Here is a 71,628-nt window from a genome sequence, read left to right as displayed (position 1 = left end):
CGAGCACTTGCTTTTGCAAATCCTCCACCATGTGCATTCCCTCTCTTGCGCTGATGTTTCATTTGAAGCAATGAACTGGGTTTCCGAGATTAAGAAAAACGAGATGAAAGGAGACCGGATCGTTGAGTGAGACAAGCGCAAACGTACCAACAAAATTTAAGATGAAATCAACACTGGAGATAAATTTTGATTCAGGACACTGTCTGGAGGAGAATTGATTGTCAGACTGCGAGTTTCATTCCCTCCTGTCGTAATAAATTGTCCATTGGGGACTGGTATTGATGGCCCTCAGCAAAAAGTACAATATGTGAAAATAAGGGAGAGTGATAGAAATAACCCAAAGGATACAGTGAGGTATAGAAAGGGAAGACTGAGGCAGAAACTGAAAGAAGTTCATAAGGGGGATGAATTACCAGGAGACAAACAAAGACAGATGGAAAAAGAGAAAGAGGGGTGAAACTGTCCATGCACCCAATAGAAACTCTGTATTGACTTCAGCAGCGTGAAAACTTAAACCCTTTAAAGGATTTTCACTCATCAATGCAACCAACACAGAATGCCCTGACTTATCAGACAAGAGCCCACTGAGCCCTTTGCCCTCGCATTACAGATTTCCTACAGAGAACAAATGGGAAAACTCAATCTTTTGTTCCTGCTCACTCTGGGCCTGCAAATCTTTTTCTGATTACTGAATGCACGTGGGAACTCCAGCATTATTGGGCTATTGTATTTCCCTTCTCCAGAACTCCTGCATGCATTTGGCTGAACTTCGACACAAGTTAACACAGCAGAAAGTTTGGAAACATGCCAGAAAAAGGTTAATTTTTTTTTTTTTTTTTGGGGGGGGGGGGCATGAAAGTCAGAGTTAACAGAAAGCAATGTGCATAACTGAGTGATTTCCATCACAGAAAAAATGCGTCATTAACTACCCAGCCAAACACGAATGATTAAAACATCCGCTGAAGACCCTGATTCACAGGTCTCAGATCAGCTCAACTGAACTGCACGACGGGGAAAAACAGATCAAACTCCACCACATTGTCAGATTGTATCATTTACATTGGCTGTGTTCGAAACCGCATACTACATACTACATACTTGCAAACTGCATACTTCCATTCTGCATACGGCATACTGATTGATCAGACAGTATGCAGAGCGTTTACCCACAATGCATTTCGCTCCTGCCCAAGCCAAGCGAAATCAGCTTCAGGCCGGCTGATTTCGCTTAAGCTCTAAACTCTGTAAACTTTAGCAACATTTGAAACATTTTCAGGCGAGAAAGTAGTCGTTTAGATCCCCAACGTGTTGAAAATCTGACAAAATATCGGCCATTTACAATTTTGTTCCGACGAATTCGGCGCTACTAAAGCTAGCCGCAGTGAGCACGTAGTAACGCACTTTCGGTTATTTTCACCAAATAAAATACCCGTTGCCTTTTATCATAGGGAAAGCCATTACAATACAATTGGTGCTTTTGTTTTTAAAACAGGAAGTGAACCTACCCACGTTGTAGCTAGCTTGAAACTGCCGTTTTGACAGGAAATGACGATCGGCGACGTCACGTTACATTGCATCTTGGGTAGTTTGAGTATGAGTAGTTACCTCATGATGCATACCCAACATTTCGGTGAATCTAGTATGCATCCGGGAACTTCTCGCTTACTCAAACTCGCTCACGAACTCAAAACGTTAGTATGAGTGGTGGGAGTAGTAGGAGAAGTATACAGTTTTGAAAACAGCTATTGTCTTAGGGCAGCATGAGCACACCCTTGGGTGCAGGAGACACTCAATCGGACAGCTGCAGCAGTGCATCGGTGTGTTCGTTAATCCCAGCTGTCTCCCGTAAAAGTTTGTGAAATTAGGTGAACTCGGTGAAAAATGACTCTCCATCACTGTGGCTCCTCACAAAATCCATTCCACAGATGATTCACTGACCACGTTACTTTTGAAATTTGATCCTCAGAGAAGTTAAACGTGTGTGTATGTGAACAAAAAGTGTGTGAACATTTAATACCGTAAAAACCACGGTATGAGATTCTTAACTTGGCCCTTCAATCCACTGAGCACCAATCTGATTCTTTGAAGCCCTGAAGAGGGCGTTTTCATAGAGCCCCTGAAAGTCTGAGCACACACCATATCACATAGCTGTAGTGGTGCCACGTTTCAGCTTAGCTCCTCACTAAATTAATCAGTTTCTTCATGTAATTATTCATCTGCAGTTCAATTTGACAAAGTTCTGCTCAATTTGGCATCCAGGGAGACGGGTTTATGTGATGAAGGCTGAGCAGTTGGCTAGCTAGTTGTCCGAAACACAACTAAATAGCAAGGTTGGCTAGTTCACGGCTATTGCATTGATCATTTTTATAACGTCCCATTATTGGGACCAGGATCAGCTTAAATACCCAGTCGCTGCTCCACAGAGGTCTGATTTTACATTGGCCCTAAAAATCCTGAGCAGAAGAATCGATTAAAAAACTTTTTTAATAGCCCAATTCTACGATTCACCACAATACATCTCTAAGGATTTTCCCCGTGATTTAAGTGGCCGCTGTCTAACACATATAACATGTTTCAAACTCAGAGATTTGCATGGAAACGTGAATCTACTCTGACTTTATGCTTCAACGGAGAAAACTGATCTTTAGGGTTTCATGTTTCTATTATAAATTGTGTTTGTCCTGCGGTTGATAAATCCTGAATCAGTTCATGAATGAAAGACATACTTTGCTAAATGAATTGAGTCAGGAGACTTCAACAATAATGGCTTTCGGGGAAAAATCTCGCTGTCGTGCTGGCTGTGTGATGAAAGAAGCACAAACACTCGATCACGATCAATTCAGTCGCTACACATTCTCGGCCATAAACTTCCTTTCTTTTCTCTCTACCTCTGTTCTTCTACCACTGCTACCCTTTACTGCCCCCCAGTCCCCATCTTTTCTCCTCACCTCTTGCCTCTTATTCCCTCTCACATCCTACAGTGGAGGCAGCAACCCCCACCCAACCCTTCACCCCATGCTTACGCAGCTCAAGAGGCTTTTCTTTGACCCTGAGGTCCATGGACACACTGCCAGTCCAATCATGTCAGATTAGCGACTTTGTTCTTATTTGACTGTCTCCTCCCATCTGGCCATATCCTGTTTGACTCTGTCTTTTTCTTTTTGGTTTGTTAAAGAATAGTAGACTGCATGTATGAGACAGAATGGTGGGGATTAGGGAGGAGGAGGAATGTCCCGTAGTGAAGGGCTGACATGACGGCTATTATCATTAGCATGATGGCCAATTATAACGTCTTTTTTTCTACATTTTTGTTGGTGGAGAAGACAGAATTTCAAAGTGCAAGTCCAATGCTGCCTTTGTATTGACAGTTTACAGGGAGAGCTTCTCATTATCATGCCACACGAAGTCAAGAGTGTCAATTTAGCAAAGCAGCTTTCAGCCCACAGCAGTTTTCACTGGATCCTGTAAATGAGTTTCACTTTAACTGCATTGCTGTTTCACTGACAGTTTGAAGTAATAGTTGCAGTATAAAGACATGTAAGATAAATCCATTTTTATTGTAGAATTAAAATTACATATATTTCCCATCACACGAACGTGATTCACAAAAAAAAAAGCAAAAAAAAAACTGCTCCTTCTCCCTGGATTCAATTTGCATTATTTGAACGTTCATTATGTCAGACTGAAATATAGAGCTTTTCTGGCCCCGAATCTTCCCAAGGGAATATGTTGACAACACAAATTAAACACAAATTAAATGCAACCGCCTGCCAACTGTTTTAACTATTTTTTGCACATGGTTTGCTCGCCAGCTTGGATTCGCAGAGACCTGTAGGTTGACTGTCAAACACCGAGGTGGCAGATTCACATTCTACCACTGAGAGAGAAAAGTTTCTTTTCTTTTAGATAAGCAAGAAACTCCCCTGGAGCTTTTTTTTTTTTTTTTTCCTTTTTTCATGTTCGTTGTAGTGACGTTACCGCAGACATTCTAATCCCTGAAGTAAGTGAAAAATAAGTAAGACACTCTTCCCTTATCCATCCAGCAGAGGTCCCTGGTGCGTGTCCTCCCGCCTCTTACCACACCTGTTCCTGTTCATTATCAGCACACCTGCACCCACTCCTGATCGCACCCAGTTGCACTTATACATCCAGTATATCCAGTTTTATGTAGCTGAAAACAAAATATCTACCACCAAAACCAAGTTGAGGCAAGCTGAGCTGTACAATTTAATGTAAAAAAAAAAAAAAAATACACTTCATTATAATCAGATTTAATATTGCGACCGAAGAAGTTTCCCCCTGCTGGCCATTAGATAAAATGCAAGTTCAAAACTCTTAGTCATTGGCTTTTCACGTTGGGAAGCTACACTAATCGTTAATATGTAGTCTTTAGGTAGATTTTGTCTGTTGCGAGGCATGCCATGACATTTTATTAACCCTTATAAAGTAGTTATAAATGACTAAACCTTAACTATTAACTTTTAATGGTGAAACTTAACTCAGTGGGTCAAGTACTGACCCCTTTGCAAGTAATGAGAGAAAGTTAAATCGATCAGCATGGAAAGAGAAAAATTCAATTCAAATGGGACAGTGCAAAAGAAAACACTTTTTTTTTGGCTTGAGAGCTTATGAGTCTGGCATTACTGCTGACTCAAAAACTTGAGAAAAACTATAACGCTGGCATTTTGTTTTTGGGTCCCCTAGGTTTGAAAATGTTTAATTGAATCAGGTTTGCAGTGGGTTCCTACAACACACTCAAAGTTCAGAAAAGATTTATCCAGCCCCCCCATCTGTGTTTCCAGCCAACTTCAAGTTCAAATCGTGCTGCGTTTGCTGTGCCTCCAAAGTAAAAAGTCTAAACTATTTTTACCAGCACTTTGCATCTTTTATATCCCAATAAGGAAATCTGACTTCAAATTGGGGCTCTTCAAGTTTTTTCATACTTCCCATTTCCCTTTTATCATTGAATTAGCACTTATGCCATTACTTAAATGAACTTATTCAGATCATCAAAACGTAGCCCTGAGAAGCTACAGTTCTTAACCTTAGCTTCTATAAAGCATCGTACTGTGATGTTTTACCAACCTGGGTAAGGGTTAACACATGACTCACAACAAGAATGTCCCGTAAAGCGGGATCACTACAACCCGGCCATGGCCACCCTGCAAACAAGCGAAATGTTAAGTGTTTTAGGATAAAATTGCCAGTCAATTATTTCTCTGTCAGTGTGGTGGGTGGTAGTCTGAGCTTGTTTTGCTATGTGTGTTAGAGTGAGCTCTCAGGCTATTTTCTTTGAGCTTGCCAAGAGGGTAGGAAAAGGTTTAGAAGTCCATTCATGTCTTTCCAAGAACTGATTTACCTCTTTGGAGCAAAAGGGAATGGTAATCATTTTCGTGCAGTCCTTTACCCCCTGGTAATTTAGATAGAGTTTTGTGTTTGTCTGTGCAGACATGTGGGAATGTGTATGAAGAGGGATCCAGGAAAATGGGGCAAAATGAGGCTCGCTAACAGACACAGTAATAGAGTCAATTTCTGTCAATCTGGTGGCAACTTAATGAGTTGAAACACAGTTGGAATCAGTGACAAAACCACTATAACAGTTTAAAATATTCCTGATATTGCAAATCAAAGCTTACATCCAATCACTGTGCTTCTGTCTCCAGTGATTGTGATTGCTAGAGTAGCATCAAATAATATCACAATTGCCTTTCCTGATTAATTGCCCTCCAGATGCATTCTGCATATAGCCCAGCACTCCGCTGAAGGGCAGCCACCTGGCGTCTGCAGTGTGCTGTGAAGAGAGCTGCCTGCTCATCACTGTTTGATCCTGCAAGCGCCAGCAAACCGGTGTTTTATCAGGACAGCTAATTATAGGCAGAGAAGGATGTGGAAACAGCATCCTGCCTCCAGAGGAACGCAGCGTGCCCACACATTCGTTTATACACATGTGCTGAGAGGCATCGGCAGCCTGACACAGGCTTTAGTGTGATTGGCGAGTGTACGCTTCCTCTGAGGTTCGCCACTATCCATCCATCAAGGGTACAGGGCAGCCAAATAACAGCAAACTACGCTGCTGTGGTTGGTGAGTGACAGAAACATTTCTCTGGCTCCAATTAGAGGCCCTTGAACTCTGCTACTTTTCTTTGTATCCTCCCATAACCCCAGATTTCTCTATTGCACAGATTAGAGATTTTGTCGAGGCAGAGTCGAGTTTGTAGAGGCAAACATGTCACGGGGCCTCCGTGGAAGTTGCTCTTTGAGTACAGAGGTTACTGAAGTTCACCTAGGGCTGCCATCAATTGGATATTTCTTTCTTTCTAATGAACAAGCCCATTAAAAGGAATTGTGCCTTTAGCTGTGACAATCACAGGAATGATAATGTGTTTTTGTGTTATTCATTATTGGATTTAAAAAGCTATTTACATGAATGAAAAACCTTTTGCTTCAGACAAAATTATTAACGTCTAATCATCTATGAATAATAATGGACGAGTAATTAGGCTGTCTTTTTTTCTTTATCTAAAATGAACATTTCTGGGGAAAATGAAAATGAGTGTATTTTTAAAAACAAACTCATAACACTGTGGTCTAGTGGATAAGGTCACACTGAATGTTTTGTCATTTAAAAAGCTGCACTTGACACAATTCTGTATCTGTGACCATAGTTTTGTAAACTTGAGTTAAACAAGAGTTAAAATTTGAATTTATTAACTTAGTTCTTCAGGCATGTGTGTTTGAGTTGAGTTTCTGACTAATAATTGTCTTTGGAATTAATGGCCCCAACATGGCAGTCTATTCAACACTGTCGGTTAAACCTGATGATGTTTTCACAAAGTCAGTTTATTCCAAACAAAAAAAGATGCCAACGTGAAATGTAAATCACAAACTAAATATCACAAGTCATCGGCATCAGAAAATGCCATGGAAAAAATTATCCATCGAAAACAAGTAAAACTGTTACGATTTCATTCAGCGCGATTAGCTTCTTTACTTTTGATTCTGTGCAAAGGGAGCAGATTTAAATGCCCTTTTTTTCAGTTCAATATGGGTTTTGGCAGGAGATAGCAGGAACAAATCCAGAATATGAATACTGTAACTTCCCAAGCTTTTTTAAAAAAAAAAAAACATAGCTTTGTAAATATGAAGGAAGCAGATGTAGCATAGCCTCATAAATCAGAACAAACCTGTGATTGAGTCTACATGTAGACAGTGCCGACCAACCAACACAAACATACAACACCGCTACCGCTCTTGTTGTTACTTGCCTTTTATATCTGTAAAATAAAGATATTTGTAGCCAAAATTAACGTACGATCTCCCTTCCTTTACACATGAGATGGTCTCTGACAGGATTCAAGCAAATCTAAAGAACTTATATCTCAGTTTTTAGATCAAATGCCACTAAAAGTGAGGCTGACCTTTAACACAAAATTACAAATGTTTAGCAGCTTTAGCAAGCTCCGAAATCAAAAGGTGTCGGCCGTGAAACCGCCATTCCAGCCATCCACTCAGGTTTCTCTTTTGTTTGCCAGTAATACTGCAAAGGTGATGGTTAAGGTCTGTGTGGATTTGAAATGTAGAAAAGAAAAGAAAAATGTCTCTTGGCTGTGTATCTCTGTCTGTGTTGCATCCTGCCAGCGAACGATCCTCTACGTCATCTACAACCTGTGAGTTTGACAGTAAAGCTTCTTTCACCAGCTTCCTGATGTATTTTCTCATCCGCGCCAAATGTCCACTATGTAGCAGTGTTCCTCCTCTGAGCACAGTCGCGTCATAAAAGCTGTTATATGCAATTCTTGACAGAGCTGCATGAGCTGAACTATGCTCCCCTTTGCGGCAGAGGCCTCTTCACAACACCCTGTATAGAGCAGAAGATGGAACCAATATCGTGTGCCATTTATCTTTATGTCAGAGGCGTGCATGTGTGTCCGTAAGTTGATCTCTTCCTGTCTTCCTATCTGTGTGCAGTACCGTGCATAAGTGTTGATCCATCCCTCGATTCATTATGTTTTGCTTCCAAGGAGCCATGATTTTATTATAATCCTTTAAAGATGTCTCGCGCAATAGTTCTAGTTCTAATACTTTTCTGAAGGTCTCTTTGGACGCTGGCTGCTTTTTCACTCGTTTTCAGACCAGACCTTGTACCTGACAAATTTCCAAGGGAAGTATTCTGTTTTGATTGTTCAGCCACTTAACACTGACCTATGAATCATTCAAGCATTAAAAAAAAGGCACCTAACTAGAGGAAGAACTAGTTTCGAGTCTACACATAACAGATACATTTTTATTTTTATTTTTATTTGTATCTTTAGACACTTTGTTACCAGCTGCCTGTCACAAAGATGCATAGTTTGCCTCCGTTTCTTGCATCTCCTGGCAATATATAATGTATTTAAGGGGTGGCTCAAGACTTTTGCACAGCACTGTAAGTGTGTGCATGTGCATGTCATGTATTCTGTCAATAGATTTTCTGACTATGGTCTTCAAACCTGTACGAGGAAGACGGAACAAACTGTTTCATTTTTGCGAGGAACTCGAAGCTGCAGATGTCAAAAAAGCGGGACAACCAGTGGTTTGTGGTACTCTCTTTGTTTCCTCTTTTTTCCCTCCAGTGATTTACACATGAGCATGCAGCTGCAGCACATTAATACAAAGTGCTAAATATTGACACAGTGGAAAGCAGATTTGCATCTGAATGAATGAATCGTGAAACAGTTTCATCATTTCTATAAGAAGATCTTTGGCTCGAAAAAATAAAAGATGCGACAACATGCCACTCCTCAATGTTTGTAGCTGTTAAATGTAAAACAAAAGAAAAAGGAAAATGAGTGGTAAAATATGTATACATAAGAAAAACCAAGTAGTGTAAGAATTACGGCTCCTGCTTGTGGGCTGCGTGTCTCTGATTTAAATCCCAGTTCCAACAATAAAAATAGTAGTGAAACCTGTGCACTGAGGATGTAATCCAGCAATCATTTAGACGGGTTTACAGCTTGTCTAATGTGCACACAGTTCTGATAAGGCACATACATTTGAACCAAAAAAGCAGACAATATGTAAGGTACCTTAATGTCTGATGGGAGAAAAGCTGGTTTGTATACTATTATTGAGTGTGGATGTTCTGGCTCAACCTAGAAATGCAAGCTGACTTTTTTTGATAAGGCTCACAAGTTCTTTCTTATAGCTTTTACTGATTGATTCAGGAGGTGAAAATTGGACCTTATTTGAAGCATATTAACACATTTGAACCTTTCTCATCAACACATTTACTCTCTGAGCGTCATTAGTGGTATATTGCTGCTCTTTTTGTGGCTGCTTCTTAATCGATCAGATTCATCTCTATTTGTCTATCGCTCCCTTTTATGGTCTGTTCAGGTCAACCTGATTCTAAATTGGGTCAATTATCCACTGGTTGGTTAAGGTCAGGCTAGATTTTCCATGGGTCCGTTTCAGATTGGGTCCAAACATTTGGAAAGTCTCCAGAGGGACACGGCAAGCTCCAGCTTGATTCTCAGATTTTATCCTGGATGGGCTTCAATGGTCTTGGCTTCCCTCCAGTTCCAATTCCATACTTGCATACCTAATGGCTGGGACAGGTTTCTGGGTCTTTCTATGACATAACCAGTTATAGCCTCTGCTGGCTTAACAGGCTGACTATCTGTTGTCTCTCCACACCCTAGAATACGATAAAAATAATTTTGTGTAAATTCCTCCTCCAGCGCTGAGCTAACTCCATCTGGGGCTTCATTTTGAACGATTTTGTAGACTGAAGAAGTTTACAAAACAGAGCACTGTATTTAAAGGCATCTGTTGTAGAGGGCGATGACTCCCCTCAGGTTTCCACTGAGGCGGACATCACTGATGGAGGACCACAGGGGTCCTGAGATGTATCCGTTTGAGCTCCAGCTACAGTAAGGCTTGAAGCTGGAGCTCCGGGAATTGAGGCGGCAGCAGAGGCTCTTTGAGAAGTCATTTCACATGAGTTAGAGGGAGATGAATCATCGTTCTTCTGCCATCAAAGGTGCAACCCTTAACTATTATGCAAAAACTGAAATGGCTGGGAAAAGTAGATGTGATAGGGTTAGCAAAACCTGCTGTGGCTTTGCTCTGGTTTAGTGGTTGCCTCAATCATATCCATGTTCTTAGCAGGGCAGTTTTATGATGAAGCTACGGCTAACCAGGTGTGGCTATGGGGGAGAGGAGCGTTGCAGCAGGTGGCTGGTGTTAGCTTTAAGTAAGTTTAGCTACTTGTGCTTGTAAGATATTTTCCTAATAGAGCACTTTGCTCCCAAACTGCAGGTTTATTTGTGGTTCCCAAAGTTTCTAAAAGTAGATTGGGAGGCAGAGCCTTCAGTTATCAGGCCCCTCTCTTGTGGAATAAGCTGTCAGTAAATGTCCGGGAAGCATACACCCTTTCAACTTTTAAAACTAGGCATAAAACTTTCCTTTTTGATAAAGCTTATAGTTAGGGATGGTTCAGGTGATCCTGAAACATCCCATAGTTAAGTAGCTATAGGATTATGATTACAATGAATTGAACTCCAATTGGCTTGAATTGGACTATGTTATTTAAGTGCCATGAGATGATATTTGTTGTAATTTGGCGCAATATAAATAAAACTGAATTGAATATGGTATCGCTACCAGGGGAGTATTGCTACTCGAGTGGGCTAACAGTATAATCTATCTCTCCTGCTGATAGAAGAGGATGGAAGCAACTGTTGACCCGCCACGATACACTTGAAAATCCTGTCACGAACATGGGGTTTTGCGCCATGTTTTTAGTTCTTAGTTTTGTGTTTTATCATGTTTTAATTTCTCATGCCTTGGTGTTTAGTTTTTAGTTTTCTAGCTCATGTTTAGTTTTAGTTATGCCATTGTTTTCCCCACAGAGGCCACAGAGCTAGCGCCAGCGCGGCCACAGAGCCAGAGCTAGCGCCCAGAGAGCTAGAGCCCATAGAACCACAGCTTCGAGCCCCTCCTTCCCTCCCTCCCTCCCTCCCTGAAACGTGATGAATTTTAAAAAGGGAGGCAAAAACCACCATAGTACATTTTTTCTGTTGAAGGGTTAAAATACATCAGCTCGAATAGAAATGAGCTGATTTCAATGCATTTAGTTTTCTCACTGATATTTTCACTTCTATCATAGACTGTGAACTGTAGCAAGTAGAAGACTAAACATGGAGAAGGACAGTGGTATAACCGAACTCTGGTTATGCTAAAAAAAAAAAAGAATTTAGCTTCCAAAACTGGCTGCCAGAGCATTATGATGCAATCCCTTTTCTGCACTGTCATTGCTTCATCCTCTTATTTCATGAATTCTAACAAGATATCCAAGCAAGCTGCCCCTCCTGACAACGTCACGTGAGATAAATAAATCAGAGGGTCAGAGAAAACATCTGGACACATAACACACGTATTAATGATTAAAGTTAAGCTTTTTTCTTGATTTCAACATCTAAAATTATTCATTCGATAAAATGGCCACATTTTGATACAAATGTTCATCCTTATAAACTTTAAACTGCATTTAAATGATCTCTGACACACTCTTACATGCTGCTTGAGTATAACAAATCAATTTAATTGTTTTTGATGAGTAATTACCTTGTTTTAGTCTCAGTGATGGAGGCAGCTGAGTGCACAGGAGCACGGCCATGTAGAGTAAATGGAGTTATACTCGGCCCCATGCACATCCTTTCCAATCTACATTTGAAAACAATTCCAGCCAGCATTCAGTGTTCATTTAAAGAATTATACCTTTCTTATCTGTCTATTATGTCTTCTTCACCCATTCAGCTCTGGGATCAAATATGAAAAGTATCTGAGTTTGTCTTCAGAGAGGTACTTTGTGTCAAAGTATTTCAACTTGGAAAAAATGACTACTGCATAAAGACTGTTCAGACGACCGGATGGAGACAAATAGAAGTTTCTCAAACTCTCAAGTATGTGGCTTGGTTCACTTGGAGTGAATTTCATCATTTCTTTGCCCTTTTGTCCTGTTGAATCAGGTGTAATAAGTGGTATTAATATGGATGAGCAAACCTAAGTCAACTACGTGTTTTGATATCTGGACTCAGAGCGCAAACTGGGGAAAATTAATTTCTGTGATAGACAGCTTCCTCCGGAGGAAGATTGATAAGAGCTGGAAAACATTTTGAGGTTGAAGGGTTGTGATTATGCTATTCAGAGGTTTTCATTTTCTTTCATAAAAGTAGTGGTTTAATACACACAAGAAGAATATCCTCTTACAGTTTTAAGGTTTTATGTATTATGTAACACGGTTCCCAAACTGGGAGCAATTGCGGGGGAGAATGCATGGATGAATCAATCAATAAATGACACTGCTAGCATAACACGGACAAGTTTTGATGGGGCTCCCACATAAACGCAAAGCAGACGATAAAGCATTACCAAATGTGCTTCGAAAGCAATTCCCTTCCATGGCAAAGAAAATAAGTTATGATGACACGTATCTTGCCTTAGGCTTCACCTGTACAACGGTGGGTAATGAGGAGAGACCGCAGTGGGCTGTCTGTCTTAGAGCGCTAGCTTGTGACAGCTTGAAGCCAAACAAGCTAAGACGCTGCGAGGAGACATTTTCTTATGTACCAAAGGGGGGCCCAGCAGAGAAAGTTTGGGGACCACTGATGTAACATATCTTCATATCCTGTGGTCTTAAAAGTAGTTTAAAATGCAGAAGATGTTTGTGAAAAACATATAGTTTTTAGTAGCAACAACGTGAAGTAATTGTTTTCTGTAGGACGTTATTGTCATATCCAGCTCTGTTGGTGAAGCTGTTCTTATTTTCACGCGTGGTTTTCAGTTTTGTCTATGTGTTCCCTGTTTAATTTTGGGCACTACTGTCTTGTGTTGTTTAAAGCAATACTATGTAACATTTCTACCTTAAAATAACAGCTTGAAAAAAATTGTGCGGCTAGAATGAGTTTTAATATTACGATCCTGTCTCCTATGCCCTTCGGGGGTCTGAGTTTGAAAATCTGCGCTATGTAACTTTGCTGGACCGGCCCGTTAGCAGCCCGGGAGCTGAGCGGAAGTACTTCGACTTGCTTTCTGGCACACCTACCGCAAAAATAAATAGACCACTCTTACGCTCCCAGGTACATTTGATTACTCTTACCTTCTCGGTCGTCATAGCTTGCACCTTCTGACTCCTCGCCGGTTCGTCAACAAACGTGAAACGTGAAAGCGAAAGGGTGTTGTATTTACAACAGTGTAACCGTACATTACCTCCAAGCCTGTAGGGGGAGCTCCATAATGGGCTTTTTGAGAAGTTACATTGTATTGCTTTAAGGTACCTTCACTTCCTGCCCTCCTGTGTTTCCCGCCTGTAATCAGCACTTGCCCCGCCCTAATGTGTTTCACCTGTGTCTCATTGTCCTCCCTCTATCTGTGTATGTATACCCCGGTCCAGATTGAATGGAATACTTGAATGATCGGAAGGTACACGGACCCCCTTGCACTCCTTTCCTGCCAGTTCGTTTGAGTCTCTTGGGTCGGGGTACTAAAGTATAATCCGTTTTTCTGTCAAAACGAAAAAACGGAAATGTTCGTATGTAAGAAACGAAAAATGAAAAAACCAAAAACCAAATTTGGTTCATTAGTTGAATGATCGGAGGATACACGGACCTACCCTGGTCCGTGTACCTTCCGATCATTAAAGTATTCCATTCAATCTGCCGTACGAAAAACGAAACAACGACTCAATATTTTGTTTTCCCGTTTTTCTGTATGACCAAAAAAATGGGAATTGGTATTTGTTTTTGTTTTTCAACACAAAACAGAACAAATAATAAACAGGGAAACCAAAACGAAATAATACCTGTAATTTCCGATTATTGGTTCCTATTTCCCAATGTGCTTTGCTCGCGCAACCGGAAAAGGCCAACAGCGTGGATGAGCGTGGTACTAGAAGCAGAGAGTCTCTGGCTGTGTTCGAAACCGCCTACTTCTCCTACTATTCCTACTAGTCATACTTTTTCAAGTTCCCGGATGTACACTAGATGCATACTAGATTCGCCGAAATTTTGAGTATTCATCATTGTCACACTCAAACTACCCAAGATGCAACGTAACGTGACGTTGCCCATCTCCATTTGAACAGTCAAATACCGTTAACGGGACGAGAGCAGTCAAAACGGCATAACCGGAAGTGCGTTGCTCACTGCGGCTAGCTTTAGTGGCGCCGAATTCGTGGGAAAAAACTTGTAAATAGCCGGTATTTTGTCACATTTTCAACACCTTGGGGGTCTAAATGACTACTTTCTCACCTCAAAATGTTTCAAATGTTGCTAAAGTTATATATTTACAGAGTTTATAGCTTAAGCGAAATCAGCTTTTCAGGCCGGCTGATTTCGGCTCGGGCAGGAGTGAAGTGCACTGTGTGTAAACGCTCTGCATACTGTCAGATCGATGAGTATGCCGTTTTCAAGTATGTAGTATGTAGTAGGCGGTTTCGAACACAGCCTCTATTATGAGAAGAGAGAAAGCTTGCGGCTTTTTCCGGGTGGTACTGCACTCTGGGGGAGCCAACGAAGCAGTGCAGAGCAGTCAGAACACTCTGGTGGTACTATGAGATCCACCTTAGATGCAGCCATTGGTTTGGATAGAATTTTTTATATTTTTTCATTTTAATTTTCCTAAAGGCAGGATAAATGATCCTTTCAAACGGCACTTGGTTTGATTTTTTAGACTCACTAGATTTTTTTAAAATACACATTTATTGTCAGTATTGCATCACTTTACGGCATGGTCAGTCCTAGCACTGAGCTAGCAGTGTTAGCTCAAATAGTTACAGATTTCAGCTCGTGCATCCTGTTATGGGTCTGCGTGGCTAGAATAGGTACTAAAGCTAAATGTGAAAGGGCTGTGGAACTAGCCTCTGGTTTAGCTTTGGTTGTTGTTAGCAGCACCAGGTTAGCACTCTGGCACAGTGGACGAGTGCCGTAAAGCAGCCGGTCGTAATCAGCCGTGCGTTCTTCAGATTCCGTTAGCTAGATGCTAGCGGAGACTGACTCGCAAATGCCAGACCTGTAAGAAAACAGAAAGATATAACTCCCAGGTTATTGTACTTTTGATATAAATCCACATCCCTCTGTCAGATATCTAATAAGATCTAATATTTTCAGGTTTCAGCCGCTAGCGGGGACATGTTTTGAGTTATTAGCGCCAGCCCTATGGCCAATCTCGATTCTGCACTCGCTCGCCAGCGCCCCCAGACAAAATCAACTGAACTTCAGCCAAATTTTGTATAATGGGGCGAATAGGAAGCGAAACGGCTGTCTGTAAAAGGGCTGTGCTAGAAGCTACTTGGGACGAGCGAGAGAGCGAGCAGTCAGACGAACAATGGATTCAATGGATGTGTCATGTGTAGTCTTTAAAGGTGGCAGAAGAGTCACCCTGAGAGAAGGTGATCCCCCTGTCCAAACATCCAGGCTCTCATGCCCTGCTCACAGACACACATCCAGGCCGAGTTTCAGCACCTCTCCTCAGACAGCATTCATCCCTGCTCCCGCCTGGAGCTTCTAGCGGTCACGCGCGCCTTAAATCCGCTCTCCTGCACCCATCCTCGGACACATGCTCCTCCAGGCCGGCATACCATCCAGGCTCTCCTGCCCTGCGCACAGACATCACTCCACAAAGGAAAGCTTTTGCGGTGTTTCTTTCTCAAAAAAAAGGTCATTTAAAGAGGTTTATGCATGGAACCTACTTAGAATGGATAGGACTAAGGAGTCTGAACTTGTTTTGGCCGAAGGAAATCATTTTTTAACAAAAATCCATATTTCGTCTTAACTCCAGAAAAGAACGCGATTCCTGTGTTTCTTTCTCAAACAAGCCGACCCCGGGTTAGGGTTAAGGAGAACCAGGCTCCAGGCCCTCCATCCACACCTGTGTACCCACACTTAAGCACCCCTCCCCGGCCTCACGATCCAATCCGCGACCCCTGGAGCTCCACGCCCCTGGTACTATAAAAAACTTTGGAAATTTTTAAAGTCACCAGGCTGCCTGGTCCAGGCACACTCACCCGAACTCAAGCAGCCCTTCCCGGGCATGAACTCTGGTCCTTCCCGACCGGAGCTCCATGCCACTCCATGTAATTTTTTCAAAGTCACCAGGCTCCAGGGCCTCTGGCCCAACACACTTACCCCCACTCGAGCACACTCTGTCCCGGCCTCAGGGTTATTATTTCGTTTTTGTTTCCCTGTTTATTATTTGTTCTGTTTTGTGTTGAAAAACGAAAACAAATACCAATCCCATTTTTTTGGTCATACAGAAAAACGGGAAAACAAAATATTGAGTCGTTGTTTCGTTTTTCGTTCGCCAGATTGAATGGAATACTTGAATGATCGGAAGGTACACGGACCTACCCTGACCCTCTTGTGTGTCCAGCATTCCATCTTTATCTTCTCGTATTTTGTCTCTTGTTTTTCAATCCCTTTCTTACCTCGTGTATTTTGCCTACTGCTTTATCCTTTTAGGATACCTTTGCCTGCCCGTTTTTTTTTATCTTCTTCTTTGATCTGAGACTGTATAAAGGATAGATATTTTATGTCACTTGTGTGGGGTCCGTGCTGCATTTGAGTCTTTCCTCTTTGACCCAGTTTTGAGACTTATCAGTTTCTCACATCATTGTAGAGGATTTTTGGTCTACTCCTCGTTACAAAGTTGCTTCAGTTCATTGAGGTTCCCTGCATTTGTTTATGCACAGCTCTCTTAAGGTCACGCCACAGCATTTTAATCAGGTTGAGGTCTGGACTTTTACTGGACAGTTGAAACACATTCAATGTTTTCTTTCTCAGTTATTGTGTTGTTGATTTGCTGCTTCGTTTGGAACTATTGTCCTGTTTCATAACCCATTTTTGCCAAACTTTAGTTATTGGATAAATGGCGTCCTGTGCCTGTGGCTGCAAAACGAGCCTAAATCATCACCCCTCCACCACCATGGTCATGCCAAACATCTCTACTCTGGCCTGTCTAAAGGACATTCTTGCAGAACTCTCGTGGTTTGTTCAGATGCAACACTGCAACCTTTCAAACAAGCCAGCCTTTTTTTAATTGTACTGTCATGACCTTAAGCATTGAGCACATGCTAACTGAGGTCCATAGAGTCTAAGATGTAGCCCATGGGCTTTACTGCAGTTTCTATGAGCATTGCACAATGTGAACTCGGGGTGAACTTTCTGGGATATCAAGACAGTGGCTAAAGTTGCTAAGACAGTTGTTTATGTCCCGGAAAGATTAATTAAATGCCTTGAATGTTTTCCAACTGTGAATTATTTTTCTCACTGTCGGGAGATGGACTCCGAAGGGTTTGCTTCTGCATTTTGTCTCAGTTTTTCTTGAATAAGTAATGACACAGAGTAATAAGACCTGGTAAGGATCAGCAGAATTTTCACTATGTTCTGATATTGAATTGAAAGAGGATGTGATTTATTTTCACATGCCTGTCAGCGCACACTTGTTCATACACATGCACTTAGAGATGGTGCTTTTCATGCTCCAAAATAAGCTATAAACCACTCCACACACACGGGCATCATTGAAGGCTGTTTGTCTTTCTGCATCATGGCTCGTGCCCTATTAGCAATTCAAATGCATCTGCTCCAGCACACGCACCACCAAATCGCAAAAAGGGCGTATAAACCCCTGATACTCTTTCTAGCTTTCCATTCTGCTGCGGTTAGACTGCTTGCAAAATCCACCCAAAAGCAGAGTAAGCAATGAAAGCCTTTTATCAGCACAGCTGGTGTCCAAATATCCCATGAAACAGTATTTAATATTCTCTCTCTCTCCGGCTGAAAAGATGCCACCTCATTTCCTTTGTGTGGCTGTAATGCAGAGAGGCTGGCCTGCCTCAGCACACTATGAAGGCTCCTGCTCTGTGTCACATCCTGCTCTGATGTGAGCTGTGTTGAAGGCCCCTTAAGTCTACGCAGCTCCATGGTCGAGTAACCAGCATGAATGAATAGTTACCTGGCAGCTAACTGCTACTTTCCACATGTTAGTTATTATGATTTAGATTATTGTATATCAAAATCATGCCATATGTTTTCCGTTTGGAACAAAAGGATAATCCTCTGTTTGCACAAGCCAAATAAGCCGCTATCAAATCCCGCCTACGATTTAACACTGGGTCAAAAGTCACAAAGAAAAAAAATATACTCACAAACATGTTGAGGCAATTTCTGGAGTTGAATAACCTACTTTTTCCGTGCTCTTCTGACACTGTCAGCGGAACATAATGCTGCCCCGCTGCACTCCACCACAACTCCATCTGTTTGGCTCTTTGATGAGCTGAGGCGGATACCTGCCGGGCACAGGCTGGTTGTATCGACGCTAGCCGGGAGCCCCCGATTCAAAACAAACAACAGTGAAGTAGCCACGTGGAAGCTGCAGGAGAAAATGTTACCTCATTGCTCCAGCAGCACCCGAAGCTTACTTATCAACCATCATTCGAAGCCTTTTCTACTTTAACCTGAGAAGAAGATACCCATAATTTGATGATATAGAAGACTGAGGAAAGACTTTTAAGCATATGAATCATCAATGATATATATATATATATATATATATATATATATATATATATATATATATATATATATTCTGCATTCATTGATTGGTTGTTGGCACTGTTTTTATTCATTTTCTGTTTTTTTCATGTGTGATTTCACAATTCTATCGTTATATATAAACAGTTAGGTGAAAAAAGTACCCCTCCCCATCACTAGGCCCCCTAATTAAAAGGTGAAACACATAACAATACAAGATGTCATAATTTATTTTATAAAAACTAAGCCAAACTATAGAAGTATTGTGTGTGTGTGTGTGGGGGGGGGGGGGGGGGGGGGAGTTCATCCTTGCTGCTTCCAAAGGATTTAAGATAGTAAGTAGGAGCCAGGTGCTGCAGATCCAGTGCACTTTATTAACTGATCATCAGTAACTGTGAGCAGCTCCATGGAAACAAAGGTGTTCGTCGTCTGCTGGTTTGGAGCATCCAGTTGTGTGTTAACATAATGCCAAGGAGGAAAGACACCCGTAATAATCTTAGGGAAGGAGCGGGCGTCCCAAGATCAGACCGTGCAATGCTCAGAGAAACTGCAAGAAAACCCAACAGCTACATCTCAGACTCTACGGGCCTTGCTGAGCATGCTAAATGTTACAGTCAAAGACTGAACAATTATAGTTTGTTTGAAAGGGTTGCAGGAAAAAGGGGTTTTCTCTCCAAAAAGAAGATGGCAGCGCAGCATAGGTTTGCAAAGCTGCCCCTAAACAAACCACAAGACTTCTGAAACAATGTCCTTTGGACCGACGAGACCGAAGTTGAGATTTTTGGTCATAATGCACAGCAACGTGTTTGTTTATTCCAACTGTTTGGCACTGTGGTGGAGGAGTGATGATTTTGGGCCACCTTCTCCTCCATCTTGAAAGTCCCTGCATAACAAAGTATTCTAATCTACAGTCAAACGTAGAGGCCACCTGTCCAACACCTACAGCTTGACTGAAACTGGGCCAAACTGTGAGACAATGTGAGAAACCTATAACATTATACATTGTTGCTGCTAAAGGTGGTTATGAAACTTGACATTAATCTTTAAACGACCTTTAAATGACCACTGCATTGCGTTCCTGCAGTATTAAGCCCATTGCACGCAGAACTGTTTTGGTTTCCACGGCCGCTTGCAGCGAGTCTTTTAATTCCTTTTCATAAATAAGGCGAAATCGCTTCCCCAGCAAAGGGAGGAGTTCAAGTGTTTGACCCATGATGGAACCATTATCTGCTTAGGCCCTTCTGTGTGTGACTTACCTTGAGCTGAAGTACAGGCAGAGCACAAAAACTGATGTGACTTTCATGGGAGGGGATGAAGGGTCATAGCTGAAAGAGCATATGAAAAGGTTGTTTCTTTTATTCCTTTTTTTTTCATTTTTATTTCAAGGATTTGTCTGCTGTGGAGCCTTAATGAACATATTACCAAGACTATTAATGAACAGATGCTCTCATCTGCCCGTTGCGTTGAATGAACTGCTTTAGTCTGGAGAAAGGCAAAAGGGGTTCCTAAACATCAGCGAGGACAATGCCATGGTTAACTTTTGTCCCTCAACAGGAAACTCCAGCGTGAGCTATTTGCAGTCATCATGTCTCAGACACTACAATCTTCAGAAATCTGAATCTTCTCAAACTTAAAGTTAACAGTGACTCAGCAACTTCACATATGTATCTCAGTAACTTATTTCAGCTGCCTTCCGTTGCCTCTGGAGGCCGTGTCTGTTCCCGTGTTTTACAGGGCTGTTAACAGCACTCCCACAGCCTCAGTGAGGAGCGTGTGCGAGGCTACGCAAGCCTGTAACTATCTGGAAGCAACGGGCCAGCGAGAGGGGATGATTCACGTCGACAGCAGAGCTCATAACACCCAGGGTGTGGAAGGGACATCACTGAGAGGGAACGCAGTCGTTAAAAGCCGAGACACAGATTAGTGAGAGGCGTATAACTGCAAATCACATTTAATGGAGAAAACTACACATAGATGCACAAAATGCTTTTTTTTTCCCTCCCACAATTTGCAGTGTTTTCGCAGGACACCTGAATAAACTTTGCTCAAGGTTTAGCAATAATGGTTCCGTGCGGTACTAATATGTGATCCCATAGCTCGATCATTTGAAAGCCATTACACTGGAACTGATTTCATAAATATGCTCTTATCCAGCCTGGGAAGTGAAACCACCGGCCAGAGAAGGCGAGCACATCCCACAAACCTGGTTATGCTTCCACTGCTCCTTCTTTTTTTTTTCATTTTTCTTTTACAGCTTATTTAGTGCAGCTGAATCAAATTGTGGACTGTTTCCAGTTCAATCTGATCTGCATGAAACAACAGCCTCCCGACCAGCTGATTTCCCGCCACTTCCACGTGAATCCCGGAGAGGACCGTTTGGTCCCCTGGAACTAAAACAATAAATCTCCCGATAATGTTTGGCTCGTGTCATTTCTAAACAAAAGCAAATGCGAAATGATGCACATGCAGAACTGTATGATGGCTGTAACCTTTTCCTGAGACACAACAGATGCATCCCCGCCGCCGTGATTGTAACCTATGAGGAAATCCATAATTTTGCGACAGCTCAAGATTAATAACGCTTCGTCTAGTGACCCGCTGACCTGAGCAACCGTGCGGCTGATTACAAATAGCCTGCTGAAATGCTGTTGTCACTCATTAATGTGGAACAACACTCAGCCAATAAAACATCTGCACCACACGCTATGGTCGAATCCAAATATACTGGGAGAGAGCGGGTGAAGATGTAAATCCATGGGAGAGAGCAAATGTAATACCCACAGAAAGGAAGAATGATGCCAACGGAACCCGAGCATAAGACCATCGAGGGATTCTTCTGGATTTGAGGAAGTGTGTTTTGGCTGAGGACTAATGAAACTGTTTAAAAATGAAGCCGCTTTCCTTCTTTCGCCTTAAGCAAACACTTGTGTGAAGGCGCAGAGAGAGGCAGGCATGCATTCTGTTTTTTTTTTTTATGTACAGAGCCGTTAACATGACATCATAGGTCTGAGATTTAGTCCTGTGGTTTGTGGCCTCCAGTAAATCCTTCCTGTTGAAGTTGCTTTGCAGCTCTCGAGGGTGAGAGTATCTAAACAGAGTGAGTGATTATTCAATGTGCGGGTATTCAGGTTCCTGTCTGTCATTTGTATAAATAGCCATCCAGACCCAAATAATTCACTACCCACTCAAAGGCACAGCTACCTCTGAGATGGCTTCAGGTGTTGGGTGAAGGTCTAGTGACATCTAGTGGTCAAAAAAGGTAAAGTCAGGTTTGGGACATCCTTCGAGCAGGATGCTCTGAGATAATGCTGTCTGGCAATCACAGTCCTCTAAAGGATACGGTAATGTAAAGTTACACAATTATACAACACATTTTAATATTTAACAAGTAGAGAAAACCTCCCAACAGTCCCTTAAAAGCAGAGTCTTGGGGCGCCTCTGGCTTCGTGGGCCATGCGTCGTGTGCCAGCAGGTCTGTTCAATAATTCATCCATGACTCAAACATGGCTTCTCACTCATATGCTTCCCTTCTCTAAAAACTAAAACCTGGTAGTACGAAAATATGTGGCTGATAAGCACGTTTCTTCCAAAAGGAAAAGTCCAGGGGTCAGATGCCTGACTGATGCGTACACACACAAACCCTGTGAACGCCTTTTTCCTCAACACATCCTGGTATTTCTAAAGGGACCATGTGCGGTAAGGATATGCGCACCTCGTGCATTCTTTCAGGTCACGTGTACATACGTTTTTTGTGGCCACGTAACCTCGATATGAGTTGGAAATGGAAAGATGAAAAAGCCACGACACAAAACAAACTACATGTGGAAGCTTGCTCAGTGTGGCAGTGATTGTCTCGCAGGCTTCCACAGAGGTGTTTAAGAAAACTGCAAACATACCACGATCCATCTGTGCATCTCTGCCTCCCTTGTGAACATCGCCACACAGACTGTTTACTGTACAGGCTGTGAGTGCATCCACTGCAGATTATGCAGGAGTTGTTTTTCCATCTGCCTTGGTCCTGATGTGATGTGTGAGCCGATGCACTTTTTGGCCACTTCCAACCATTTCTTCTCTCCCCCTGCGGGGTCTTTCTCTCTGAATTTATTGAACTGATCATTTTTCACTACAGCAGTTTCTGTTCTGATCGTGATTACAGAGCTTAAATCACTGCTTCACAGATGAGTGCCTTAGTCTTACATTCTGTAAAATTCTCTTCTTTCTCTGTTGCTTCCATTTTCGTGCCTATTTAGCTGTGGTGCAAGTGGTGTCTTGATATGCAAATGACAAATAGCAGGAGTGTTTGCATGTGCTCATAGTTTCCCAGTGATTGAGATTTCTAAAACGGAACCATATGTACACACGGCTTTATAAATCTGGCAAAACGAATGTGTAAGTCTGCCTTTGTGCATTCTCACAGTTTTAGTCATGAATCTTCACACTGTTTTAGGCATCGGGCGCCAGGTGTGACTAATAAGAAAAATGATGACCACTTTGGCTTGTCATGGACTCTTTTTTTCTTGCCAGCAGTGGGAGACTGGAGAAACAAGAAATATTGAGGGGAATAAGTCAACATGTTCAAACTTTTTCCATCTCAACAGCTTTAGTATATTGAATTCCTCCATTACAAAAAGACAATGGTCCATTTCTTTCATTTCTCCAGAAGTGAACAAGGAAATTCAGGTTTCTGAAAACCCCCATAAGGACATTTTTTTGTTCAAGTGGATTTAATCTTCATATCCGCAAACGCAAAAACTGGAGAGACTGCTTCGAAAGCCAAATTCTCGACGCCATGTCACGGCACCCTCGGAGCCAGAATTCACCCACACGGGGACCCTGAAACTGCTGCAGCAGCTAAACAGAATTCAGTCGTCAGTCTGTGCTTTTCCTGCTGCCAAGATTCCACACCTGCTGGTTTTTTGAGAGTGTAATTCAGGAAGCTGCCCCACTGTATATGTGTGTGTGTGTGTGTGTGTGTGTGTGTGTGTGTGTAGCAGTAGTTTGTATATTGCTAAAACTTTCTCCTCCTACAGATTTGTTTAAGGCTCTTACTGAGGACTAAGATTACGCATAAATTTGTTTCTGTTCTTGATGGCTTTGCCCAATTTTGCCAATTTCTGTCTCATTTGACTTATTTTTGGAGTCATTTTACATATATTTGTTGTTGCTTTGTAATTTTCAGTTTAATTCGTGTCTGTGGCCAGTTTCTCTGTCTACCTGTCTTATGTCTCATTTCGGTCATGTCTCCATCTTTTTTGTGGTAATTTGCATTTCGTTTTGGTCACTTGAACTCCCTGTGCAACTATTTGAATGCATTTTTGGTAGCTTTGGCTCTTTACAGTTTTCATTAAAAATCTTTTGCTCCCACTGTTTTGTATCCCCATTGATCTGCATGTCGTTTATTCATCTATTTCATCTATCTATCTCTTCATGGAGACACCCTTGTCCTCTAGGCTTGTCCATGACTGAACTGAACCTAAAGCTGCTATCACAATGAGAATAATGAGAATAACGAGGGAAAAGAAGAGGTCGAAGCACCATATACATTTAAAGTCGTACAGGAAGATCAAATCAAATCAGATTTATTTATATTGCACATTTCATGTACAAACAGTTCAAAGTGCTTTACATAAAATAAAAGCATTGCAGCAGGGAGTGCAAGAAGCATTAAAAATACATAAAAGAATAAAAAAAATAAAATCATTTAAATTAATTTAAAAACAAGCAACAGTCTAGATAAGTTAAAAGATATTTCATGCATAGACACATGAGAAAAGAAATGTCTTTAACCTGGATTTAAAAATGTCTACATTTGGTGAAAGTTTAATCTCCACTGGCAGTTAGTTCCACTTGTTTGCAGCATAACAGCTAAATGCTGCTTCTCCATGTTTAGTCTGAACTCAGGACTGGACCAGCTGACCTGAGTCCTTTGATCTAAGAGCTCTGCTGGGTTTATATTCTCTGAACATATCACAGATGTATTTTGGGCCTAAACCGTTCTGGGATTTGTAAACCATCAGCAGGCTTTTAAAATCTATTCTGTGACTGACTGGAAGTCAATGTAAAGATTTTAAAACTGCTGTGATGTGTTCAGATCTCAGATGATGGCATTGTGATTATATGGAATAAAAATTGAAATAATAGCAGCATATCATCCATCCCTTTAGATAAATAGCATTTATAAGCCCTTAAAGGTTACAAAAAACAGGTGTATTAATTCAGAATAGGAATATTCTCAAGACTCATCAAACAGCTTTTCATCCAGTATGTATGCGCAGGTTTTATTTTTAAACAGTAGCACAGACTGTACATTTTACAGTCGACGCGTAGGAGCAGAATTCTTTATGGAACCACAGTGTAAAGTGTAAAATGTATAACATCTGCCCAGGCAAATGACAACGCATATTATTAGCTCAGCGGTGCCCCTGTCATAGCTGTTCTCCGGTGTAACGCTACGGTCGAGGCGGCGAATGGCACTTCCGGGTCTGACAGTTCGGAGGAGAGAGACGTTGCCGTGCGCGCAGCATCCAGATACAAAGAAGACGGCAACAATGGCCGACATATCACTGTATCTCACAAACGTTAATGTATCCTTAGGACGGAGCATGGATGTGGGGCAGGTCGGTGAACAGCTTCCTCTTTTCTAATGAAAACAATGTCTCGCTGGATGTATTGTGACGGTTTTATGACGCCACTTAGCGCCTGTGGCTTGTTTTCCCCTGACAGCTTGTCATGTCGGGCTGCTTGGTCGAGACATAACACAGCAGATGGGAGGATTTTTTATTTTTTTTTTAATCGTTTTCACCAAGGTTGTTGAAACGTTCGCAAACCTGCTCGGCGAAATAGCCTAACCGTGTCTCTGTCTGTGTGTGTTTGTGATGTCCCCTTCCCCACAGAGTCAGAGCCCAAACCCGGCGAAGGACTTTGAGAGTGTGGAGCTGGGGGAGCTGGACAAGAGGGAGGACCCCCTGCAGCAGCAGCAGCAGCAGCAGCAGAGGGAGAAGGTCCCCCGACGCATCATCCATTTCTCCAGCGGGGAGACCATGGAGGAGTACAGCACCGACGAGGAGGAGGGAGAGGACCAGGAGCCGGAGAGGAAAGACCTGCTGTCCTCCCCGGTGGATGCGATGAGGGTGAGGACCGGTGGAGGGAAGGGGCGGAGGGGGATTCAGAAGTGTGTCTGTGTGTAGGTGTGGGCCTTAATTACAGAAACCTTTTCATTGCACCTGTGTAAAAAGTGACTGTTACACATTCATTGTGTTGTAGTCAAAGATGACCTGGGGGCCTTATTTCTGGTTCCACATGTGGAGAGCAGCTACATCCACCATCTCAGGTTCGTACTGCACAATGACACCGTCTACAACTCGGCTTTCTTTCAGAACACGTCCGGAATGAAACTCTCACGGGCGGACTGCGTTCACGTGAACGTCTGCCGGCGTGCTAAAGCCACATGCATCATGACAGTGAGGCAGAAAAGCTGCCAGTGAACGCTTGTTTACCGCATGTGAGGAATATTCAGCCTCTTGTCTCTGTCCTGGTTTGAGCATTCGGGTTTGGATGCTAAGGACATGAGATTGAATTTGAAGGCATGTTAAAGGTGTGTTTGATTCCACAACACCCATCTTTCCCACAGTTATATTGACCGGTTGGTATTTATTATTTCGGCTGACATCCATGAAGCAGTCTTGACTAAATTAGCCAGTCCTATGACAGATTTGTTAATATCGTGTCTTTGCTTTAGCTTTCGCTTCCTGTCTGGCCTCCTTCCAGCTGAAGCATTACTTCGAACTTCAGAACAGCCGTGTTTATCTTGTTGCATTTGGTGGAAGATGTTCAAAGAAAAGTAGCGTTTTCTTCTCTTTTTTTTCTTCAGCATGTGACTATCTTGGGGAGAGAATGGCCTCCCTCTTCGGTATCACATCAGCCAAATATCAATACGCCATAGACGAATACTACAGGATAAAGAAAGAGGTAGGATGAATTTCTGAGAAGATTTCGTTGTCATTTTATGTACATTACTCAGCCTGTGTAATTTCCCCCTTGTATTCTCATTTCAGAGGGAGGAAGAGAAGGAGGAAAACCGTCTGTCAGAAGTAGCGGAACGATCCTTTGACCAGCTACAATCTCAGGAAGAGGAAGACGAGCCCATCACCGCGACAGACCGGCAGGAGGTGGCGGCCGCTCGCCCTGATGTGGCCTATCAGGTGGAGAATGAAAATCGGGCAACTCCGAACACCATCACAGTCCCCGTTATTGTCACGGCAACCTAACCTTCCCTAGAGCAGGACGTTTAATGTCTGTTTGTTAAAGGAACTCTGTCTTGTTTCACCAAGCTGTTTGGTTTGTGTTTAACACAGCTTTCAATGGGCAGCTCTGCTGGATTCTGGCCGAGTGGCAAGGACGGCCGGGGTGCAACTTTGTAGAAACTGATAACCAGACTGCTCGATAACGTGGCAGATTGCTATTTCTTAGAATCCAAATTAACAGGTTCCTTACGGACAACGTAAGGAAATGTATTTGCCAATTGATCGTCTGCGGTTGTCCTCGGAGTGAGAGCAGTTTTCCCATTTTAAGGATCGTTTACATTATCCAGCTGTGCTCTGCTTTATCAGTTGCTACATCCACCTTCAAACTTTGTAATGCAGCGAGGGATAAGTGTTGCTCCCCTGTGCCTCTGATGGACCGGACACTGTGCCTAAATCACCTGTGCAGCCGAGTCGGTGCCGGATGTGGACGCAAAACATCCACCGGCACGTGATCCAAGGTCGTCGTAGACGTCATGTTTTAAACATTTAAGACTTTGAACCGCTGTTCTGTCCAGATCTGGTAACACTGATGCAAAACTCGATACACCTGACTGCACCAAAGAGCTGGCCATTTAACACACCCCCCCCCCCCCCCCCCCCCCCTCACACGTTGGTTTGTGTGTTTCTGTATTAATGAATATTTGGCTTGTGTTGCACTTAATGTCTGCGAACGCACTGATAAGATTTGGCCACGGTTGTCAAACCATCCGTCAGCCACAAGACAGACTGACATGTAGTTAAAAAAAAAAAAACAATGAAAACGGGTTTACATGTTCCATGTTGCTCTTTTTTATCTGCCTTATCTACTGTGGGTATGGAAGTAATGGATGTGGCGTTTAAGCCTTCGACGGTGGCAGGAAGCATCGTGACACCGAGTCTGTATAGACTTTAACATTTTGAACTGTTTTTCAGTACAACTTTTTATATTTATGTATTTATTTTACTGAGCTGGCTCTTAATTTCAACACTTTCTATTGTTTAACTAACATTACAATAAACTGTTTATTAAGTTTTGTCTGATTTCTTTTTTTTTTTGTCATTTCAAGATAACAATTATCGAGTTAAACGGCTGCGATGGAATCGTGTGCTTTGTTTTTCTATCTGTGTTTTCAGCCGTGCTGGCATTTTTTTTTTTTTTTTTGCTTCTTTGAAAGACTCGGGAGTGCTGCTGCAGTGTGAGTGATGTGAGGGGTTGGCTTTGTCAGCGGTAACAAAGAGCCCGTGTCATTCTGTGAGCAGACTGCTCTGAGGTCAGGGACCCTGCTCACTCGCTGCACAATGCTTTTATTCTCACGCCAGCGAGGCTTTTCTGTGTTCCAGAACGACCTCCTCAGCAGCCATGACCTCACTGAAAAGCCTGACATGCACAAAAGCGAAGCCTTAACTCGACTCAGAAACAAATCACACACAAACTGATAAGGTAGTAGGTTTTTAAAGCAGAATTCTTGATGGCCGTCGGCAAGGCCATCAGTTCCGATCATGGTGCGCGTCTGTATACAAGGACCGCATAGTCATTTTTGTCAAGAGTTATAAAATGTCAGCAATGCAATAGTGTCTCAGTGAGGTTCAATACAAATCTAAGCCCCTGTAAACCTTTCAAAAAAATAAAACAGAGCAGGAAGAATGACAGTTTTAATCAAAAACACTTGAGCCAGGAAAGGGGTTTGAATAAATGCTAACTCATGTTATTAGTTTGATAACTAGTGTTATCAGTTGGTACTTTACAAAAGTTAGAGGTGAGGATTCAATACAGTCTCAGCACTCTCTTATGCACACATGGACATGAAAATAATTACACTTAGTAATAAAATCCAGGCAGTATTACATGCAACTGAAATACAAGACGTAGTTTACCCGTTAAGATGTGAAAAAGTAGTGGTCGTGGAGTTTTCCATCAAGGAAACCTGAACTCATCATCAGCTTGACCAAGTGCTTTTGAAATCTTTATTTCATTTTAAATATATGCTTTCGCTTGCTCTTTTGGTTGGGTGTAGCCATTAAAATGTACTTGGTCGGGCTTACGTGCCTTAAAATAAACCCTTTCAAAGCGTCTGACACAAGTCAGAAAAAAAGCTTAAAAATAGCCTTCAGCAAAAGTCGGATTCATGTCGCAGACATGACTCAAATCTAAAAATGAAAAAAAAAAATGCTTTATTTCGAAAGAATTACGAAATGCTTAGGATTGCAGAAAAGATGCACAATTAGTTTCCATCTGCACAGACGAAATGACTCTTGATACTATTTCACACTTTACCCTGAAGTCATGCTAAGACAACTGTCAACTGTCAAGATAGCTTTGTCTTGCAAAATATCTAGCTCTTACCAAACATTCAGTAAGACACTAAATTGACATTTTCAAACTTTTATGGCTTTATAAAGAACAAAAAAAGGAATTAAAAAAGTTTTAAAGCTAACTGTTGAGATTTAGAGGTAACTTTATTGCTCTTTCCAAATTAACAACCATTTTATTCTAAGCTAAGCTAGGCTAAGCTAAACAGCCTACTCTAAATAATCAGCATAGGAATATGGAAGTGGTGTCGATTTTTTTCCTACGTAATTATTAACAAGAAAGTGTGTTGTTCCTCAAAATGTCTTGAAACCCAGTAATGAAGTACTTTGTGTTTGATAAAAATATTATTAAGTTCAACCTGCATGGTTTCTTAAGTTTAAGCCACCAATAAAAGGTTAATTAGCAGCTGTTATGGTGGGCTAAGTTCATTCTGTCAAATTACAGTTTCTAAGGTCAAGAATCAACTTAAACGCATTACAGTAAACGTTGCAGGAAGCCGAACGTTGTATGAATCATGGAGATTCATGATGGAGTAACATTTTAAGCTTATCTGTCAGAAAATTCCATTTTCAGAGGGGTTTCACTTATGTTTTCTAAAAAATGAGATCTTGAAACCAGAGTAAAAAAAAATAGAAAGAAAGAAAAAGCTGGCTTAATGGGAGACTAAATGACTGGCTGGAAAATATTTAGAAGCAAACATTACGGGAAAACTGCAAAAGAAAAAAAAAAATTCTCTTTCAGTAAGCTGTGATCTGGGGTGGGGGGGGTTGCTGGTCATTTACAAAAGCTTGGACAATACTAATTTGGACATTATTTGGACATGTCTCTCAAAGCTACAAATTTTACAAGCAATGCAGTAAACCTCAGCTTGTTGGAGAACGATGCTCCCATATATCACACAGCATCATTGCAGTGGTGCCACGACGAGACAGCTCATCTCTAATTGTCCGAAAGTGGAGTCAATCCATGCCACACAAGGCCGCCTCACACAGCATCCACACTGACATACAGTACCACCCACTGACAGCATGCTCTGCTCTCTATAGACTTGTGGCACAGTGTCAAAGAAACGATTGTGCTGGTATAGCTTACATAATTAACATAGATAAGGGGCAGATGTTTAAATATTGATTCCAATCTGCAATATTACTTATTAACTATTTTGCCAGGACTATCAGTGGAGATGTTATCCTCAGTGTAAAACAATTCCAATGTTTGTTGCTCTTCCTCAAGGAGCATTTTGAGGCAAGTGACAACAAAAAGACGCGGGCCAGTACAGCATCGATTATCTCCCTTCCTTTCGTTTTAATAAGGACGGGCCTCTAATGTTTTGTTGCCTCACCAGACAGTAGCCAGAACATACTGCTGACAATCGTGTCACTTTTACCACTGCGATGTAAATGTAATCACTCGCAAGATTGTGTTTTCCTCTGAAACTTTGCTGCTCCCAAAGTAACTGACACCTGGAGTGTGTGCAGATACTGCCTGTCTGCAGGGGGCCCAGCGCTGACAACCAGATCACTCACTGAATCCAAGCTGTCGTCAGTTATGTTGACTTCAGCTCAACAAACACCAAAATATCCAGCATCCTCGAACAAATGCCTGCAAGTGAAAAAAATGTCCTCAAAAACAAAAAAAAAGCATTGGAAGTTCAGCTCATGCATAAATTAGAGGCTCCAATTTACTTATTTTATAACAGTCCCCATACAGGTGAGCAGCAGCTCTATGTATTTATAGTTGTTTGTATAATAAATATACCAAAGCAAAAAAAGTCCATTTGACTTGGTAACGTTGAAATAACAGTAGGAGACAAAACTCAGGCTGTCCACTAGAGGGTGCTGTTGCCTGTAACAGGAAAGACTGACAGGGTCAGAACGCTTCCAGGTTCAAACAATGTGTGGAATATGTGAACCATAACACATTTAAACTCAATTCTTTTATGATTTCAATATGTTTTTTCTAAGAAAATAACAGTCGGTGTGATTGTAAAGCAAAGGAAAAACATAATCATAACAGAACTAAAAAAAAAAAAATCCAAGTGGATTGATTTACTTTTGAAATGGTTTGACGATAAGTAACGAGTCTGAGTGTGAGCGTCCTGCCGTGATGCATCACAGAGGAAACGGACTGACCATTAAAGCAGCTTCCATCTGGGAAGCATGAGACACACAGCAGTCATCGGACAATCAGTGATTAGGAGGGAAAATCCAGAGTTGGAAATTCACAATGCCATTCCTTGTGACTTTATGTTTGCTGGCGCAGCCATGAATGTGGGCATGTGCGCGAGGAAGCTGACATGCAACTGTGTCAGCATCCCCTCACCCCATCCCAACCCCCACCCCTACAAAGACACACACACACACTCACAAGTATCCACGTGTTGCACAGAAGTTGTCTGCTGCCTCAAACATACCTGACATTTTTGTGGGCTTTGAACAGTGGGGGGCTGGGGCAGAGAGTGTTTAGTGATCTGGGGGGACCACTTCAGCTGACGTTTTCCCTTCTGATTTACTCAGAACCGGTGCAGAGGTCTAACCACAAGCCCCTAAAAATGTAATACACTCCACCAGACTACCTACTGATACATCTTACCTGTGATTGCAGAAGGCACAGATGCAGTTTATTCACCTCAGAGTTATTTTTGTTTTCACACAACACTTTCATATGCACAGTTTGTGCTTTACACGGAATCCACCCTGCAGGATCATGTATTACCCACAGTAAAGAACACCCTCTTTCAAAGGTAAGGTTTTGCACATCAGGATGCGATGAAGAATCCCCTCGTCCTAAATTGGGCCTTCAATTAGATAAATTCAACCTGAGAAGAACGACAATACGTGGCATACTCAACATAAATTAAGTCAAAATGCAGAAGCAGTGGTGGGAAAACTAAATATGCCCTGTGATTCAGTAGCCCGCACATCCATTTTTAGCAGCAATAACCTCAAGTAATCATTTTCTGTATGATGTCATCAATGTTTCACATCATTGTGTTCCTCGTGTACAGCTCTCTTTGGGTCCCCTTGCAACGCCTTGATTCTTTCCTTTTTCTTCTGTTCTATAGCAAATTTGCTGCTGTGCTTGGGACCGTTGTCCTGTTGCACGACTCAGTTTCAGCCTCACGTTAGCTGACGGCCTCATGTTCGAACCCCGGGATACTTTAAAGTAAGAAGAAGAGTTCACGCACGAGTCAATGACTGTAAGGTGTCCAGGTCCTGCGGCTGAAAAAAAAAAAAAGCCCAAATCATCAGCCCCTCCATTGTTCCAGAAGCGTTGCGGTTTGCTCAGAGTCAACTTTTTAAAGCTAAGTTGTGCTGCCGTGGTCTTTTTTAAAGAGAAGTCTTTCTCCTGGTAAGCCTTCCAAACAAGCCAAACATTGTTCAGTCTTTCTCTAATTGTGTTGTCGTGAACTTTAACATTTAACATGCTATTTGAGGCTTGTAGAGATCTAGCTGTACGTTGTTTTTTTTTCTGGGTTTTTTTGTACTCTGAGAACGGCACAGTCTGACATTGTAGGAAACTTGCTGATATGACCGCTCCGGGGTTGATGTATAACTGTGTGTTTCACTTGTGAATAATCTTTTTTGGACTCAATGACTGCAGGGGGTCCAGTACCTGGGGCTGCAAAGCAAGCCCAAATCATCAGCCCTCCACCACCGTGGTTTGAGGTGTTTGTGGAGATATGCTGTGTTTGGTTTTCACAAAATGTGGCGCTGTGCATTACGACCAAACATCTCCACTTTAGTTTCGTCTGTCAGGTATAACTCGGATATAAGTCGGGTATAACTCGGGTTTAAGTCGGGTATAACTCGGGTTTGTCAGGTATAACTCGGGCATAGGTCGGGTATTACTCGGGTATAACTCGGGTTTGTTAGGTATAACTCGGGTTTAAGTCTCGTATAACTCGGGTTTGTCAGGTATAACTCGGGCATAGGTCGGGTATTACTCGGGTATAACTCGGGTTTGTCAGGTATAAGTCGGGTTTAAGTTGGGTATAACTAGGGTTTGTCAGGTATAACTCGGGCATAGGTCGGGTATTACTCGGGTATAACTCGGGTTCGTCAGGTATAAGTCGGGTATAACTAGGGTTTGTCAGGTATAACTCGGGCATAGGTCGGGTATTACTCGGGTATAACTAGGGTTTGTCAGGTATAACTCGGGTATAGGTCGGGTATAACTCGGGTTTAATTCAGTTCGATTCAGTTCAATTCAAAATACTTTATTAATCCCCGAGGGGGAAATTACAAGCAGTTCCAGTACACCCATCCAGACAGAGAACATAAAAACAAAACAAGGGAGACGAGTGACCGAGGCCATGCAGCTCAGTGAAGAGCGCTGCCAAATAGAAGAAAAGGTACCACATTAGGAGAGAGGAGGAGGAAAAAAATCATATTTCACTGTATCCCTTACCAGGATACAGTGAAATATGATTTGAGATTGCAAAAAAAACACAGCACAAAAAAAGTCAGGTATGACTCGGGTATAACTCAGGTATAACTCGAGTATAAGGGGACTCCTGGTGGAGCAGCTGTCTTAAATGTTTTCCACTTGACAAAAACTTCAAATTGTTTGTAAATGACCTCAAAACCCGTCTCAGATGGATGAGCGGCAACAATCGCCTCTCTAAGATTATTGCTGATGTCTTTCCTCCTTGGCATCGTGTTAACACACACCTGAACACTTCAGACCAGCAAGCTGCCAAACTTTTGCTTTCGTAGAGGTGTTCACACTTGCTGATGATCAGTTAATAAGTGCATTTGATTAGCAGCGCCCAGCTGCTACTGTAAATGGAAAATTTATACAGACATTTTCTAGTCTGGTTGACCACTCGAGGCACTTGCACACTGTAAGCTGCATTAACCCATTCAAACACACACACATACACTCATACAGCACATCTTAGTGCATACATTGTTAAAGGCTACGCAGTGCTTTTTTTCTCTTTATCACACACATTCACACACAAGTCAATGATCACATGAAGGTCAACATGGGCTCCAACTTCTTGTCCAAAGACACTTTAACTAAATGAATAATGACGCCGTGTAATATGTCATATGTTGTTGTTCATCTGTGGTTGTATTTTGCACATTTTAATCAAATCAAATCAAATCAAATTAAATTTATTTGTATAGCACATTTCATGTACAAAACAACTCAAAGTGCTTTACATAAAATAAAAGCATTGCAGCAGGGAGTGGAAGAAGCATTAAAAATACATAAAATAATACAAAGAGAAACAAATAAAATAATTTAAATGAATTTAAAAACAAGCAACAGTCCAGATAAATTAAAAGATATCGTGCCGATTTCATGCATAGACACATGAGAAAAAAAAATGTCTACATTTGGTGAAAGTTTAATCTCCACTGGCAGTTTGTTCCACTTGTTTGCAGCATAACAGCTAAATGCTGCTTTGCCATGTTTAGCCTGGACTCTGGCTCCTTGGATCTAAGAGCTCTGCAAGGTTTATATTCTTTGAACATGTCACAGATGTATTTTGGGCCTAAACCGTTCTGGGATTTGTAAACCATCAGCAGGCTTTTAAAATATATTCTGTGACTGACTGAATAGTTTTAAGAACTGTTAAGGATCCAGAGGATTTTTGTTTCATGTAAAAAGCTTAGAAATGAGTGAAGTTTCATTCTGATCTTTTGGTTTTCACACGGCTGTACCTGGTGCCACGGTACGCCTCAAATCTTTAAAAGAGGACAGATGGTCTGAGGTGGGAGACGAGTCGTGTATAAATGGAAACATAACTGTGGAGGTAAAGCAACAGAAAGACAGTGAGACATACAGAAAGACAGAAGGGTGGGGGGGGATGATGAGAACAGCAGCAGCCCCTTTGATGTGGGCCTCAGTGGGGCCCTGTGTGTCTAAGACGAGGCAGGCCTGCTGAGAGAAGGGGATTTCCAGCACTGCTTGGGATCCAGTCTCAACCCCTTAGCCTTTGCTTCCTTCTTGGGCTTAAAAACACAGAGAGCCTATCTACAACGATAAAGCCTGTACAGCAAGTGTTGTCACTCTGGCGTTGTCAGTTTTATGTAAAGACACGGAAATATGTTAAAATGCAGCATCAAATTCATTTCGATTTCAGTTTGCATGCTACACGATGCCACTGGTGATCATCCTCTGTCTGAGTACGCTCGTGCATCTCCACAGCTTCATCTGCTACACCGAAAACAATTTTTCATCCACGCTTTAAAGGTTAACACGCACAGGTAGCAATATTCACATGCACGAAAAAACTTTCTTTATGCACGTTGAGGATCTCTGCTACACTGCAGCGAGAGCTCGGGTTTACACACTTGTTTCAGTTCACACTCCATTTTCTCTCCGTCTGCCTTTGCACACACAGTGCCCTTTATACATGAACACACCCAGACACAGACACATGCACTTGACTGTCGAGTACTGCGCACGCATGCATGCACATGTTCTCACACGCTTTGTTGTGGAAAGTCCCTGGCACTTGCTGCCTCCTATCTACAGGTGGCTGTCGCTTTAACAGCAGACGTGACCTCTGAACCTGCAATCATGCTGACACTGAACCGCGAGCAACCTTTACAGACCTGCTGCTGGTTTGAAAACAAAAAGCAAAAGTCCAGATTAAATGCAAGCGAAACGAAGGGGTTCGGAGCTTCGCATTAACAGCAGCCACCAGCTAAATGTGGAGCACGACCCCTTCAGATCTTATCGGCAAAGGTTTTTCTAAAACGCTTAACTCCAAAAACACTACCTAGGATTAAATATCTGCACAGTGGCTAAGATACAATCGCTCTCTTTTGATGCAACTTTAACGTTAGAGAATTCGAAGATAGAACTGTGTAACTCTGTACATCTTCAGATACGTCAAATTGTGTCAAATGCACAGCTGGAGGATACTTTTACCGCTGAACAAATGATTGAAAATAAGAAAATCAGCTGTCTTTGATGCATGAACAACGAGGCTGTGTGTGTGATTGTTCTGTGAAGTAACAGAAAATGTCCCTTTGTGACCTTTCTTCACAAGCTGACACGACCTGAGGCCTTATTGAAATGTCTGTGACATGATTTGATCAAAATAACACAGGGAGCAACTATAGCAGCTCAATCTTCTTCATTAATTTACTCTCTGTTCAAATGGATCATTTTAGGGCGTGCTCCATTTGACTCCACCTCTCTCTTCCACTCTTTTTAGATCTGTACTAGGTAACACTTTGAACACGTTATTATGGCACGAGAGGGTATACAGTAAATAGCCGGAGTTCTCGGATCACACACTCCACTCGACTGAATCTCTCAAACACTTACATTTCCATGGTCTGCAGTTTGAATTTGGACAGCACGTAGGGTACAGATCCCTCTTCTATAATTCTTCCATCACATATTGGCTCCATAAACTCTGAACTTCCCAGATGTTCCATTTCTGTGTTTTATTTTACACTTTTAGCAGCTACTATTAAGAATTTTTGCTTATATAGCCAATATCTCCCCTGAGTTTTTTTTTTTTTTTCTTTACCAGTGTTGCACAGATGGTGCATTCGGTGACAAATGGGGAGCAGAATTTGGTAAAATATTTTCCAGAATGTCAATTTGAAATAAGATTTCCTTGTCAGGATATAAATCATTGAGCAAAGTATTGGTAGAGCATTATTAGCACATTTACTACTTTTCAAATACATGGGGCTCAAAACAAAATGCCACGGTTGTGTTTTTGACTCGATAGTGACCTCAGACACCCACCACCACACCACTGTGAGGTCCCAATTCAATTCAGTTTATTTATGCAGCACCAGTACACGACATATGCCATCACAAGGCACTTTAAACAGAGAATAAATAAGTCTAAGAGTAGTTTAATCCAATTGTAATCCAATTAAAAGAACGCAAGAGAAGTTAGTGAACCTTAAAAATGACGTGCTTCGGACTCGTTTTTCGAGATTATTGACTTTTTTGTTGCGCATTCACGAACGTGAAACTGCCCCAGAGTGCCCGGGGACTGACAAACCAGAGTTCATGACGTTGGTTTCCTTTCCTGCACCTCACCATTTTGTTTTGTGGGGTTTTTATGGTGTCTTTGCGGCCTCCTTTATCATTTAGATCTAAGATCTTTATCACAAGAGCATCCTGGCCAAGACAGCAGCAACATAATGATTAAAACACACTACACACATGCAAATGCCAGTTTTTCAGGATTCTGTCTCGAGCACATTTGTCTGTTTGGAAATGATTTAGTGAGCTCAGCTTTTTTGGTTTTTAGTAACTTTGAATTTCCACTGAACTCTGAAAGTTGTACTTTACTAACATCAAGTCAACATGGTGTTATAAGTTCTCAGTTCTTTCACTTTGAATGTCCCACTTTCGACTAAGACTTTTTAAAATAAATGTATATATTTGTTTTGAGGAACACCTTTAACAATCCTGTCTCTCACAACATATTTTCCTGATTGTTTATTTCCCAGTTCTGGTTCTGCGTCATTCCTCATACAGATGAGCTGCATTCGAATTACCTAACTCTAACTTCGTGGACCTGATGCCGCTTCATCTTCAATTCTATATGAGTGTAAAGTCTGCCTCAAGAAGCAGGAGAAGAAAAAAATAATCAAAATTTCCTTTCTTTTCTGCCTTCCAACACGTCATCAATAATAAACCAGACTGGCTGCTTTCTCTCGAAATAAGAGGCTGGCACATAATTGGTATATTACTCTCATGGAGCGATTACGCAAATGAACCATCACAAACGTACGCAAACTGACCACAAAGTGATGCAAAACTGCCAAAAAAGGGAAGCTAAACAACTACAAAGATAACGCAACTGCAAAGAGATGCACCGTGACCACATAAAGTGACAATAGATGATTACCAAGAGATGCGAAAAACTTGCAAACAATGCAAGCAAGAAATAAAATACAAGATGTCCACATAGAGCACTTCAGATTTTATTTCTTAAATTTTTTTAAATCTTTTGCCACATCGACGGAGGGTTCTTTTAGATATCTGGGTCCAGATTAATGTGGCCTATTTTCTGAAAGAACTAAAGTTTTAAATCTTTTTCTGAGCATATCTAATTAGCCATAATCTACTTTATTTAGAAACTTAAAAGAAGTGTTAACACGGGGACATAGTTTATGGTGCATACACTAAATTCTTGTCAAGTAAGTCTGATTATTTTGGTCTTCTGACATTTGTACGAAGAATTCTGGTGGTCAGTGGGTGGTCTGCTCCACTGGGTGGAGGCCCGAATGACTTTTACGTGACGGTTGGTCAGAGTGAAACGGTAGTGAAACATCCTCTGCAGAACAACCCGCCTGCATGGGCGGAGTGTGGCGCTGCAAAGGACACTGAGGCCAAAATGTATGTTTTAGGTACTTTCCTCAGTAAAGAGCAACTCCTCTCCCCTGTGTCTGCCACTGTTCTCGCGTCTGATACACAAGCAGCGTGAACAGGGGGGGGGTTTGAAACAAGAAAAGCAAAGAGAACGTGAACCTATCCTCTGTGTCAATGGCACGCAGTTCAGCTCGTGGGTGTTGGTGACAAAAATAACAGCACAGACATGAAAGTGCAACCACAATTGTGAAAAAGGTGGAATAGTGTGAAAATGTCTCATGAACACGTGTTTTATTCCCAGTACCACATTGCAAACGTTTTCAATGTAAGGTTTTTTTCACATTTGATCAAAAATCATGCCTCATTTTGAATTGAATTGGTCATCTTCTTTTAACAACAGCCCGTGAATGTCTGAGAACTGCAGTCCTGCTGGTGGACCTGTGGGAGAGAAATGTCGTCCCATTCTAGCTGCTCCGCAGTTCTGTTTTTTTTTTTTTCACCAAATGTTTTCAATTGGTTAAAGATCTGGGACTGCAGGCATGTGCTGATTACAAGCTGGATGGTCTTCTTTTTTTACTCACGGCATCCGTGATTTCCACAAAGGATTTCAAACTTTGTCCGCCGATTTGTCCGAACAGTTTTCCGCTGCGCCTCGGTCCATTTTAAATGAGCTTTGGCCCAGAAAAGTGCTCATATGCGGCCTAGTGTTTTGCACGATAGAGCTTTAGCCTGCGTTTGCGTTCACAGTTAAGAATAAAATAAAAAATAAAATAATTGGCTAAAAGACACTTTTATTTCGAGCCAATAGGAAGTGAAGGGTATGTGATGAGTGACTCCTTAGTAGTAGTGGTAGTAATGTCTGAATGCCAAAACATTAAATGCTCTAGGTTTAAGTTTGTTTCAAAAAGCAAGAGAGATCCAACAAATTCCTCCTACAGAGGTTGCAGGGGGGAGGCAGGAAGTCAGGGGACTTTGAATTATGAATTAAGTTTCCAGACTCGTTTTGGAGGGAATTTCCTCGTCATTTCCTTCGCGGGTTTTTTTTCTGCACTTTTTACACACGTTGTTTGGTCAGGTTTATCAGCTAAACCCACATGGTTAATGATATGGCTCAAAATGCAACGCCTCCCGGGATTAATCTGGATTTTGGGATCACAAACTGTTTTGGGTGCGTTGACACAGCACGACGAAAAGCCGACTCCACCGGGCCCTCCTGCATAGACTTGACTTGGACTTGATTGATTTTGACACCTGACAGCAGGATGTGACGGGCGAAATGTTTGTTTTTACCCCTCTTTGTTTTCACTTGCTGTTTTGTTAGATTTGGGGCGACAGAACCAATTGTCTAAGGATGAGAAAACACTGTTTATGTGCCTAAAAATGAAGAAAATGATGTGTGCAGATTTTTGTAAATAAAAAACTGACATCGAAAGGACAACAGAAAGCCCCAAAGTGCATCTAAACATATGTCATTGTCCGTCAGAACATCTTGTCCTGAGTCTTGACATGCTAATACAAGACAATCTCCCGACTTCCTGGAGGTGAGGAAACTCCCTGCTTTTGTTGTGCCGTGGCTCAACCCCCGCAGCAGCCGAACAATAGATATTTTTAGCCCTTTTGTTAAACTTAACCCTCTTTTCAACACTGTAAAAATAAAACGTGTTTTCCATTTTGAGGCCGGCGCGGGCCCGGTCTCTGCTTTGATCTGGCGCTCGTGGTCGACACTTTTGCATTTTTCCTTTTGTCACAGTGATGACATGTGTGGCGAGGTGCATTCAAAGAGCAGCGATAACAAACCCAACCTCATAGCCAAACTTGTTATGTCTGCGCCTCACATGCAGGACTGTGTGTTTACAGAAAAGAGTTGGCTCTTTTTTTTTTTATCTTCGCTTTAAAACGTCCTCAACACAAAGGATCCCACGCCTGGAGCTGCTACCAGCCCAGTCTGTTTGTCTGTCTGTGGGGAAAAAGTTCATGACACACGGAGGGAAACATGAGAGGAAGGACAGGGGGGAAGCAGTCAGGCCACTCATTGTCCCAAAATGAGGATCCAGCGGGACAAAATATGTGGAGACGTGCAGCGAGTGAGGAATTCCCCCACTAAGTTGAAAATGATTGCAGATGTGCGCCTGGCTGACTGCTACTGCACACATCTGGTCCGCAAAGCTTCCCCCGTGCGCCTCCTCTTCCATCCTCTGAGCCCTCCGTGTCTCGTTTCTAGAACGCTGCCCCACGCTCTGCCCTGGAAAAGCGATTAGGTGGAAACACATGGCCCGCCGTAAACTGCCACTCGCCAGGCAGCCAGTTCAGCAGCTGCGGTGGATCCACGGCAGAGCGCGGATGATGGGAGGCCTGCTAAGACCATTATCTGGGAGGCTGGGAGGAGAGATCTGGCGTGGGGGAAAGTTCGGGGGATTTCAGAAGGGAGAGATGCAGCCTCATATTAACCGAGCTACTGGAGGTCAGCAGTAGTCCACAACTTCTCCATAAACTTGCCCTTTTTACATCGAGCTTGAACAGGCGACCGGGGATTTTCGTTTCTTGAAATCACTTCTTCAAATGAGGCAGCTTTCCTTTATGAGCCAGCAGTTTTACTTTTGAAATAACCCTTTTAACAAGTAAAGAGGTAGTATAATGTAGCCGTGCATGTCTCCGTTGCTTGCCGTTACCTTGGAACTAATCAGGGAGACAGTTTCTGGAATGGCACCCATGCACAAACAAACAACAGGCCTTTCTTTGGCCCTTCTTACCTGGCACACACGGTTGTTTACTCCCTCAAAACAAACGCGTGCACCTGAGTCAGGCATACTCGCATTTGCTCACACGCAGGCAACAGCCACTCAGCATTGGCTTGAGACACACTCTGCGCATGTGCAAACACACACACACACACACACACACACACACACACACACACATGCACTCTGGTGGGAAATTCCCAGCAAAAATTCCACACGAGCAGTCCCCTGTAAGTACATTCCTGCGTTCTTCATAACATCTCACAGCTGAAATGAGATTCGGATTTACAGTTGTGGGGCCGTTTGGAGCATCAAGCGTCCCCTCAAGCTAGCAATAACTCTTCCTACGCTGTAAATATTACATGTGAGCTTATATTCCTGCTAGATTTTCTGGATGCGGTTCCCTTAGGGAATGCAGAGGAGCATGAAAGAACAGGCAAGGCGGAGGATGAGACCAAAGTGTTTTAGAGGGAAGGAATGCTTTAGGCGCTTAGATGTTTTCAAGAAATTTCACGGAATTTTCTTAGTTCATTGAACTGCATTAATTAGAATCCATGTTTGCCGACAGAAAACATCCAATGTACGTCATATCAACTGTATGCTTTTACCATCCCAAATTCCCCCAGACTTCCCTGAAGTGACTTCACAGCTGAATGCGGCTGTTTATTCATAACCGTGTTTGATTATCTAACATGCCACGTTTGGATCGATGAGACTACGTTTTCCATTTGCGGGTAGTGTGGACACGCAATTAATGAATGCCCAAGTGTGTGAAAGTGGGGATTTTTTCAAGGCATACAGTCGTGTGCAGAAAATGAGTCATGTTTTTTGGCCACTTTGGATCTTTCTCCCTTGAAACGACGTGTCCATCAAGCTGAGGTCTCGCTTTGCCATTTCTCGATATTTGGCATCACGACCGAATAATTGTTCTTGTTTGTTTTCGGCCTACAGGTTTGACCTTTCTCCTTCACCGAGGCGCGTCTTATCTTCCCGCGCCCCGTTGCTTTGGCCGCTGCTGCGTGGTACAGTTGCTGTAATGCAGCAGGGTGTTTCCTCTCTCCTAAAGCCATCAGGAGATGACTGACTTCACTCTGTTAATACTGCGGCCTCCGCAATGTACTGGTCTGAAAAATGACTCTGGGTATTTTTTTTATGCATCCAACTTCACTCTCACTTCAGTTTTCCATGTCAGAACTCCTTATTTGGATAAATGTAATACAGGGACTCATTTCTGTACGGGCCAAGGATATCCTGAAGACTCATCTCTTCTGAAAACACCTCCTCTCCGAACACCTCTAGCACCCTGACATGCCTGATTTACACTTGTTTTGCACGAATTTGTCTGCTCTCCCTTTTGCTCTCTGCACTTTATTTAGATGTATTACCTGTTGCTCACAACAGGGTTTCAGGACTTGAGGAAACATGAATATTGCTTCCACCCTATGAGCCACTTTGAATAAAAGCACGTGCTAAATGACTAAATTTGACTAAAAATTACCCCTCATTTCATTCAGAAGAGATAAGTTGAAAGGATGAGAACAAAATGTTCTGATGTGCAAGAGATGAATATAAACCTTTCTTTTTCTTTTTTTTAAGATAAGACTCCAATGTATCATCTCGACGGAATGGTGATATGAAATGGAGGAAAGGGGATGGGACAGGACCCATCGGAGTCGAGACGCCAGTGCTGGACAAACAGAGATAGGAGACGGCAGAGTCTTCTGATTCGGATGCTCGGGTATCAGGAAGAGGCGGAGATGGGGAGGATGTGGGCTGTGTGAGAGCCAGCCGGGAAGGGTAATGACGGAAGAGGTTAAAAAAACAATGACCAAAACCCTCGAAGAGAAGATATTTTGTAATTTCTTTAAGTAGTCTTCAGGAATAGTTGTCCAGGCTTTTTGAGGGACATTCAAAAGCTCTTCTATGGATGTTGGCTGCCTTTTTTTGTTTCTGTTCTCTGTCAAGATGATCGCACACTGCTTCAGAAATGTTAAAGTCCGGGCTCTGGGGCGGCCAGTCTATGACTGATAGTGTTCCACTGTGTTCATTTTAATGCTGACAAGTAAATCCAATTTCCAGATAGAATTGCAAGGTGGATTAAATCTACTTTTCTGAGCCTGCAACAGAGGAATCACCTCGACTGCCAGATGCCCGTCTCAGGTCCTGTGTGAGGCCCACTTCCTTCCACTTCCTTAAGATTTGTTAAGGATACACTGCACACCATTTTGAGATATGCCGAATATCAGCTCATAGGCTGAAACTGCCGCAATCTGACATGGACACAAAAAGTATAAATGTAACTGGTACAATGAAAAAGTTGAAATAACGATAAATGCCACTGAAATAAGGTAGAAAATCATTTTGCTAAAAATTCAAGCAGTAAAAAAAAAAAAAATGTATGAATGCAAAATACTTTATTTATCTTCTTTCATTTTCAAGTGTATTTGAAACATCCCTGTTTTGCTACAAAATGACAGAGATGTAAACACATCTATACATTTTTTTAAATGAAGTAATATCAAAGTCAAATTTATTTGTATTGCACATTTCATGTTCAAAACAATTCAAAGTCCTTTACATAAAATAAAAGCATTAGCAGAGAGTGTAAGAAGCATTAAAAACACATAAAGGAATATAAAGAGAAACAAATAAAATAATTCAAATGAATTTAAAAAAACAAGCAACAGTAATCTCCACTGGCAGTTTGTTCCTCTTGTTTGCAGCATAACAGCTAAATGCTGCTTCTCCATGTTTAGTCTGGACTCTGGACTGGACCAGCTGACCTGAGTCCTTGGATCTAAGAGCTCTGCTGGGTTTATATTCTCTGAACATATCACAGATGTATTTTGGGCCTAAACCGTTCTGGGATTTGTAAACCATCAGCAGGCTTTTAAAATCTATTCTGTGACTGACTGGAAGCCAGTGTAAAGATTTTAAAACTGGTGTGATGTGTTCAGATCTCTTAGTCCGGGTTAAAACTCTTGCAGCTAACAACTGCAGTAATCGAGTCTACTGGAGATGAATGCATGGATGAGTTTCTCCTGGTCTTTTTGGGAGAGAAAACCTTTAATTATGTTGATGTTTCTGAGATGGTAAAAAGCTGCCTTGGTGACAGCTTTGATGTGGCTGCTGAAAGTCAGATCTGAGTCTATCAACACTCCGAGGTTACGAACTTGGTCGGTGATTGTAAGGTCCCGAGTCTCGAGATATTTACCAACGCTGACCCTCTTCTCTTGGCTACCAAACAGAATGATCTCAGTTTTGTCTTCATTTAATTGTAGAAAATTCTCTCTCATCCAGGTGTTTACTTCCTCCAGACACTGACACAGTACGTCTGCTGGGCTGCAGTCGTCTGGTGACAGAGACACATAAAGTTGTGTAACGTCTGCATAACTGTGATAATTGATGTTAAAATTCTGCAATATCGGACCCAAAGGGAGCATATACAAGTTAATCGGAAGAGGTCCAAGAATTGACCCCTGGGGGACTCCACAAGTCATGGCCACTCGCTCAGATTCATAGCTGCCAATTGTAACAAAATAACTCCGGCCTTCTAAGTAGGACCTGAACCAGTTAAGGATCGCTCCAGAAAGTCCAACCCAGTTTTCCAGCCTGTGCAACAGGATTCTGTGATCTACAGTATCAAACGCAGCGCTGACGTCCAACAGAACCAGGACTGAAACATTACCAGAATCAGTATTCAACCTGATGTCGTTTAACACTTTGACCAGAGCTGTTTCAGTGCTGTGATGACGTCAGAAGCCTGATTGAAAGTTATCAAGACTTCCACTTTCATTCAGAAAGTCGTTGAGCTGGTTAAATACAACTTTCTCAATAATCTTAGATATAAAAGAGAGATTAGAGACAGGTCTGTAGTTGTTCATCATAGAGGCGTCTAGAGTTCTCTTCTTTAGGAGTGGCTTAATGGCAGCTGTCTTTAGTGACTTGGGAAAAATGCCTGATGCCAGTGAGCTGTTAACTATTCGTAGGAGATCACTTTCTACTGAGGTAAAAACAGTTTTTAAAAAGTCAGATGGTATTATGTCCAGAGAACAAGTTGTTGATTTCAGATGCCGAACTGTTTCCTCTAGGATTTTTAAATCAACAATATTAAATTGTGGCATAAAGTCAGAGTTATTTCTAGGTTTTAGACACAGATTAGTTTTCTTGTTTGTCTGTGTTGCATGAATGTTTTGTCCTATTGTTTTGATTTTTTTGCTAAAAAAGTGGTCAAATTCGTTGCATTTCTCTGTGGAGAGGAGTTCTGGGTTTGACTGTTTAGGAGGATTTGTGAGTTTTTCAACCGTAGCAAACAGAGTTCGAGAATTGTTGACATTCTTATTAATCATTTCAGATAAATGCAGCTGTCTGGCCTTGCACAGCTCATTGTTATAACTATGCAGGCTTTGTTTGTACAGCTCATAGTGAATCTGAAGCTTTGTTTTCCTCGACTTACGTTCAGCTTTCCTGCATTCTCTTTTCAGGTTTTTGACCGTAGTGGTGTTTCTCCATGAGGTTTTCTTTTTGATCAAGGTGCTCTTGATTCTTATCGGTGCAACAGCTTCCATTACATTCAAAATTTTCAAGTTGAAATGATCCAGCAGTCCTTCAACCGAGCACTTGTTTTCTCATTGATGTACCTCTTCTTAACTGAGAAGCTGGTTGTTTGAACATTCTGAGTTATCAATAAATAGAATAAAATACAAAAATGGTCAGACAAGGCCAAATCAATAACCACAACAGAAGAAATATCAACTCCTTTAGAAATGACCAGGTCCAGAATGTGACCTTGAAGGTGGGTTGGTTCTGTTACATGTTGTCACAAACCAAACATGTCCAGCACAGAAGAAAATTCTTTGGCATTACCATCTGTCATATTATCTATGTGAATGTTAAAATCCCCGGTTAAGATAAAATGGTTCAAATCAGCCGAAATAACAGACAATAATTCAGAAAATTCATCAATAAAACTTGCACAGTATCCTGGAGATCTGTAAATGATTAAGAACAGGATTTCAGGAACACCCTTTAAAATAAAGCTAAGATATTCAAAAGAAGTGAAATCACCAAATGAGATCTCTTTACACTGGAATGTATCTTTAAATATGGCAGCTTCTCCCCCATCTTTCCTCCCATTTCGGCATTTAGCCATAAAACTAAAATTTGGGGGGGCTGTTTCATTAAGAATAGTAGCACTTGTGCTCTCTGTTAACCATGTTTCTGTCAGAAAAAGAAAATCTAAATTGTGTGAAATTATGAAGTCATTAACTAACAGTGACTTATTGGACAGAGATCTAATATTAAGTAAGGCTAGCTTTGTGGAGTTTACACTGGTCTTTGTTGCAGCCGCGGCTATTCAGAGACAACACGGGAAGCCGGACAGCCTCTCCCATTCTCTGGTGAAATTGCTACATCTTCAATGTTAAATTGACGATAAAACAGTTTTTCACAAAACACAAGATATGCCCAATACTGCATTTACTTTCATCACTCCAATATGTTGTCCTGTAGCTTAATGAAGTGATTTGTTCTGAAATCACCGCCGTTCACTGAGGAAATCATGTTATGAAGCTGCCACAGACAGCCAGGCTTCCGAGCCGGGGTCTGCCCGGCTTCGAGGAGGGGGCGGGAGAGTCAAGTTTTTTTCTACAATTCTAGGTCATCATTGGCTAAATCGACAAAAACTCATCACTTCCGAGGCTGCTCGGCGTCTCTGGGGGTAGATTAGACGTGGGCGTGTCAATATGAGGGGCTGTGTCGTGATGATTGGAGTTAGTGTTTGTCCATCATGAGAGATGTTGTGGCAGCCAAATTTTTAAGCGGGGAGAAGCACGCTGGAACTTCTGTCCCAAAGCGGATACGAAAGAGACTGGTTGTCTGTGAAAGTGCTGTAATACTTTTAGTTGTTTCTTTCTAGAATTCATGCTGCCCATTCACAAATGTTACCTTTTTTAAGGTAACTTACCACCACCATCAAACTCTAAGTATTCATTATGACAGGGAAAAATGCTCCACAGATTCTGATCCAGCCACAGATCCAGCCATTTACAGGCCTTAGATTCGATCATACTTGATTTTTGCCTTGCTGTGTGAATTTTCAAAGTCTATACCTTCTTTCTGTGTAGTTGCTGGGCATACTTGTCATACTAGACACATCTATGTTATAACTAATTCTTTTTAACTTTGCTATCTTCTGCTTTGGGATGGCACGAGCCACTACAACCCTGAACGCGTAATATGGGCTTCCCCTGTTTTAAAAGTCAGCAGCCGCCACTGATGTGGAGTAAAGGGTCTGGTGAGGGGAGAGGGCTGGGGGTTGTTTGCCTTGCTGCTGTGTCCTTCAGTCTAATCTGTACAGTCATGTTTGGGTTTGCCGTCCCAACAGCATGACGTAAGTGTGCACCAAGTAATCTTCATCCAGTTCGATTTGGATGCATGCCATCAGGTCTGAAACGCTCCTTACAGTTCCAAAAGATATTAAAGTTATCAATAAACTTAATCCCATGGGCGATGCATGCATTTGACAACCATGTGTTCAGGCCAAGAAGTCTGCTGAAAAGTTCAATTCCTTTACCCACAGTAGGAATGGGGCCAGAAATGTGCTCCGTAGTGACACAGTCTCTCCAACAGCAGAGAAAAGTCTTTCTTCAGGATCTCAGAACCAGTCTTCCTTCTCAAAATATCAAAAGACCCCGTGTGGACAATGGTCCTTGTGCCATCTGGATGAGTAGACAGAATTGTTGACAAAATATCTATCACTTCCCTGACCAGATCAGAAAAAGTTATATTTTCCATCTTTGCCATTCTGGTGTCGATCGCTTCTGTAGTCCTCACCTTGGTTGTGGGATTTGGGCTTCTGCTGATAATCTGGTTAGCCCTTGGCTGAGGTCTGGGTCCATTTCTCTTGTTTTCATTAATTTCTGCATTACATTCATCATCACACACTCTATTTGGAATCAACAGATCATATCTATTATGCAATGGAACTTCAGATGGCGGACAATCGCGAATAAAGAAGTCCATATTTTGAAGGGAATAACTAGAGCAAAAAATGTAAAGGACAATGATACAGAAATACACACAGGGACATGAAACAAAGAAAAAAGTTTAGAAATGAATGAAAATAGAAATTTGAATGGCAGGTAATTGAAGATGGGTAACAAAACCAGGCCAAATGATTACAGTTGAAAATCAAAGCAGAAAAATGCATGTATTTCACATTTTGTACATTTATTATGACATTACTTGTATTTTATACTGTACTTCAGTGGCATCTATTGTCATATTTGCTCATGTATTGATCCATTCTTGTATTTGTTTTTGATTATGGCAGTTTCGGTCTATAGTACACAACTGCTTACAGAACGGACGCTAATGCTCACAACACTTCAACATCAGATGAAGATGGCAAAGCTTGTCACATGCAACATGCCCTAATACTTGCAGCAGAATGTTTGATAAAGGCATGTGGATTTAGTAATTACTTGACATTGTGGCTGTTGCTGCTCTTTTACCTAAGTATTTCTAGCTGTCATGAACATCTGTCAGGACCATTTGGGCCTGTTTGCACTGTTACTGACTGCTGCTGACAGAGCAATAAGTGGCCAAAATGACAAGCAATGCTGCTCTAACTGATACCTTTCTGATCATGAAATCTGTTAATTCATCAATCCAGTGAACAATTTGCAGCAGAAATTTCGTGCGCTCGTCTGTATTTTCTCACTTTTTACTCTAGCTTTTTTGTTCAGTGGGCTTAAAAGCCTGAGGGGAAGGAGTAATGCTGCTGTCAGCGTGTGAGTAACACACCTAAGCTGTATCCTGCTCGTCTGGTTTGCGCACTGCTATCAAATGATGGGCATTAAGAATGCACATAATGAGTTAGCGCGGCTATGAGGCATCATTTGCTGCAGAGTGTGATCCCGTGAGCGCGGTATGAGGCATGACTGAGGATGCCCACAAGCTAAAAACCTGATAGTTGAGGCCTGCCTGAATACGCCTGCTACACTTTACAGAGAGGCGCTCTGCAAAAGTTCCCATCCTCAAAAAGACCGAGATACTTTGAAAAAGGAGAAGAGGTTTTGGGTTTCCTGCTACCCTGTGGCACAGAGTGAGACATGTTTACTTCCTCCAGAGGCTGACTAAAGAGAATGTGAGGTTAGAGTTGTTTGTGTTGAGTTGAAGCCCCCTTTGGGTTTTTTCTGCAGGTCCAGTTTTATCTTTGTTCTCATTATTTCGGTGCACACAGGCCGAGCCTTCATGTAGCAATGTGCATACGAGCCTGGTTATAGGATCTAATTGAATATATCAATCCTACAGGAAAGCTTTGAGATATATTTAGGACATGAGGAAGAATGTGGGCGTACGCAGGCAGTCTAAAACAACTACTGATCTCACCCACCACTGTGTGATGCAGGCCAGGTTTCTCTGCTCGTTTGTATTTTCATGTGACCGTTCAGGCAGTTGACAGGGAGTAACATCTTAATACTTCTGTGAATATCGTTAGGGTCACATCTCTCTTGGGGGTTTTAGCTGCCTTTCTTTTTTAAAATTAGACATTTAAAGAAGGCTATGTGGGTAAAAACCACAGAAACCCACCCACCTCTCTCTCTTTCCCCTCCATCCACAACTTATTGTACAAGTTTGCATCTATCGGTGACAGGTTGGGCACATTTGGTAGCACACAGTGCGTCTTTGAAATCATCGTAACTCCTCTTGTGTTCGCTCCTGCCTGTTGTTTTTCCTTTTAGTTAATGACGATGCACCACACCGCAGTTTATCCAGCTGAAACTTTTTGTAGAAGCAATACGAGGGAAGATTTGGCCACGATAGTGTTTGTTTCTCACCTCAGCTGTGTTCAGAAACAGGTTTTGGTGTACAGTTGAAGGTAATATATACACTGTAAAGAATTTCCCTGTAAAATAACAGTAAAATACTGGCAGCAGGGACGCCAGTATTTTACTGTTATTTTACTGTGCAACTACTGTTATTTATCAAACAGTATAATACTGTTTTTTGGATTACAGCACATGACGGTAGGATAACTGTGTTTTAGTAATTTTACAGCGCATCTACCGTAATTTATTTAACAGTATAATAACGTATTATGGATTTGGACATCAATTCATTACAAATACTGTTTTATGATGTTAAATTACAGTTGTCTACTGGTATTGTTAAATGACTGATTTAACTGTTAATTTACATGTGAGGGATGAATATTCAACAGTATTTTACAATTATGTTAAAATACAGTTGGATACTGTTGTAAATCCACCGTAAATATACAGCAATTCGTTACAGTATACAATACAGAAGACAACGTAGTCTTTTTACACACCAGACACCGTTCACTGGGAGGAAGGAGACAGCTGATGCTCAAACTCGATTGGCCCGGAGCATATAAGAGGAACCTGACTTTGGCTCAAACCCAGTTGGCTCAGAACAAGAGCTGAAAGTAAATCCATTACGATTGAAATAACCAGATGAATGATAAGAAGCATGATAAACAGAGTAGGGGGAAATAAATGCATAAAACATTTATTTTGTGTTTTGTCATTTGTCTTCAAATTCCTATATATTTCTTACTTTTTTTGTTTGGTTTGTTTGGTTTCCAGCCCGGCTTCTTTGGATTTGAATATTTTGTTCTGTTTTCTCCAAAAACTAATTTTCTTACAGACAAGCAGAAATGAAATGTCTAAAATACATTTTCTGTGATCGTTTTTATCATAACGATTGGACATTTATGCACGCCAAAACACATATTTATTAAGAGTATGGATCTATTTTCATGAACATAACTTTGTTGATAGAATAGTTTTCATACAAAAATGAAAACGTAAGGCGTGTGATAATACAAATCTTTAATGAATGCCATTTTCTGTCGATTCTACCGGGATTTGTTTGTGTTTTCTGTATTTGTTATGAATTATTAAGAATTTTTATTTATTCAATGCCAGCCACCTCTTTTGAGCACACACATTTGTATTTCATGAGTTTTATCCCTCCATACGCCACACCTCATTTATGAACATATCTGTCTGTTAACACCTGGCAAACGGCCCATGAGGGTGTTTTTAAATAAAAGCCTTTACTTTGAAAAGATCTCATTTTGCAAATTCCTGAGGCAGTGTTGAAGGACCTGAGCTGTTTTTTTTTTTTTTTCCATTTGAGGTAAATCACTGTATATCTCTGCTAGTGTGTTTCTGCTGTCTTGTCCTGCCTCCACCTCTGGCACCCTCTATACTTTCATTACCTGCTACCGAACCAGGGTTTGAATCTCATTCCTACTTATCTTTACCTCTTCTATTTCTACCCCTTACCCGAACCAGGGTTTGCATCCCCACCCCGCTGTGACTGGTCTGCAGTTGGTGAGAGGCTGGGGTAGCTTGTGGCTGTGGAAAAGAAAAAGATTGTTGTTGTGGTTAGGGGAATGACTCTGGGACGCCAGTGATCACTGTCTAGCCTCCTGGAGGTGTCGTGGGCCCAACTAGATGAAACACTGATGAAAGGAGGTTCCCACCTGATGACCCCAATGACATGTTGGTCAGCACTGCTCACTGGTCTATATAGGGAGTTTAGGGAATTATTCACTGAGTCTGGTCCATTTTTTTTTTTCTTTAGCACAAGTTTCTTGTGTTTACCTTAAATCGGGTTTTAATAAACCCAAATTCATCTGAGCAGCACGTGTACCACAACTAGAACAAAGATCTGACCTTAAGAGTACTAGAGTAAAAGATGGACGAGGCGTCCAAAAAAGCTTCCGGGGCCAAACATCCTGCAGGGACTACAATACAAGCCCTGTTTACAAGCAGGTTGTTTTAAAGGAAGTGTAGAAAGTTTAGAAAGAAGTCTAATTATCTATCACGTTTGATCAGAAGATCACGGTTTGCTTCATGTATCATAAATTGACTTTCACCATGTGCAATGTGCTGCAGAACACGCTAATCTAACCTCTCACTGCACACCGTTCACACTGACCCGTGCTTTCAGTGTAAAAACCCCAATTTCACTACAGCCCAAAGATGTTCGCAACCACGTGTTTGAGTGGCGTGCAAACAGACCGGGGTGAAAAAGCTCTGTTGTCTCTGTTGGTTACATTTCAGACAAACACTTTCGACATGTTTTAAACAAGCGTGACACCACAAATTGCAGCACACCTTGGAGGCTCCTGCGCAATCATTTTTGTAACATGGCAAACCACTAGATAATTTACAAGGAACAAGAAGCCAATTCTGAAGAAAATGCCGGCAGTACAAGGAAGCGAGCGCGCAGCATTATCACACACACGCTCGAGGGACATCTTTGCTCCGCTCAGCATTTTAGTTCACTTTAGATAAGCTATTCCCAGAAGCTGCTCACTGTGTGCAGGTTCCTAGAAACCATGAGCTTCACGTGTGTTATAAAATCTAATGAATACTTTGAGTTAAGGGGGGCGATTACATGATGTGCAGTACATTTTCAGGGCTATAAATCTCTACAATGTTTCCGCAGAAAACGCATATTCTGAGAGTTATTCTGAGAACTATGCTTGGGATTTTCTTTTTGAATACACATCTCAAAATGTCCACGGTTATGGGGAAAAAAAAAAAACTTTTGAAATGTTCTGTGCAAAAAATGAGTCAAGACAACTCTTTTCATGTTACACTGGGAGAGTTTTCAGACAAAGGCCTCTTCATATTGATGTTTCCCTCATTGCCTAACATCTAAACTTTTGTGCTTGGAAAACATGAGCCACACTGCGGGTTTTGTAATGTGAAAAAAAAAAGCATTTTCATCGATGGTGGAGATCCCCCCCACACACACCTCAGAAAATGCTCCCACGCGTGCTCTTGATGGAATCGGGGGTGGGGGTCTTTCTAGTTTCAAATGCGAGTGCAGTGTGCAAATGCTGCACTGGTACAGTATGAATGAGGCAGGCTTTCATGACAGAGACAGAACCCAAAGCCTGTGGAGAAAAAGGGAAAGAACAGATGTGGGAACTGAGGTGTGTGGGTAGAGGGGCATCTGCACGGGGTGGAGAGGCGTCTGCTGTCTAGATCATGAACTATCAAATTAGAGCTGGCGAAAAAGCAGGTGCAGAAGCATCACAGTTAAAATAACGTCTTAACTAAAAGTATATTCATTTTGTTAAGAATTGTACATTTTGAAGTTGCAAAATCCGTGCTGCTCTGTTTTTCTGCGGAACTGTCTGGTGAAACTTGTGGATGTGCAGGCGTTGACGGCCTTTTTGCAATCCTGGATTTTCATTCAGTTTGGATGATTAACCATCTGATGTTAAAATACTGCATTACAGACACGGGGAGTGTTACTGAACCACCGTTGAGATGTTTGATTCAGCGATGAAGTGCAAGTCCTCCCGTGTATGTCATGTTGTCATAATGACAAACGCAGCTACAGATTCTAAATCAGGAAAGTAATGTCATAACCACCGACTGGGACTTTTTGCCAGATAACCCTCCGCCTGCGTCGCAGAGCTGAGATCCTACTTCAGCTAATCGCACATCGTGACATCTTACCGAGTAGCCTTATGAGTCATTATCTGAATGGCTCAGTAACTCATAAAGAGGAAGCAAACATCCTCTGTTCAGCTGTTTTATCTACCTGTGGAGAGAGGGAAAATCCCTCATGACAAATGCACCTGAACAAGGAAATGGAAGTTGAGCATTTGAGCATTTGCCAGGAGATCAGATGGGGATTCTGTTACAGGAAGTTGTAAAAATGTAATCCTTACTCATGTTCCTTTCACATGTTGGCATCATTTTCACATTGGCTTGTTATGTGATAAGGAATACACTCTTAGAGGTTACAACTACTACAACTTACTCTATACTAGATATAATGTGTCAACACTGGCAATACAGTAAAAAGCCTTTTAAAAGTTGAGTTCAACTCTTTTCATGGTTGCACTGAAATTGTGTGTGTGTGGGGGGGGGGGATTTTGTTTTTCTTTCAGGCAGAGGGCTGTCTTTTTTATTTTATGTAATATTATATCAAGCTGGTTCCAGCTCACATTTGTCATGGGTGAAATAAAGCTTAAACATTATAAGAGTTACATAAGTGTCCCATTTTGCAAACTAAGCATGTGCACCTTTTTCCCAGGTAGTTTTAAACATTTCATGGCAGCAACTGGAACAGAACCATAATCTTGGCAGCATCAACTGTGCTTCTCTTCCTACAGAAAACAAGCCTCCTCATTATTGCTTAACTTTAATGCCAGGCTAACTATTAACTGTTTGCAGTATGTAGCATATGCTGTTTTGCAGTGTCTACAAGGAATCAACGAGCCTCTCTGTTGCATACTAACGGGAAATTATGCAATACATTACTTCCTCATTTTGGGTCACACGGACCGTATGGGTGTTCATGTAAAATGATGGACACTGTTGTAAAATCTGTTGATGTTTTTCTTTTTCTTATGATAGTCCCCTGCTCTTACACGCAAAACTGGACTCACATTTTCAATGAGTGCAGCATATTGTCGTCTGTTAGACTTGTCACGGGTGCAACTTCACTTTATAAACGTTTAAAGAAACTCAAAACTCCTAGAAATTCTAGGAGATTCATTTGAATTACAAGAGGGATGGCTTTCTATTGAAAGTTTAGGTTAACAACAATTCATTTTTGGTATTGTTACATATATATTCACAAGTTTACATTTCTTGGGGCAAGAAACTTTTAAGCCTATTTCTAACTAAGTAATTGGGCTTTTAAAAGGCCATGGTGTGGGTCCGTTCTGGGCTTCCGTATACATGTTATAATATAAGAGAGTATGATTTTTTTATGTCAAGGCTGGTAAGATGTAGCTGTGTGTGATTGATTTGTTAACTTACGGTTATTTCACATATATACCCATATACAGCTTACAGATTCCCTGTAAGAAGTTAACTTAAAAAGTTGCTGAAAGCGTTGTCAGTCAAATAATTGCGATTTTTTTTTTTAATGAAGGGGTAAGAAAAATAAACTATTTCCTTTCGTAAATGTTGTGAAGAAACTATTGTTGTGGACATTGGTTTGGACAAGTATGTTTAAGTGTCTAAAGCATAAAAAAATCCGATAAAGTTTGTTTACCATAAACCAGTAGCACCGAGGGTGCCACGGTGTTATATCACCATGGAAACAAAGCGGCCCTCTTGCACCGGAAAAAAATCCCGGTGTAAAAAGTTCAACTTCCGGGTGGAAATAGTGTGCATGAAGGGAAATTTGCCTGCAAATTCATTTGGACGAACTTCCCAACTTAACTTTGCAGAATGTCCCGAGGCTCAAGTGCGGGGTTTGATCGACACATTACCATCTTCTCTCCTGAAGGCAGACTCTATCAAGTCGGTCAGTATGGGGATTGGGTCAGACAAAAGCCGGTTCGCTGCCTTATTTGTTTGCTAGCTAGCTAAATGCCCTGTCATGGTTCGCTTAGCCCGGCTTCTAGCTTATAAAAAAAAATAACCCGCCAAAACGAAAGTAGTAACACATATTATCATGAAAGTCTTCCACGTAGCGTCTTTTTTGGTATTTTGGGTCTACTGTTTCAGACGCTGCTGTCTCACAAAACAGTGAATCCTAAACGCTATCTGACTCTTAAGCTAATTAGCATAGTTAGCTTGGCAGTCAAGCCAGCTGATTCATTGCTGTTTCACTCATTTGTTTCCTTACTTTACGATATTTAGCCCGGTAACATTTGACTAAATGCTTGGAATTTGATGTAGTTTCTGTTTCACGTGTTGGCTGGACAAAAATGAATGATCCACTCAAATATTTAAGGCCGTTCAGTTTTAGTTTATTAGTATGATATTGATCCAGTCTCTTCTGGAGTTATGGTTGTGACTTTAGTTATTGTCATCTAATCAACAAGGTATCAGGAGTCAAATCAAAGTGAATGATCCCTGATGCACGGTTTTAAAAGCTTTAAAGTTAACACTGCTGCTGCTACTTTTGATGCAACATCCTTCACCAGAACTTCTGTTAGGCCTTAGAATCAGATAATAACTCTCTATCTATGTATCCACAAGCCAATCATGTGACCTCTTATAACAGTTCTTTACTTGTTGCACCAATTTTCCAGCAGCGATAGCGACTATCTTTTAGTGCAGAATAACTCTTGGTGTCTAAAGTGAGTGAATGCTCCCTTTGTTTGTTGTGTGCATCTTCTAACGTTCATTACTGTTGTCAGATAAACGTGTGTTCTTGTCCTCCTTTGTAGAATATGCTTTCAAAGCTATAAACCAAGGCGGACTCACGTCAGTAGCAGTCCGGGGGAAGGACTGCGCGGTTGTCGTCACACAGAAAAAAGTACCGGTAAGCTTGTGACATGTAGTCGTTTTCGTGTGACGTGTTGGTGGTCCTGTGCGGGTGTTAAATTCACTCTTCTGAAGGGGTGCACCCAATCGAATGATGAACCCACTTTTCATTATTCTTTTTCTCTGTGTCTTTCTTTGAACAGGACAAGCTCCTGGATGCCTCCACAGTGACCCACCTCTTCAGAATAACAGATAATATTGGATGCGTAATGTCTGGGATGACGGGTAAGAATGAACCTGATGTTTCTACGGAGAACTAAGATGTGTACATGCAACTGTTTGGATGGGTTTAGCGTCAACAAGCTAACTACTCTTCAACTCTTCGTCTTAACTCACAAAGCAACTGTGGCGTAAACGGTTAAGCTGTTTTAAACAATTCTTGGAGAGTTATTTCCCGTCACAAAGGTGTGGATTGTCCATCCTACTTGGCTGTGCGTCGTCTTGTTTGTGCTGCGTTCAAATCCTATTTCTCCCGCCCAGATGCGCACAGCACGAAGAGACGCAACGGGAGACTTTTCATTGCTGCTTGTCCGAGACATTAGTTTGCTACATTAGTCTCTAAAAGCATGATGAACGCACTGTTCGCTCTCATACAAGTTTCTCTGCCTGCGAGTACTTTTCTGTGTAATCTGCGAGTCATTTTCTGAGAATAGTTTTCTACTCGCAGACACTGTTTTGCACGCTTAAATGACCAGCATGTGCCAGGTTTTCACGCAGGTGGCTTTGGAGATTAATTAAACACCACACATTAGATACCATTATGCTAAAAGTGCCCAGGAGAACAGTGCTGTTAGCCTATTTCACAAATTTCCTGAAAGACCTGAAGTTTTTACAGACAAACGGCCCAGTCTGCTTTGATTGGTCGCTTCCAGCAGTCTGATCAGACTCCGCCCACTATTCAGCTTCAGCTCTGCTGACACGCACCTGCATTTATTTGGATGCAAAGCTGGTGCAAGGTCTGTCTTATATTAGATGATTAAATGTTAGTGTATAAGGAAGTGGAAGTAAGTATACGAATTTGGTACAGACTTCGACCAATTTGGTTCTGGTTGTTATCTTCCGAAAACCTTTCGAATTCATTTCATCTCTAAAAATATCAATCAGGTGACCAGTTAGAGAGCCGCATGTCTTATCAAACGAGTCCCGTTAGAGGGCAATAAACTGTTATTATTATTATTATTTTGAGCTATGGAGTCCTGTGGGTAAACTTTATGAGGAAGTTTGTACTCGGCTGATGACCTCAGCGGAACAAGCAGCAGGTAGAGGTCAGTTCATCTTTTTCGGGTTTTCCCCCTCCAAGATCATCATGCTGCTCACTCCAGTTCAGTCAATCCCGATTACCTTTGTCTTACGAAGGCAGATGAGAAGGAACGCGTTTTTGACAGTGTTAATCTGAATTGTTTTCAAAATCTTTAATAAATGAGACAAAACAGAAAAAATACTCGCGAGGCTATTGGGTTCCACATGAATTTGCATGTGGAAAGATATGCTGCTGATAAGTTAAAGCTTCTCACAATACCCGTCTGCGTTCAGTCTTCTTACACAACACGATGAGCTGCTCCTTTTTATTTTCCGCCCTGTCTTTACTTCCCTTTGCTGAAACCTGTGAACCGTTCTGTCACAGCTCTTAGCTTTTAAGCCTCTGAGAAATGGTTTCAGTCTCAGATTATTGAACTTTTGGAATCATTTGACATCTCTTTTTCCTCTCTGTTAGAGCATTAACCTGTCAAACAACTGCCCATTCAGTGTTTCCCACAGAATTTTTGGAAACTATTGGGGGGGGGTAAATTCACCCGGCGTAAATTTGTGCGACTGCAGATTTTATTTTATTTTTTTGATTGGCACACATTCATTCAAATATAACAAAAAAATACACAATAAAACACAACAAATTTAAAAAAAAAAAAAAGGAATGTGTGCTGGAGATGTCAGAAACCCTTGTGGGCTTATGAGGAAACCTCATCTTGTCATTAAAACCCAATGATAACAATTGTAATAGAAAATATTTACAGGTTAAAACTAAACTTCATGAAAAATATGAGTGGATCATATACAGTGAGTACTTGTGCCTTTTTGAGAAACTTGAAAAAGTTTTCCTTGATAACAAAGGGTGTGGGAAGTACACAATGAGTTCAGTAACACATCAGAAGTGGTTTGGTTTTGATATCTTTAAAAACAAGAGAGCTATTACAAAATAAAAGCCATAAATAAGACTGAGTCATATACACTGATTACTTATACCTTTTTAAAAATAATTAAAAGGTTGTCCTTGATAATAAAGGGTGTGGGGAGTACACAATGAGTTCACAAACACATCAGAAGTGGTTTGGTGTTGATATCTTTAAAAACAAGAGAGCTATTACAAAATAAAAGTCTAAAATGGAATTAACTATGCACACTGAGTAAATGTTCTACCTAAAATGATTTTTCTGGAAACTAAAAGGCTGTGAAAGCTTTATAGTGAGTTCACAAACCCATCAGAAGTGGTTTGGTGTTCATTGGTTGAATATCCAGTGAGAACAAAAAAAGGCGTTGCACTTTTGCGACAGTCCCTAAGCGCTCCGGCTGCCGTAGTTCACTTAGAAGTATATTCGGCGCGGTTACTCTGATCTTTCAGGCTTACTTTGGTGAGTTGATAAAGCCTGTGGTATGTTAGTCTTAGTTTTCTGGAAATATTAATACCATCCTGAGGCTAATTGGTGCGGTTTTCGTGACGCTATTACAATTACAAAGCCGGAAAATAGGCGACTGTCCAATATAAAACCAACTTCACCCCGCTCCGCCTAGTCGGGATGGTTGAACCACACATGCGGGACAGATGAAACACCTTATTTTAAACAGAAACAATTGAGCTTACTATTTTTTTAAGCAACATACCGGACAACATACTAGTGTACCCGTCATTGCTCAAATTTCACATTATTTCTCATAATATAAATAGGTCAAAAAATTATGTTTGTCAACGAAATCACGATGATTACAGCTGATCTTTATGCACGCGCACCCACTGATCTATAACGTGTGTCAATCGCCCCGACAGCGACTAATAACACATAAACCTTTTTTGCCACTAAACTTCAAAACTCTGACATTGCACACTTTAGGACATGTTTAATTACTAATTCACCTGTTGTATAGTCATATTGGTTGGTTTTCGAGGAAATCGCTGTGTTTCAAAAAAAAAAAATTTTAAATTAAAAAAAAATAATAATAATAATCGCTGTGTTTCAAACGATTGGGATTCGGAAACTATGGCGGCCAAAAGGAAACTATGGCAGCCCGCCATAGTTTCCTCAATGTATGGGAAACACTGCCATTTGTTTTTCTATAACCAAGAGAACGCAGTCTGCCAATTGCCAATTTTTGTTCGGTCTAGCCGTCCATGTCGCTGTGACAATGTGAATTTCCCCACTGTGTGACAAACAAAGGACCATCTTATCTTATCTTCATTCACCCTAAGAAGCAGCTTGCTGCAGATGTTGTTGGATTCCCAGCCGAGATTTCTGTCCCCTCATCATGATCCTGTCCCCCCTACAGCTGACAGCAGGTCTCAAGTCCAGCGAGCTCGCTACGAGGCGGCCAACTGGCAGTACAAGTACGGTTATGAGATCCCGGTGGACATGTTGTGTAAGAGAATTGCCGACATCTCACAAGTCTACACGCAGAACGCTGAGATGCGACCACTCGGCTGCTGTGAGTACATCCATCCGAGTCACGACGTTTTGGTCTGAGCGTGATTTCGATTTGTCGCTGAACCTCGCTGCTTTTGCTGTGACACCCCCCCCCGCAGGTATGATCGTGATCGGCGTAGACGAGGAGTACGGTCCCCAGGTGTACAAATGCGACCCGGCAGGCTACTACTGCGGCTTTAAGGCCACCGCCGCTGGAGTGAAGCAGACGGAAGCCACCAGCTTCCTGGAGAAGAAAGTGAAAAAGAAACTAGACTGGACCTTTGCGCAAACTATTGAGGTAGAAGAAGAAGGAAAAAAATGTGGCGTTGTGCCGAAATTGCACATGTCGATGCTGTTGTGGCCATGTGGTGGTTTCCAGCTGTCTGTTATCACATTTAACTGCCGTGTTTCCTTTTATAAAGCAATTAAGCTTTTATTATCAAATGATCAAGTCAAGATTCTGATAAGCCAGTGTTACAGCATCTCATGCCCTCCTCCTTTTCTTCTCTCTCTCAGACGGCAGTCTCTTGTCTTTCAACCGTTCTCTCCATTGACTTCAAGCCCTCTGAGCTGGAGGTGGGAGTCGTCACAACACAGGACCCCAAGTTCAGGTAAATCAGCGTCCCTGTTTCTGCCAACATATGGCTCCTGAGAAAATTTTTTCTCACCGTTCATACGTGAGAACGCTTCAAAGAACAGTCATTTTGATTCCTCTTCTTTTTTCTTTTTTTTTTTAATTTCCACAACATTTGGGGAAATACTCGCCAGAAGCAGCTATTACTCGTTAGTTTGCTTTTCTGTCAATCAGTTATTCGGCTTATCCGTCGCTCAGTGCTGCTGTAGTTGTGGGAAAGTAGATTTTTTATTTATCTTTTTTTTTAATCATCCGTCTGTCCCAACTTCTACCTTTTCTTTTCTTTTTTTTTTTGCAGGATCCTGACAGAGACTGAAGTGGACACCCACCTCATGTCCCTGGCAGAACGGGACTGAGCGGGACAGAGAAGCGTCACCTGTTGGATTGACTTGGAGCATGATGGGAAATGCAGTTCCCAGACAGAGGCTGGCGTAATCTTTACTTGCTGTACATTTACCCTCTTTCCCCCACCCGTCCCTCCCCCTCACTGTTTCATTCAACAATAAAACAATTTTTTGGAGTAAAAAGAAACCTTTGAAGTCTTTTCCGGATTTCCGTTGTCTTTCATGCACCTTCCCAGTAGGAACTCTTAAAAATGCACGCAGCCCTGGGCTTGTAAACTAATAGCTCTGTTATTGAGGACGAGCGTATCAGCAGGGGAGACGGGTGATGGAAACATGAGCGTCTGCAGAGCTCTACTGAAGAGCTTCCTGTTGCGGCTCCGAGTGCACCAAAAATCACATGACATACCAAGGTGCTGCGAGGAGCTTATTTTACTACACACTGAATGATGTGGAACTGATGTGACCTCATTTTCATTGTTTGGGTTTTTCTTTTCTTTTTTTCCGGCACTTTTTTTTTAAGCACACGTCCCGTGTCGGAAACGGAGCGCTTTAACTTACCGGGAACCTACAAGACTAAATGGTTTCTCTTTGCAAAGGGAAAATGTACTTGCCCTTAATATTTCTGGGTGGTTTTGGCAAAGCTCCTGTTTGTGGAGGGGGAGGGGAGGTTGGTTCATTGACTATTTCCATCATCTCGGGCATTTTGTCAGCGGCATGACCAGAAATGACGTAACACGTCATCAGCGAGTCACTCAGCTTCTGTAGCATCAGACCTTTTTTTTTTTTTTTTCCTGTTTGTTTTTGCAGCCACCGCAGAAATTCGGTTGACCGGTGTACTTTCTCAGCTTAAATTAGAATCGTATGGAATATAACAGCCTCTCACCGTCACTGTATACAGTTATACAACGGAACTGGTATAGCGGCTCCCATCGGTGCACTTCATACAATTAAAATGCTAATTAATAGCTTTTTTTTGTTTTGTTTTTGATTAAATTTAGCATCTCTTGGGCTGTTTACACTGTAAGAGGTTCTTTGGCCACTGGAAAATCTCCCTGTATGGGTCTAGTAGGTGATGAGCTATAGACCCATACAGGATGGACAGTTTCAGTGTCAAGTGTTGCCTCCAGGTTTACTCCATACAGGGAAAAAGAACAAAAAAAAAAAAAAAAACATCCAACAGCGTCAGTGCCCGTACTTGCAGTAGATTCTCTGCAGGGAAAAAAAAAAAAAATTCCTGACTCAAGCTTAAAGGGAAGTTTTGTGCTTCTCAGACTCCAGCATCCCATTCATTATGACAGCCATAAACCTTAACTATCAAGCACATTTTCCCCATGTTTGTGAAAAAAAAAAAAAAAAAATTAATCCTCTTTAGTCAGTTCCCAGCTGCTATTCAGCACGGTCGGGTGGAATTTTTAAAGCACACCACGTTCCTCTTGTGCCGCCCAGGGACTTTCAGTGCGGTGACTCAGAAACCCGGTGACCTCGCCCAACAAAGGAAATCCCATATGGTTCCAAGTCTGGCTGAGTTTGATCTTTTTTTTTTTTTTGTATGTCACAAGTCTTGGTGATGACTCTCACTCATCACTTCGAGCAAGTGACAAATGATGCAAGTTTTATAGCATGGAAAGGCCACAAAACAGTCATCCTCACAGCGAGGGAAATTCACCTCTTGGCTCAGTGGAGGAAACACGCCAGTCAGAACTTTTCATATTCATAAACTCCTTTTTATTTTGAAACACTTTCCGATAATAGTGTTCAAATTCACACTACGTACAAAAATAATATCTCTGTATTTACAATATGTTACAAGTGTCTGGTATATACACAATAATATATATATATATATTTATACAATTTCAGATGGACCACATGGAGGTCATGGTCTCGCTATGGTGGTTGTTCGGCGATCTTGGCCGAACACGACCACACCTGGACGCCTTCTTCATTCTTGTTTGCAGTCCCAGGGCCAGCACTGGCGGGCCTGAGCCTTGGACGGGGATGGAAGGGGGGAGGGGCATGACCTGGTTCGTCCCCTGTTGGGAGCAACTCGGCAAACCCAGTAGCAGCTTGACATTCACACCACCAGAACCGGGATGTTTCTTTACTTTCCAAACTTGATGTCGTCGTATAGCTGTAGAAAAACAGAAAAAACATTTTAAGGACTCGTACTCGGACGCCGCGATTGTAAGAAATCGGACCACCGAATTAAGGATTGGGTTGCTCTGAAGGAGACGCTAACCTCATCCTCTGACGTGTCCAGGTCCTCCATGTCGCTCTCCGATTCGCTCTCGGGCAACTCCCTCAGCTCCTGCGCCGTTCGCTCGTATAGCCGGCAGCGGATCTCTTCGTTCTGGCGCCCGTACGTGAGGTGGTACGGCGCGAAGCCGCCATAGTTCAAGCAGTTGACGTCAGCGCCGAGCTCGAGGAGGCAGCAGACAAGTGTCGGGTTCTGGAGATCCACTGCTAGGTGGAGAGCTGTCCGTCCACTGCATGGCTCCTATAGGAGACAATTAAAGAAAAATCCGGTTAGGTTTAGGCATATGCGACTCAACTTTTTATTTCTTAATCATTATTTTTTTTATTTAATGAAAAATGCCTGGATTCTGTATTAAAAGACACCAACCTGTGCATTGATGTCTGCACCCATCTGAACAAGGCTTTCCACCAAAGAAATATAACCGTTAACGGACGCCAAGTGGAGACAGTTGTGTCCTAGGGAGAGAGAGGGAAAAAAAAAAAAAAAGAGCTCGGTTAACAACCTTGTTCAAAAGCTGCATGGGTGAAACTTGAGTTGGTTTGTCTTTTGGGTGGGGGCTGTTTTAACACAATGCTCACCATTATAGTTGGGAAAGGACACCATGGAGGTGAGGTGGCGTTGGCAGTTTTGGGTGAGGACGCTGAAGCAGGCGAGGGAGCCTCTTTTGCAGGCGATGTGGAGAGCCGTGTTGCCGCTGTCGTCGGCCAGCAGAGGGTCAGCGCCGGCCTTTAGGAGTTTCTCCACCAACTGGGGCTGCTCGGTGATCACTGCCAGGTGGAGGGCAGTCTGTGGAGGACACGTTTGGAAACACGTTAGAATGACTTTAAAGGTGGTTTTGTGCATATGTTGAGGAGGGCGTGGCTTTAGCACCAGGGAAAAGGTACAGTGCTGATAATCACCTGTCTCTGGTGGTTCTGTATGTTGAGGAATGGGTGGTTGTGAGAGAGTTTGATCATCTGGAGGGCATGCTCAGTTGCTTCATGAATGATGGCCAAGTGGAGCAGCCTGTGGGGAGGAGGAGGGGGGAAAGAAAGAGGTTAGTTAAAATAGTGCTTTAAAAAAAATACACACAAGGGAAGTGGTTCCAGCTATATAAGAGAGAACAAAGCTCGAGCAGTGGAGCGTTTCGCAAGAGTGGAGTTTTGTCGGGTTATTTCCACCAGTTGTGGCTTGACACATCTGATGCTTTATCAGTTACTGGCATCAGGCCAGGGACTTTCCTGAATGCGCAGAGCGGACTTTAGCACCGCCTCGACTGCTCTCTCTCAGCCACAGTACAAACACGCGCACGCGCACTCGAGTACGTACTTTGCAGCATTTTTTTTGTTTTGTTTGTTTGTTTCGTTTTAAAGACCTCTTGTTTTCGTGCAACTTCCTACATTTCCATGCGTTCTTTTGAAGCCTTTTACACAATTTATCTGCACGGTTTCTTAAAGAAAAAAAAAAAAAAAAAAGTTTTCATGCTGCTCTCTCGCGTGCACAACTCTAACCTAACGCCATTTGCGCGCAGAGATAGAGAAAGAAAGAGCGAAACATGCAACTTCAATTACAACAATCCGCACAAATATCACTTACGTGTCACCGTCTTCCGTCACCGCAGTTTTCCAAGGCTCGCACTCGTCTGTGGGCTCCCTGCTCACGGACACGGTCATGTCCTGAAAGTCGTTCACCAGCTCGTCCCCCTTTAGAGAATCCATGCCGCTGTCGAAGCGGTCCTCCTGGCAAGGCATCATTTTCCCGTGCTTGGCTTCCATGTTGTCGAAGTCATAATCCATTTGGCTGTGGTTAGACACTCTGTGGACGTCCATGTTGACTTTGCGACTGTCTCGTCTACAAAAATCCGTTCGAAGGTCAGAGAAGAGTGGTGCGGCGGAGGGAGTCGGGCCGGGTTTTGTGCAGTGAGGGCGGAGCCTCAGAGGGGATTTCCAATTGAGTTATCTCAGAAGAAGCAAGGGAAATCACATCGGCCTGTGCTTTTGTGAGAAACCCCCCCCCCCCCCCAGAGAGACTCAGAATGAAAACTTGTAGTTTCCTATTAGTTACCTTTCTTCACCTGTGATGTAGGTTATGGGACACTGGTGATTTCACTGAATGAGACATAATGAGGGCATGAATGAGAGACAGACAGCCCGTGATTTTCTCTTGAAGAATTCCCTTCTGCACAGGGGGAAATCAGACGTTTCAAGGGGCTAACCAAAATGTAGCCTTGCATATTTTCCTCTCTTATTACCTTTGACCAGATTTATACAGCCGCTGAGAAGAAAAAGGACACATTCTTCTAACATTTGAAAAAAATGGTACTGATTATTACCAATAAGGCTTACACCATAACCACACCGCATCAATATAGTGTTGTGAATTTAGTGGTTATTATGAGCATGCAGTGGGTTTGTCTAATTTAAAATCCCAAAGCACCTTTATATCTTTTGCTACTTGTTGATAGTGCACAGTTCCACAGGTTAAGTGTTACAAAATATGCGGTATAAGTTGGCACCGGTCGCAATTGGAGCATTATTTTACTGAAGAATTGGTTGGGTCTTGGGTAAAGAACAATCTGTGCTTTTGACATATTTATGTGTTGCCATTTATAGCGAGCAAGCATTATATTTCTCCTGTATTTTGTTACATATTCAATGTCACTGAAGCACTTGTGCAGGCTCTGGCACATTCAAATGTTGCAAAATGTACGGTATGAATTGGTTATAATTAGAGACTAATTTTACTGAAGATTTTGCACTGGGTTGGTTGTATGAAGATTTTTCTTATCTTTGGAGAAGTCCAGGCTTTAATCACATCTATACAAGTGCATTTTAGCCAGAAAATCACTAAAGCATTTCTGCAGTCTCCTAAACGCATAAGAATCTCTCTGCCATCATACTCTGGGGAAAGACAGAGGAAGATGTACACTACGAAGTGAATTTACCCAGGACACTTTGTGCAGAGGAGTGGGTGGAAATATTCTAAAGTTTCCTCATTGAGACTCCCTCTTCAAAGCAACACTGCTTGTTCCATAGTAGAATAATCTGGAGTTACCCATCTAGAATCATATCAAACACTTCAGGAGGTAATTCCTTAACAAAGTGTCTTTGATCCTGTAAAACACTGCGGTAATATAAGCAGAGAATGTATAACCCCATTTAGATTTTTTGTTAGGGATTTCAAATTTTTTTTGCACTTCTTTCTGCATTAATCAGGAAATTCCTTTTTGTTGTAGAGTGCATGACAAAGGCTGGTCTGTGCTCTCCTGACATTTGAGGTAAAGTCCTAGCATCACTTCTGTTTGCATTGTGCAAGGTAGCCTCGGCTGAAAAAAAAAAAAAACCAACAACAACATAGCAACGGTATCCAAGAGCAGTAAAGCATTCACACCTCTGTGGGGTGATACTTAGTGGAGAGTACGCTATACAAACCAAACACGCATGTACACACCCAGCAGGGTTGTGATTACACCATCTAGAGGTCTACTGTCGCCCTGCCTGTCTGTGAGAGTACTTGACATCAGATAAACGTCACTCGTACAAGCACGCACCGTCTCCTGTGTGTCTTTGCTGAATTCCAAGCATTCTTTTGTCTCTGCCAAGAATCAAAATTAGGAATCTGGGGACAAACTGTTCTTGCGCTCCAGTGTTTTTTTCCTCCCGTTGCCAAGATTGTGTGCTTCTGTGTTTATATGGTCAGATATACACCCCTCATGCGAAATACTGGGACTTCCACTTTGACAGTTTTTCTTTTCTCTGTTTAGCCATGCAAGGTCTCTTGTCTCCACTTGTCTTGTTTTTTTTCCGCATGTTGCTATGGACACCAACTGCTGAGAGGGCGCTGACGCTAGTTCACTGTCAAGTGCAGCACATTGCCCTCTGTCTGTGTGCTGGTAAACCACCACCCATCTGAGTCAGTTAAGTGCCTCAGGGGGCATCACACCCTGCTAGTGTGATAGGACAGGTCAGCTGATGGAGCTGATGTCAAGAAACTTTCCCCTTTTCTCTGACTGACCGCAGCAGTTCTGCAGTAAAACTTAGGGCCATGAAGTTGTAATATTGAGTTATTGTAGAAAAAAAGACTGCACTCCCACATTGTTATGTGCAAACTGCTCTTCTAAAATGAGCTGGAAGTTGAATTGGAGGCTTGATCAAAAACTTTCACAAGGGTCAGCCCTCACAGTACTTCTTCTTCTTTCGGCCTGTCCCTTTATTAGGGGTCGCGACAGCGAGTTGATCGCTCATCATTGATTTGGCACACATGTTGCCCTTCTTGACGCAACCCTCGCCATTTATCTGGGCTTCGGACTTGCACTAGAAATACACCGCGCTCCCCAGTGGCTTGGCAATCACACCTAGGGGACTACCCAGAGAGAACTCACACATACACGGGGAGAACATGCAAACTCCACACAGAAAAGCCACAGCCGGGAATCGAACCTGGAACCCGTGAGGCAACAGTGCTAACCACCAGTTCCTCAACCCTCATAGTACATGTCATGGACTTTCTGAAAAAGGTGAAAACGTTACATTGAAATCATGGGACTTTGCCAAATCTTTAAACTGTAATAATACTTAGAAATGTTGCAGACTGATAAATGTTATCATGTTTGCGACTCTTTTTTTTATCCATGCAAATTGATAATTTTTCTCTCAGTTGGGTCAAAATTTGCCCCTAATTTGCCATTCCTAAAACCCAAAGAATGATTTACAGATAAATAGTTGTTGATGGATGCTTTACAGTAATACTTTTCATCTATTCATTCATGCCCTGTTCAGGGTCTCTGGGAATGAAGCCCATTCGAGCCAAGGCTGGTCACAATGGCAATAAAACTGATTCTGATTCTGATTATGAAGAGGCAAGGGACACCCTGGATCGGTCGCTAGTTTATATTTACATAAACTACGTTTATATTTCACGTTCTTGCATATGTTTTGAGGGAATTAATGAAAAATCTTTGTCATAGCTGAGAAAATGATTTTGACTGTGTTTTTTTTCAAAAGGGAATTAAAAAAAATGACTTGCAACCTTTATACAGGACAAAATTCACTTCACAATTATTTGAAAACAGAACATTTTTGTACTAGTAATCGGCTGTAATATTACACTCAGTAGACTTATGTAATAGAAATCTACTATCTTTGTGTGATTCGTTCTTGTTGCACAACTAATATTTTTATTTAGTTCTTTTTTTTTTTTTTTTTTTTCACGGCACTGCATTTAAGTGGTTTGCGTCTTACTTGTCCAGTAGAACCTTCTCCGTTATGGTTGGTGACCTTTCCTCTTCCAGCGTTCCTCTCTCCTGTGGAGTCCCTCAAGGATCTGTTCTTGGCCCTATCCTCTTCTCATTGTACATGCTACCACTTGGGTCACTTATAGCCAGGCACAACCTTTCTTTCCACTGTTATGCAGACAATTTACAAATTGATCTACCATTGAAGCCAAATAGTAACAATGCACAATGTTCTTTGTTTAACTGTATTGCTGATATTAACCAGTGGTTGGCTCAAAATTTTCTCCATTTAAATGATGACAAAACTGAATTCATTGTGTTTGGGGAAACTGTGCTGGCTTTGGCACCTTGTCTTCAAAGCTTAGTTCAACTGTCAGAAATCTGGGAGTGACCTTTGACAGTCATCCGAGGTTGGACAAACAAATTAACAATGTCGTCAGGACTAGTTTTTTCCAGTTGCGTCTCCTGGCCAAAGTTGAATAGTTTTTAAGTCGTCATGACCTTGAGAAAGCCATCCATGCCCTAATAAGTTCAAGGTTAGACTATTGCAATGCACTTTATGTCGGCGTCTCCCAGTCTTCTCTCAGTCGCCTTCAACTTGTGCAAAACACTGCTGCCCGTCTGTTAACCAACACTAACAGACGTGTGCACATCACTCCTGTTCTTACCTCCCTCCATTGGCTTCCTGTCCTTTATAGAATTGATTTTAAACTTTTAATGTTTGTTTTTAAAGCTCTAATGGCCTCGCCCCATCATATTTATCTGAGCTTTTAACAGTCCGCAATCCTGGTAGAGCTCTTAGGTCAACAAATCAATTTTTGCTGGAAGTGCCCAGGTCAGAATACAAACCCTGGGGTGACCGAGCCTTTTCTGTCGCTGCCCCCAGGCTCTGGAATAAGCTCCCCGTAGAGTCTTATTTCTGACCTGGGCCTCTTCAAATCTAGGCTAAAAACCTACTAATCTAGGATTGCTTTCAATAGGCAGTAGTATGATGACACTTTTATCTTATTTTATCTTATTCGATTTTGTTGTATTTTATTTCTTTCACTGTTCTTTTATTGTTTTTGTTTGTTTTTACTTATTCTTCTCTTTATCTATTACCTGCTGTAAAGCACTTTGGTACATCGTTAGGATTGTCTGTAAAGGGCTGTATAAATAAAGTACATTTACATTTACATTTATTTAGTTTTTAGTTATTTTAGTTTAGCTTTTTCTCTCTGCTTTTTTTTCACAGAACCATACTGACTATGAAGAACAGCTTGTGTTTGGGTATAATTCTAATGCAGAAATAACATCACGACTAAGGTTGTGAACCTTTGTGAAAAAGAGAATTTCTACTGTGAAATGAAACAACTATCAACAGAAGCGATGTAGCAAAGCATCATTTGACCATCATCTTCATGTATATTTGCAATGCAAAATATGTGTGTTATGTGGACAACTTGTTGAACCATGTACTGTGATGTTTATCCAATTGAGTGGTACATTGAAAGTAGGGGTGGGCGATATGGGCAAAAAAAAATATCTCGATATTTTTTAGGATTTTCACGATAAAGATATTTTGACGATATTTAAAAAAAAATAAATAAAACTTGCGTAAGATCACAATAAAATGAACACAAGCTGCAAGTCTAAGCACACACGGCCGGTAGGCTACAGTGAAACTGCGAATTGCTCATTAAATCAGTTGTGGTTCCTTTGATCGCTCTACCGTTACTTGGATAACTGTGGCAATTCTAGAGCTAATACATGCAAAACGAGCGCTGACCTTCGGGGATGCGTGCATTTATCAGACCCAAAACCCATGCGGGGTGCCCCGGCCGCTTTGGTGACTGATAACCTCGAGCCGTTTCTCAGGCTTCTTCTCCCTCCGGAGAGGGAGCCTGAGAAACGGCTACCACATCCAAGGAAAGCAGCAGGCGCGCAAATTACCCACTCGGGGAGGTAGTGACGAAAAATAACAATACAGGACACTTTAAATCCTTTAACGAGGATCAATTGAAGGGCAAGTCTGGTGCCAGCAGCCGCGGTAATTCCAGCTCCAATAGCGTATCTTAAAGTTGCTGCAGTTAAAAAGCTCGTTGTTGGATCTCGGGATCGAGCTGACGGTCCGCCGCGAGGCGAGCTGCCGTCTGTCCCAGCCCCTGCCTCTCGCTGTCCCAGCCCCTGCCTCTCGCTGTCCCAGCCCCGGCCTCTCGCTGTCCCAGCCCCGGCCTCTCGCTGTCCCAGCCCCTGCCCCCCTCGATGCTCTTAGCTGAGTGTCCCGCGGGGTCCGAAGCGTTTACTTTGAAAAAATTAGAGCGTTCAAAGCAGGGCGTGGTAAGGGCAGAGGACCACTGGCGCCGCATTTTATTGATTTTTGGGGATTGAAAAAAAAAAAAAATTTTTTTTTTTGCCTATATCTCGATATTGCAAAATTACTCATCGTCAAAACAACATTCACGATAATTTCTCAAACGATACATATCGCCCACCCCTAATTGAAAGTAGGATAAGAGAAATCGTTCAAAAAAAAAGAAACTGCACTGCTGAAAGTTACCAATGATCTCCTCTTAGCCTCTGATAGCGGACTTGTTTCTGTGCTTGTCCTGTTGGATCTCAGTGCTGCATTTGATACGGTCGATCACAGTATCTTATTACAGAGACTTGAACATGTTATTGGGATTAAAGGAACTGCATTAGGCTGGTTTAAATCATTTTTATCTGATAGATTTCAGTTTGTTCTTGTAAATGAAGAATCTTCCTCACACACCAGAGTAAGTCATGGAGTTCCCCAGGGTTCTGTGCTTGGACCGATTCTTTTCACTTTATACATGCTTCCATTAGGTAACATTATTAGACAGCATGGCATAAATTTCCATTGCTATGCTGATGATACTCAGCTGTACTTATCTATAAAACCAGATGAACCCAATAGGTTGGTCAGACTACAAGCATGTCTTAAAGACATAAAGACCTGGATGACTCAGAACTGTCTGCTGCTAAATTCAGACAAAACTGAAGTCGTT

The 71,628-nt window shown here is 41.9% G+C and overlaps 3 protein-coding genes across 3 annotated transcripts; 2 read left to right on the top strand and 1 right to left on the bottom strand.

Moving 5' to 3' along the window:
- The first annotated feature begins 25,045 nt into the window (after positions 1–25,045).
- On the top strand, positions 25,046–27,885 carry LOC142375029 (protein FAM177A1-like). Its single transcript, XM_075458945.1, has 5 exons — positions 25,046–25,189; positions 25,466–25,702; positions 25,836–25,902; positions 26,443–26,540; positions 26,627–27,885. The coding sequence occupies exons 1-5, from the start codon at positions 25,121–25,123 to the stop codon at positions 26,837–26,839; spliced, it is 684 nt and encodes a 227-aa protein (XP_075315060.1). The 5' UTR covers positions 25,046–25,120; the 3' UTR covers positions 26,840–27,885.
- A 27,486-nt stretch (positions 27,886–55,371) lies between these two features.
- On the top strand, positions 55,372–61,338 carry LOC142375365 (proteasome subunit alpha type-6). Its single transcript, XM_075459364.1, has 7 exons — positions 55,372–55,534; positions 56,406–56,500; positions 56,646–56,727; positions 60,040–60,195; positions 60,293–60,471; positions 60,690–60,784; positions 61,106–61,338. Exons 1-7 carry the CDS (start codon positions 55,459–55,461, stop codon positions 61,161–61,163), a joined length of 741 nt encoding a protein of 246 aa, XP_075315479.1. The 5' UTR covers positions 55,372–55,458; the 3' UTR covers positions 61,164–61,338.
- A 1,515-nt stretch (positions 61,339–62,853) lies between these two features.
- On the bottom strand, positions 62,854–65,297 carry LOC142375248 (NF-kappa-B inhibitor alpha-like). Its single transcript, XM_075459216.1, has 6 exons — positions 64,984–65,297; positions 64,308–64,413; positions 63,987–64,194; positions 63,775–63,863; positions 63,391–63,648; positions 62,854–63,282 (listed from the first exon to the last, which is right to left on the bottom strand). Exons 1-6 carry the CDS (start codon positions 65,214–65,216, stop codon positions 63,253–63,255), a joined length of 924 nt encoding a protein of 307 aa, XP_075315331.1. The 5' UTR covers positions 65,217–65,297; the 3' UTR covers positions 62,854–63,252.
- Positions 65,298–71,628: the final 6,331 nt, after the last annotated feature.

This window comes from Odontesthes bonariensis, chromosome 24 (genome assembly GCF_027942865.1).
Source record: "Odontesthes bonariensis isolate fOdoBon6 chromosome 24, fOdoBon6.hap1, whole genome shotgun sequence".
Lineage (NCBI taxonomy): Eukaryota > Metazoa > Chordata > Actinopteri > Atheriniformes > Atherinopsidae > Odontesthes > Odontesthes bonariensis.
This window is presented reverse-complemented; position numbering and strand designations above follow the sequence as displayed.

What these genes read in the sequence shown, in the direction of transcription:
- LOC142375029 (XM_075458945.1), top strand. Translation starts at nt 25,121, where the DNA reads ATGGCCGACATATCACTGTATCTCACAAACGTTAATGTATCCTTAGGA. An exon ending in CCCCGGTGGATGCGATGAGG is followed by an intron (nt 25,703 to 25,835) that starts GTGAGGACCGGT and finishes ATTGTGTTGTAG; the next exon opens with TCAAAGATGACCTGGGGGCC. An exon ending in ACTACAGGATAAAGAAAGAG is followed by an intron (nt 26,541 to 26,626) that starts GTAGGATGAATT and finishes TTCTCATTTCAG; the next exon opens with AGGGAGGAAGAGAAGGAGGA.
- LOC142375365 (XM_075459364.1), top strand. Translation starts at nt 55,459, where the DNA reads ATGTCCCGAGGCTCAAGTGCGGGGTTTGATCGACACATTACCATCTTC. An exon ending in AGGCAGACTCTATCAAGTCG is followed by an intron (nt 55,535 to 56,405) that starts GTCAGTATGGGG and finishes CCTCCTTTGTAG; the next exon opens with AATATGCTTTCAAAGCTATA. An exon ending in TCACACAGAAAAAAGTACCG is followed by an intron (nt 56,501 to 56,645) that starts GTAAGCTTGTGA and finishes TTCTTTGAACAG; the next exon opens with GACAAGCTCCTGGATGCCTC.
- LOC142375248 (XM_075459216.1), bottom strand. Translation starts at nt 65,216, where the DNA reads ATGGACGTCCACAGAGTGTCTAACCACAGCCAAATGGATTATGACTTC. An exon ending in GTGACGGAAGACGGTGACAC is followed by an intron (nt 64,414 to 64,983) that starts GTAAGTGATATT and finishes TCCTCCCCACAG; the next exon opens with GCTGCTCCACTTGGCCATCA. An exon ending in GTCCTTTCCCAACTATAATG is followed by an intron (nt 63,864 to 63,986) that starts GTGAGCATTGTG and finishes CTCTCTCCCTAG; the next exon opens with GACACAACTGTCTCCACTTG.